Raw genomic sequence first — 72089 nt, forward strand, 5'->3', positions numbered from 1 at the left:
ATTTGGGCAGCTCCTGTCTGGAGGGGAGATGTGAAAGCCGAGGGGGACGGGAGCTGGCTGAATGGACACAGAAACACAGGGTAGAGAGAAGAAATGTGCTGTCTCATTAGAGGAAGTTCAACTAGGAGTACATACCAAAAAAAAAACAAAAAAACAAACCCACTGCCGTCGAGTCGATTCCGACTCATAGAGACCCTATAGGACAGAGTAGAACTGCTCTATAGAGTTTCCAAGGAGCATCTGGCGGATTTGAACTCCCGACCTCTTGGTTAACAGCCATAGCACTTAACTACTACACCACCAGGGAGTATATAGCAAGGTGTATATAAGGTTTTGTATAGAGACTGACTTGATTTGTAAACTTTCACTTAAAGCACAATAAATTTCTTTTTTAATTTGCAAATGTAAAAAAATTAAACACTTGTAAAAGGAAAAAAAAAAAAAAAAGATGAGCCCCTCAGGTTGGAAGGCACTCAAGAGATGACTAAGGAAGAGCTGCATCCTCAAAGTGGAGTCAACCTTAATGATGTAGATGGAGTCTAGCTATTGGGGCCTTCATCTGCTGATGTGGCATGGCTCAAAAAGAGAAGAAACAGCTGCAAGCATCTGTTAATAATTGAAAAGTGGAATGTACAAAGTATGAATCTAGGAAAATTGGAAGTTGTTAAAAATGAAATGAAATGCATAAGCATCTATATCCTAGACATTTGTGAGCTGAAATGGACTGATATTGGCCACTTTAAATCAAATAATTATACATTCTATTATGCAGGGTATGACAAATGAAAGAGAAATGGCATTGCTTTCATTATCAAAAAGAACATTTTAAGATCTACCCTGAAGTACAATGCTGTCAGAAATAAGATAATATCCATACGCCTATAAGGAAGACCAGTTAATTCAACTATTATTCAAATTTACACACCAACCACTGAGGCTGAAGATGAAGAAATTGAAGATTTTTACCTACTTCTGCTTTCTGAAATTGATCAAACATACAATCAAGATGCACTGGTAATTATTGGCCATTGGAATGTGAAAGTTGAAAACAAAGGAGAAGGATTAGTAGTTGGAAAATATGGCCTTGGTGACAGAAAAGATGCAAGAGATTTCATGATAGGATTTTGCAAGTCCAATGACTTCTTCATCGCAAATACCTTTTTTCAACAACATAAATGGTGACTATACATGTGGACCTTATCAGATGCAATACACAGGACTCAAATCTACTACATCTGTGGAAAGAGACCATGGAAAAGCTAAATATCATCAGTCAGAACAAAGCTAGGGGCTGACTGTGGAACAGTCAGCAATATATAATTACTTATATGCAAGTACATGTTGAAGTTGAAGAAAATTAGAACAAGTCCACCAAAGCCAAAGTATGACCTTGAGCATATCCCACCTGAATTTAGGAACCATCTCAAGAACAGATTTGAAGCATTGAACATTAATGACTGAAGACCAGAGATGTGAAGTGACATCAAGGACATCTTACCTGAAGAAAGCAAGAGGCAGTTAAAAAGATAGGAAAGAAAGAAAAGACCAAAACGGATGTCAGAAGAGACTCTAAAAGTTACTCTTGAACGAAGACTAGATAAAGCAAAAGGAAGAAATGATGAAGTAAAAGGGCTGAACAAAAGATTTCAAATGGCGCCTCCAGAAAACAAAGTAAAGTATTATAATTACATGTGCAAAGACTTGGAGAGAGAACCAAAAGGGAAGAACACACTCAGCATTTCTCAAGCTGAAAGAACTGAAGAAAAATTCAAGCCTTGAATTGTAATATTGAAGGATTCTACGGGAAAAATACTAAACGACACAGGAAGCATCAAAAGAAGATGGAAGGAATACCCAGAGTCACTGTACCAAAAAGAATTGGTTGATGGTCAACCATTTCAGGAGGTAGCATATGATCAAGAACCGATGGTACTGAAGGAAGAGGGCCAAGCTGCACTGAAGGCATTGGAGAAAAACAAGGCTCCAAGAATTGACAAACTATCAATTGAGATGTTTCAACAAATGGATGCAGCACTGGAAGTGCTCATTCATTTATGGCAAGAAATTTGGAAGACAGCTACCTGGCCAACAGACTGGAAGAGATCCATATTTGTACCCATTCCAAAGAAAGGTGATCCAACAGAATGTGGATTATCAAACAATGTCATTTATATCACACACAAGTAAAATTTTGCTGAAAATCATTCAAAAGCGATTGCAGCAGTACATCAACAGGGAACTGCCAGAAATTCAAGCCAGATTCAGAAGAAAATCTGGAATCAGAGATATCATTGCTGATGTCATATGGATCCTGGCTGAAAGCAAAGAAAACCAGAAAAATGTTTATCTGTGTTTTATTAACTATGCAAAGGCATTTGACTGGGTGGATCATAACAAATTATGAATAACATTATGAAGAATGGGAATTCTGGAACACTTAATTGTGCTCATGAGGAACCTACACATAGACAAAGAGGCAGTCATTCGAACAGAACAAAGGGAGACACGTGGTTTAATATTAGGAAAGGTGTGTGTCTGGGTTGCATCTTTCACTATGCTTATTTAATCTGTATGTTGAGCAAATAATCCAAGTAGCTGGACTATATGAAGAAGAAAGGGCATCAAGATTGGAGAAAAACTCATTAAGAACATGCAGATGACACAACCTTGATTGCTGAAAGTGAAGAGGACTTGAAGCACTTACTGATGAAGATCAAAGATCATAGCCTTCAGTATTGATTGCACTTCAACATAAAGAAAACAAAAATCCTCACAGCAGCAGTCAAGAAATCAAATGAGGCATTGCATTAGGCAGCTCTGCTGCAAAAGATCTCTTTAAAGTACTAAAAAGCAAAGATGTCATTTTAAGGACCAAGGTGCGCCTGGTCCAAGCCATGGTATTTTCAACCACCTCATATGCGTGTGAAAGCCGAACAATGAATAAGGAAGACTGAAGAATAATTGATGCCTTTGAATTATGGTGTTAACAAAGTATATTGAATATACCATGGACTCCCAGAAGAACAAAACAAATCTATCTTGGAAGAAGTACAGCCAGAATGCTCATTAGAAGTGAGGATGACGAGATGTCACATCACAAACATTGGTTCAGGAGGGATTGGTCCCTAGAGAAGGACATTATGCTTGATAGGGCAGAAGGTCAGTGAAAAAGAGGAAGACACTCAGTGAGATGGATTGACACAGTGGCTACAACAATGGGCTCAAGCGAACAATGATTGTGAGGCGGATGGCGCAGGACAGGGCAGCATTTTGTTCTGTTGTATGTTGGGTGGCTATGAGTTGGAACTGACTGGATGACACCTAGCAACAACAACATTGGTATATCTAGCATTTTAAACAGATCTTTTATCCACCTATGATTTTGTAACAGCATCCATTGGTGTTTTTAAAACATTGGTTCACTGAGTTATGCAGATATTCCAAATGTTGACACTTCTCATTTTACAATATCAAAAAATCACATTTGTTATTATCAGCACTGATTGCATCATAAAAGTCCTTAAGTATCAGGGAGCCGTCAAGTTCACAGGGGCTTATTTAAGTTTACTAAAATTCTAATTTCACATTAAATCTCAAATTTTTTCATTAGCAGTGAATACTCTCAGTTATTTGCCTTGTGACAGGCTCTCTTTATTCCTTTTCAAGATAATGTCTGTCAAATACTCAATTCTAAATAGCAATAGTTTGTCAGTTATCTTTTCAATTAAAATGATGTTCCATAACAAAGTGGATGGTTCCTGTTGCGAATTATATAATTGCAGAAGTGCTTTTACATGAGGCAGCTAATTTAATAAGGTATGGAGCAAAAGTGCTTAGGTGTACTCAGGTTTTTGTCATTTTGTGACTCAGAATGTTGCAAAGGCATGTACTTAAAACTTAATATAATTTATTATTTTTAATGCTTGAATCAGGACATTCTTCAATGAAATTAGATTTTTTTTTTCTTGTGAGTGTGTGTCAATTAAGAGTACATACTATGGCTCCTGGTAGTTTGGTGACACTACCTTGATTATCTAGGACTTTAGCTGTTTTAGCCAGCATTGCTTCTGCACTATCAGTTTGATTTCATAAATCTCCTGAAAGGGGTTTGCAGATCATACTTTGAACACTGCTAATCTATGGTAACTGTTCTAAGGAGAAGTTTACATAATCAATATCCACAAAATAATTCTATCAGTCCATAAATAATCAAGAATCATGCATCTATATACTCAATATGCAATAGGCACATATGGGAGAGACAACCAACCTAGAATGGGGGATGGGGGCAATTAAGGAAGATTTATCAGAGTAAGTGGCCCTGAGAAAAGCCCTAGACAATGAACAAGAGGAAGCCAGGAAAAGGCTTCTTGGTGAAGGGGTGGAGGTGCTTGGGAAGGGCATCCAAAGTAGAGAAAATAATTTGTCAAAACACTGTGACTGAGGAGGAGCCCTGATTGCACAGTGGTTAAGCATTGGGTGACTAACCAAGAGTTTGGCAGTTTGAATTCACCAGCCACTCCTTGGAAACCCTATGGGGCAGTTCTGTTCTGTGCTATAGGGTTAACATGAGTTGGAATTGACTCGACAGCAACAGGTTTGGTGACTGACTACTCATCATGTATTAGTCAGGAGAGGTTGGATTATATTGTGGTAACACGCATTTATGGTAATACATCAAAATTTTTTTCTCAGTCACGGAAAGACTTTTGCCGGTAGGCTGACTCTCCAAGGCAGCTGGATTAGCAATCCCAGTTGCTTTCAAATCTTGTGACATAGCCATGTAAACATGTGACCTCTACAGTCTCCATAGCAGAGGAAAAGAAATCTGTTAACAGATCCACTCACAGAACTGAAAGTACATATCCGCTACTGCTCCTAGCCCATCAGCCAGAACTCATCAAACAGCTTCTAACTCTGAGGGAGCTGAGAAATGTGAGAGAGCACATGGATATTTAGAGAGCCATAAATTTCTCTGTCCCAGCCTTGTTCCATAAAACAGACATTTGGCCCTAATTGCTACTGTTGTAAAGAACAAATAGTTCACACAGAGTAAGCAGGAGAGGGCTCGGTGAGGGCTGTTAATCAAACAGAATGATAGCTAGCCTGTAGATTGACATAACAGTTTCAGACGAAAAGCAGTAAGGTAAAGCCTAGAGGGCTCTGATAAGCAAAAAGAGTCATAGGGTACAATGATCAAAAGCTCAGGCTGGTTTCAGTGGTATGCTGAGTTATTAAGCAGATAGAAGAGGGAAAAGGAAGCAGGTGCTATGTTGAGAAGTCCTTAGAATTACACACACTTTATGTCGTAATAATAAACTTGTTGCACTTTAACATAACAGATTTTTCAAATGAAAAATAGCTACATTTACCCTTCACCCCACTAATGAAAAAAGTAGCATTGGTTTTCAGTGTCACCAATGCCTGGCTTAATAGAAAACAGCTGGATACTTATATCTGCTTCATTATTCAATCTGGCTTTACGTAAGCATGCAATGGAAAAAGTGCATGCTTATATAAGGAAAAAAGTTACATAAAATTGCTGTGTACTCTGTCTTTACCTTATACAATATGCACAGAAAAAATACTAGAAGGAAATACAGGACAATTTTAACAGAGTTTATTATAGTGAGATTATGAATTTTTTTTTTATTTCCTAGAGTTTGTATTATATTTATGATAATAAGCATGTGCTACTTTACAACCATCAGGGAAAATGTAAGCTTTGTTTAAAAATAGTCAACCTAAATGATAAGTTTGCTACGAATCATAAATTATTAGATGTTGAAAACAAATATTCATTAGTATGGTAAACATATTTCCCCACCCTAAATTGGAACACTTGGCTTTGTATAAAATTTGACAACCATATGGTTGCATAGGAAACCCTGGTGGCGTAGTGGTTAAGTGCTATGGCTGCTAACCAAGAGGTCAGCAGTTCAAATCCGCCAGGCGCTTCTTGGAAACTCTATGTGGCAGTTCTACTCTGTCCTATAGGGTCGCTATGAGTCGGAATCGACTCGACGGCAGTGAGTCTGGTTTTGGTTTTATGGTTGCATAGCCACAAAGACCTGAAAAGCTGTAATTATGTTTTTTTTTTTTCCAGCTCAAATGGGACATACATACACATGCTAGGTATATCATAACACACATTCTTGCACTCCACAAACGTGTTAATGAAATTTGTGTTAATCCAATTTTTATAAACTGAATCAACCTTTTAAACTACTGAATAAATGAAGTCTTTGAATTATTTTTGTATGTGGCTTTATTTATACACTCAGATATATTTGTTTAAATGAATAATAAGCCTTTCATCATTAGCTCAGAAATCTGGACTTACTTTTTTTTCTTTTGCAAATAGGAGAGCACACCTATGTTCCATCACTTCTCCCAGCAGGGGGCTCTAAAACTCAAGTATCAGCTTCACACATTACATAAATGTCAAACTTGCAAATTTACTTGTCTACCCTCCTAAGTGGGCAGAGGACAGCTTCACAAGGATGCAGAAAAATAGATACAGTAAAAACTTCCCCTCCAATTCTTATTTCTGGTAATTACCAATATAAGCCAAGCTGATTTGTGCACATTTGTATCAGTTTGTGCCAGCCATCAAATGGAAGGTGACAGCTAACAACTCAGAGAACTGAACTCTTAGAGAGTGGCATTACATCTAGGAAGAATAAAAATGGTTCTGAGGAGCCATATAGATTAAGTTCCATTTTAAAAACCCATTCTTGTAATGCACAGCATGATGTTGTTGTGTGCCATTTACTCAGAGTAGAACTGCCCCATAAGGTTTCTAAGCAGTGCCTGATAGATTCAAACTGTTGAATTTTTGGTTAGCAGCCATAGCTCTTAACCACTATGCCACCAGGTTTTCCAGCAACCCTATAGTTCCATGATAAAGATATATGTATATTAAGTCATGGATTCTGCTCTAAAAACTACATAATCTGGTGAAGAGAGAATATAAACACACAGCAATTTCATATGCAAGGTAAAACTGTCAGATTTAGATTCTCTGAGCTCCATTTCTTATCTTTAGTTGCCTACTTGGCTACTCCAAATAATTCAAGGTCCCATGAACTTAACATGTGCACAAAATTTCATGACCTGATTCACATAAGTGTGCGTCTCTCTTCCTTTATCAATGGCATTACTGTTTTTGAAAACTCAATGTCACCTTTAACTTCTCCTTCTCCCACTCATTCACCGAATCCTAATTCCGAACTGTTTCCCAACTAGTCTCTAACCCTTTGGTGATTACTAGTACATGAAACATAAAGTTCAGCCCCTGAAACTTGACTTTCAAAGCCTTCATACTCTGAATTTTATCTAAATTCCTAGTTTTACACATAGGTCCCTGCTTTAGCAGCTCAGCAATCCAGCCAAAATTCTAATTTCCTTTAAAGCCCAGCTCCAATTCCCCTAAAAAAGTCTTCCTAGTAAAAATTAAACTCTTCTCCCATTCCCTGATAGCATATCATTTGAACACTAATCAGAATCTGTCTTGAATTAAAATAAGGTATATCTGTTTCCACTACGCCATTTTCATCAAATTTTGAGCCAAATAGTACTCTGGACACAGTGGAAGCTTAATATGCTGAACCAAATGGCGCACTGATAGTACAAGTAGGGCATTCTTATACTTGTGTCAAGGAGCACCCCAAACTATAGGTGGTTGACATGATTAGGGCGTCTGTCCAGGATGCAGGCCAGACTCCATTCTGTTTACTGCTCATTCCGAGCTGACTGTCAAAGGTCACCTAGCCAGAATACCTCAGGAAGCCTGTGGGCTCCCCTCCTTTCCCCTCACAACATGCTTCCGGGAAGAATGCTTACTCAGGCTGGCCCCAATATATCCATAGATGGACAGATACTAAAATGATTTAAACTTCAGGGTTAACAAAACAATGCTTAAGGGGTCTCCTAAATGTCTTATGACTGCCAAAGCATGATTTTGTAAATTTTGACCAATCAGAATTTTTCTTTGTAAGTTCCTGAATTTTCTATACTTAAACCCTGTAAAAAATTCCTTTCTCCAGAACTCCTAGTTCATTTCATGAACTCTGCATTTTACCAGATTCGAGCCACTCTTGTTCCTTTAATAAAACCTACTCCAGTTTTTTTTTTTTTTAACTCCAGTTTGCGCTTTGACACTTAGGTACTTGTTCATTTGTGCTACATGTTGCTGACATCACTTCCTTATGAGAGTGCACTAAAAGAGCACATATTTTTTTAAAAAAAATTTCCAAATCTATATACATCTTAAGATTTTGTGCAGTGATGGGCTATAGAGGAGACAGTGTCTTCAACAATATTTGCCTGGTTGAAGTTTGGTTAATGAACAGTAAAAACAAACAAACAAACAAACCTATGTGACAGAAGCCCTTCTTAACAAACTCTAGTAAAAAAACACTTTTTTAAAAATTTCATTGTTTCCTCAGAGATTTCTTTTGGATTTTTTTTTTTAAATAGGATTATCTCTTACATAAAAGCAAAACTAAAAGGAAAAGCAAACAAAGAAAACAAAAACACTTACATCTCCCAAAGTAGCTTTTTCCACTTGGTTCTGCCATATTTCACAAGACTAAATATTGTCTCCGGACTAACAGAAACAATATTTCTCTGGGGCACCTCATCTGAAGGGTTACTAATAGCTTTGGAGCACAGAGAACAATAAATATTGATTAAAAAACTGGCATGGGAATTACATAGACTCATTAATGCTTGTGTGTGAAACAACCTTGTAAACAATTCTAAAATATCACCGTGTCATAAAACTCCTACTTAGATTGTTTGCAAGTACATTTTCTCATGTTTACTAATACTACCAGGCCACTTGTAACCCAACCATCTTCTCTTTTTATACAAATTGGCTGCAAAAACACAGATACTTGAATCATAGATTTCTAAGAAGCATTTGAAATCACTGAATCCAGCTTTTCACCCATTTGAGATTACAATATCCCTGATGAGATCATCTTTGCTTGAGCGCTACTGTTAAAAATAATCAAAACTCACAGAAATTTGAACAGAACATTTATTCTGAGCAGTTATTCTGTATGCATATCAAACCTATTGCTGTCAAGCCAATTCTGACTCATATATACCCTACAGGACAGAGTAGAACTGCCCCATAGGTTTTCCAAGGAGCTGCTGGTGGATTTGAACTACTGTCCTTTCGTTTAGCAGCTAAAGGCTTAACCATTGTGCCACCAGGGCCCCAAATTCACATAAAACCAAACCAAATCCATTGCTGTCAAGTCGATTCTGATGCATAGCGACCCTATGCATATAGGGAGACAATTTTGATTCTACCCTCAGCCAACTTTGATTCTAGAAGAAGCAAATGGCTCAAAGAAGGTAGGTACAATGGGATTTATAAAGAGAAGAGGAGGGAGGAGTATAGAAGATCAACCATTGGCTAATCTTAACGTGATGGCTTGAACTCTGCCTTCTTCCTTTACTGAGATCAACAGATATCGTGTTACTTCTGGCCTGACTGCTAATAATTTGGCCTCCACCCACCTAAAGCCATGAGACTTTTTGAGAATAAATTAGGAGATAATGGCTTGATGACTGTCCTTTTCTAGCAGGATGAGACAAATTTACATTGCTCTAGAGCAGTTTCTGGCAGGCTTTTGTAGTTTGAATCAGGCTTTTTACGGTTAATATTCAATTTCCTGGATAAGAAAAACCTTAAAATCAAAGTAAGTTATCTGTTATTAATTTTTCTACTGAACACTACTAACAACAGGAATATCTTGACTTTGATACCATCCATTTCATTTTGATCAACAAAAATTATTAAAAAGTACCATAATATACTACCATTTGTGTAGTTTTTAGTGAAAGTTTCTAGTGTAGGTTCTCTTTACGAGTAATCCTGAGGACATCTATTAGGTGCCCTGGAGTCAGCTCTAACTCATAGCAACCCCATGTACAACAGAATGAAACACTGTCTAGCCCTGCACCATTCTCACAATTGCTGCCATGTTTTAGCCCATTGTTGTAGCCACTGTATCAATTCATCTCACTGAGGGTCTTCCTCTTTTTCACTGACCCTCCACTTTACCATGCATCGTGTCCTTCTACATGGTCTCTCTTCATAATATGACATACCCATTGCCACATACACCTATTGTCACATATAACATGATACATAATAATAGGATACACCTATTGCCACATATTGAACCTTAACAAAAAAAAACTATCCATACATATTTCAACATTATTACTTAAATGGCGTATAATTACTAAAAAACTTTTGAAAAAAATTACTCCAAAAAAGAGTTTGCCTCATACACAGGCAAAATCTGAAGGTATTCTCAGATGTGTTTCCCTCTATTGCAGAATTCCCTGTTTGTGTGCACTTTAATCTTGTTTATGAAATTCCCAGCCAGACTTTTGGGAGCTTCTTGAAAATTTGCCATAGCTACCACTGTTGTAGGGTAAAAAAATCATAAAACTTAGTACAGTAAAAAGACAGTTTTATTCAGCACATATTCAAAAAGGCAAAAGTGGGAAGTGGACAAGCATGCTGCTGAGCTACTGTCTGTCTGAATCCAAGGAAGCATTACAAAACAAAGGTGGCAAAATGGCCAAGCATGCTAACCATAGCCATGTCTCCCTAGGTTCAGAGAATATTACAGAATAAGCAAGAATGGGAGAACAGACAAGCATGTTGCCACAGTCTTGTCTGTCCAGTTCAAAAACAGAGTCATCAGTATATACTAACATTGCAAATGGACAAAGCCATCGAAAACTTCACTTTTTCACAGATTGGCTAGAAACTGTGATCCTATATTTTGAATCATGTTTCTTAACAATCGTTGGTACAGGTTTCAGTCAGGAGGGTCTTCATTGGTCCAACAAATTTTCTATTCCCTAAATGTTAATAGAAAAAGATGAGTGGAAAGTCTTTTGTGTTCTGTTTTATGTGAAAGGTTCCCTGAAAGATATTTTCCAAGATTATCTTAGCTATTGTCTTTATACCTCAAGGCCCAGTTGAGGTGTCCTTGTCCTTGTCCTTGTGAGTCCTTGTGAGCCCAGCTCCTGCTGGGTAACCTTCTCTATGCTCAAGGACAAGGAATAACGATTCCAATATTATTTTCTAAATCACTAGTTTCCAACAATCTATCCGCCCTTTGGTCATCTTGGGCTACTTATTTTGGGTCTTATTCAACTCCTGATTCCACCTCAGTAAACATTCCCTAATTCCCCAAGGAGAGTGAAGCAGACCCTGATTTATTATTATTATTATTATTATTATTATTATTATTATTATTATTATTATTATTATTATTCTTGTATGTATTACCATTGCTTCCCCTTCTCTGAAGCCTTTACCTTTCTCTCCAGAGTAACTTTGAATTTTCCAAAAATGCCTCTGCTTCTCATTCCTCCAACACTTTCCTACTACATCCTGGTGTTCAGCTGTGTTATGCCTGTGGTGAACTGAGATCTGCCTTTTTTTAATATCCACTCCTTTATACTAGCTTTGTCCTCAGCAATAACATAGAATAAAAATAATCCTTTTTTCCTAGATGGCCCTTCAAACAGTGTTCATATTCCCTTCAATTTTTTCTTGCCGTTATCAAACCGCGTTCCTTCATCAAGTATATGTATGATTATGATATGAACTCCACATTCTTTACTTTATCATCCTAGTGATTTGTTTTCATTTATCAGTGTTCTTCTTCAGATGTGGTTTATGGAAATGAGTACAATCTTCCAAATGTTATCTAATTAGCAGACAGAACAGTGGAATATTACTTTTTTGATCTGATGAAATTTTATGCATATATCCTAAGATGTTTTAGCAGTCACATCACACTAGGCAAAGAAGCCATAGCTAGTCAAGAGGGGAACGTTGTTTCATTCAATAGCTTTCTTCACTTCTAGATGCCATATAGGCAGTTCTGCTTGTTTCCCTTTTGCATGTCTCCCCAAATTTAGTTAAAGACATAGAATCCTTCATAAAAGTAAAAGAAGAGGAGTCTTGCATAGTATTACATTTAAAAAAGGCAAACTGCTCATTATTTATTTACTTTGGTTTCTTTTAGATTATCTTCCAGCAAATATTTTTACAAATGTTACACATGGGTACTTGTGATAAAACATGTTTATTGCTTCATATATTCATCCTTTCAACAGACATTTACTAAAGGATAACTACGTACCAGGTATTGTGCAGTAGGTTCTCAAAATCAGATTGTTCTCTTAGAGCTCACATGGAGACATAAACAAATATATAATTCAAAATAAATTGATATGTATTGTAATAGTATAATATAGATCTTACTAAGGGATCACATAAAACAAACAACCAAACTCATTGCCATTGAGTCAATTCCAACTCATAGAAATCCTACAGGAAAGAGTAGAACTGTCCCATAGGGTTTCCAAGGATGTAATCTTTATGGAAGCAGACTGCCATGTCTTTCCCTCGCAGAGCAGCTGGTGGATTCAAATTGCTCACTTTTCAGTTAGCAGCCAAGCACGTAATCACTATGCTACCAGGACTTCTTTTGGAGCACAGAAAGACAACCTAAATCTTCTCCTAGGAGATCAGGGAATTCTTCCAAAAGGAAGAATTTAAAAGCTGAATTTAAAGGCTGAAGCTTCATAGTGTCAAGCAGTGAATTGCTTACTATGCCCTTTTGGCTGTAGTCTCGTAACTCCCACCAAAAGACTGGGTGGGACTATGCAAATTAGGTGCTTGTGGCCCACCATTGGATGTTGTTGTTGTTAGGTGCCATGGAGTCAGTTCCAACTCATAGCATCTCTACGTATAACAGAATTGAGCCATCCTCACAATCTTTGTTATGCTTAAGCCCATTGTTGCAGCCACTGTTTCAATCCATCTCATTGAATCTTCCTCTTTTTCACTGACCCTCTACTTTACTAAGCATGATGTCCTTCTGCAGGTACTGATCCCTCCTGATGACATGTCCAAAGTATGTGAGACATAGTCTTGCCATTCTTTCTTCTAAGGAGCATTTTGGTTGTACTTCGTTCAAGACAGGTTTGTTCGTTCTTTTGGCAGTCCATGGTAGATTCAATATTCTTCTCCAACATCACAACTCAAGGGCATCAATTCTTCAGTCTTCCTTATTCATCATTCAGGTTTCATATGCATAGGAGGTGATTAAAAACTCCATGGCTTGGATCAGGCGCACCTTAGTCTTCAAGGTGACATCTTTGCTTTTCAACACTTTAAAGAGGTCCTTCGTAGCAGATTTGCCCGATGCAGCACATCTTTTGATTTCTTAACTGCTGCTTTCATGGGTGTTGATTGTGGATCCAAGTAAAATGAAATCCTGGACAACTTCAATCTTTTACCTGTTTATCATAGTGTTGTTTATTGGTCCAGTTCTGAAGAATTTTGTTTTCTTTATGTTAAGATGTAATCAGTACTGAAAACTGTGGTCTTTGATCTTCATCAGTTAAGTGCTTCAAGTCCTCTTTACTTTAAGCAAGCAAGATTGTTTCATCTGCATAATGCAGGCTGTTAATGAGTCTTCTTCCAATCCTGACGCTCAGTTCTTCTTCATATAATCCAACTTCTCAGATTATTTGCTGAGCATACAGATTGAATAGGTATGGTGGAATGATACAACCCTGATGCACAATGTTCCTGACTTTAAACCATGCAATATGCCCTTGTTCTGTTTGAACAACTGCCTCTTGATCTATGTACAGGCTCCTAATGAGTACAGTTAAGTGTTCTGGAATTCCCATCCTTCACAATGTTATCCATAATTTGTTAACATCCACACAGTTGAATGCCTTCGCATTGTCAATAAAACACAGGTAAACATCTTTCTGGTATTCTCTGGTTTCAGGTAGGATAAGTCTGACATCAGCAATGATATCTATCCCTGGTTCCATATTCTCTTCTGAATTAGGCTTGAATTCCTGGTAGTTCCCTGGCAATTTACTGCTGCAGCTGTTATTGAATGATCTGCAGCAAAATTTTACTTGTGTGTGATATTAATGATGTTGTTTGGTAATTTCAGCTGGGTCACCTTTCTTTGGAATAGACATAAATATGAGTCTCTTCCAGTCAGTTGGCCAGGTAGCTGTCTTCTAAATTTCTTGGTATAGATGAGTGAGCGCTTCCATCTCAATTGGTATTCTGTCAGTTCCTGGAGTCTTGTTTTTCACCAATGCCTTCAGTGTAGTTTGGACCCCTTTCTTTAGTACCATTAGTTTCTGATCATATGCCACCTCCTGAAATGGTTGAAGAGCCACAAATTGTTTTTGGTATAGTGATTCTGTGTATTCCTTCCATCTTCTTTTCATGCTCCTGCATTGTTTAATATTTTCCCCAGAGAATACTTCAGTATTGCAACTTGATGCTTGAATTTTCTTTTCAGTTCTTTCAGCCTGAGAAATGCCAAGCATGTACTTCCCTTTCGTTTTTCTATCTCTGAGTCTTTTCACATGATATTATAATACTTTCCTTTGTTTTCTCAAGCTGCCATTTAAAATCTTCTGTTCAGCTTTTTTACTTCATCATTTCTTCCATTTGCTTAAGCTACTTGACATTGAAGAGCAAGTTTCAGATTCTCTTCTGACATCTGCTTTGGCCTTTCCTTTCTTTTTAATGACCTCTTGCTTTCTTCATGTATGAGGTCCTTGATGTCATTCCATAACTTGTCTGGTTTTCATTCATTAGCGTTCATGTCGAATCTATTCTTGAGGTTGTCTCTAAATATTGACATGAGATATACTCAATGTCGTGCTTTGGCTCATGTGAATTTTTTCTGCAGTCGGCCCCTGATCTTTTTCTGACTGATGATACTGAGCTTTCTCATAGTCTCTCTCCACAGATGTAGTTGATTTGGTTCCTATGTATTCCATCTGTACAGCCACAGATTATGTTGTTGACAAAGGTATTTGCAATGAAGAAGTCGTTGGTCTTGCAAAATGCTGTCATGGGAACTCTGGCATAGTTCTTATCAACAAGACCATATTTTCCAACTACTGACCCTTCTTCTTCATTTCCAACTTCAGCATTTCAATCACCCGTAATCATCAATGCATCATGATTGCAAGTTCAATCAATTTTAGACTGCAGAAGTTGATAAAAATCTTCAATTTCTTCATCTTTGGCTTTAGTGATTGGTGCATAAATTTGAAGAATAGTCATATTAACTGGTCTTCCTTGTAGGCATATGGCTATACATAGACATACATGCAAATAAGATGTATGAAACCTTACCAAGGGGATTGATCAGTTTTGCCATCCCACTAGGCTTCAAAGAGAGCCAATTCCAGAGCAGAAAGGTGGACTCATAACCACCAAGAAGAAGAGACCAGAGTTGAGTGTGTCTGTTAGACCCAGGATCCCTGTGCTGAGAACCTCCTCAACCCAAGAGAGAGAGAGAGCTGTAACACTAACTGAGGCCAAAAATCTGAACAGACTCATAACAAGAGAAGAGATTGAAAAGATAATAGTAAAGAAAACTCCAAACAACAACAACAAAAGCCCTGACCCAGACGGCTTCACTGGAGAATTCTACCAAAAATTCAGAGAAGAGCTTGTATCATTACTTCTGAACCTATTTCAGGTCATAGAAAAGGAATCGATACTTTCAAATTGATTCTATGAAGCCAGCATAACCCTGATACCAAAACCAGGTAAGGACACCACAAAAAAAGAAAATTACAGACTAATATCTCTCATGAATATAGATGCAAAAATTCTCAACAAAATTGTAGCCACTAGAACTCAACATCATATCAAAAAAATAATACACCATGACCAAGTGAGATTCATGGCAGTTATGCAAGGTTGGTTCAACATTAGAAAACCAATCAATGTAATCCACCACATAAATAAAAAGAAAGAAAAGAATCACATGATCATCTCAATCGACTCAGAAAAGGTATGCGATAAAAATCAGCCAACACCCATTCTTGATAAAAACTCTCTATAAAATAGGTATAGAAGGGAAATTCCTTAACCTAATAAAGGGCATCTATGCAATTTTTTTTTTTTATGCAAAATCAATAGCCAACATCATTCTTAATGGAGAGAGGCTGAAAACATTCTCTTTGAGAACAGGAACAGGACAAGCATGCCCTTTATCAGCACTTTTATTTAACATTGTGCTGGAAGTCCTAGCTAGAGCAATAAGGCAAGAAAAAGAAATAAGGGGCATCAGAATTAGTAATGAAGAATTAAAACTGTCCATATTTGTAGATGATATGATACTATACTTAGAGAACCCAAAAGACTTCACAAGAAAACTACTGGAACTAATAGAAAGGTTCAGCAGAGTAGCAGGATACAAGATAAACATACAAAAATCAATTGGATTCCTATACACCAATAAAGAGAACTAAAAAAGTGAAATCAGGGAAGCAATACCATTTATAACAGCCTCTACAAATATAAAATTCTTAGGAATAAATCTAACCAGGGACATAAAAGCCCTATACAAATAAAATTACAAAACTCTACTGCAAGAAATCAAAAGAGATCTACATAAATGGAAAAACGTACATTGCTCATGGATAGGTAAGCTCAACATTGTGAAAATATCAATTCTACCCAAAGTAATCTGTAAATGGAATATAATCTCCATTCAAATACCAACAGCATTATTTAACAAGATGGAAAAACTAATCATTAACTGTATATGGAAAGGAAAGAGGCCCCAGATAAATAAAACACTATTGAAAAAGAAGAATAAAGGAGGACTTGTGCTACCTGACATCAGAACCTACTATACTGCTGCAGTAGCCATTAGAGCCTGGTACTGGTACAATGACAAACACATTGACCAATGGAACAAGATTGAAAACCCAGATATAAACCCATCTACCTAAGTCACCTGATCTTTGACAAGGCCAAAATTTCATTAAAAGGGGGAAAGACAGCCTTTGTAACAAACTGTGCTGGCAAAACTGGATGTTCATTTGTAAAAAAATGAAACAGGACCCATACCTCATGTCATGCACAAAAACTAATTCAAAATGGATCAAAGACTTAAACTATAAAAATCATAGAAAAAAAAGAGGGCCAATGCTAGAGGCACTAACACATGGCATAAATAGAATACAAACTATACGTGAAAATACACAAACACCAGAAGATAAGCACAATAACTGCGATCTTCTAAAAGTTAAACACTTATGCTCATCAAACGACTTCACTAAAAAAGTAAAAAGAGAGCCTGCAGGCTGGGAAACAAATTTTTGGCTATGACAAATTTGACAAAGTTCTAATCTGTAAAATCTATAGGAAAATCCAACACCTCTACAACAAAAAGGCAAATAATCCAAATTAAAAATGGGCAAAGGGTATGAACTGGCATTTCACCAAAGAAGACATTCGGGTGGTTAACAGACACGTGAGGAAATGCTCACAATCACTAGCCATTATCGAAATACAAATCAAAACTATCATAAGAGACCATCTCACCCAGATATTACTGGGACAAATAAAAAAAAAAATGGAAAATAAAAAATATTGGAGAGGTTGTGGGGAGATTGGAACTCTTATGCACTGCTGGTGGGAACGTGAAATGGTACAACCATCTTAGAAAATGATACATTGCTTCCTCAAAAAGCTAGAAATAGAAATACCATACAATCCAGCTATCCTACTCCCAGGACTATATCCTGGGGCAATAAGAGCCATCACACAAATAGACATATACACACCTATGTTCATTGTAGCATTATTCCCAATAGCAAAAAGATGGAAACAACCGAAGCATTCAACAGATGAATGGATAAACAAACTATTGTACATACACACAATGGAATACTGTGCAATGATAAAGAACAATGATGAGTCTGCAAAACATCTCACAACGTGGGTGAATCTGGAGGGTATTATTCTGAGTGAAATCTGTGAATCACGAAAAGGACAAATACTGTATGAGACCACTGTTATAAAGACTAATGAAATGGTTTACACAGAAAGAAACAATCTTTGATGGTTACAAAGGAGAGGAGGGGTAGGGAGGGAAACACTCTAATTGGGCAATAGATAAGTGGTAACTTTGGTAAAAGGCAGTACACAATACTAGGAAAGTCAGCACAACTTGACCAAGGCAAGGTCTTGGAAGCTTCACAGACACATAAACTCCCTGAGGGACCAAGTTACTGGACTGAGGGCTGGGGACCATGGTTTCAAGGGACATCTAGCTCAATTGGCACAACATAGTTTATAAAGAAAATGTTCTATATCCTACCTTGGTGAGTAGCAACTGAGATCTTAAAAGCTTGTGAGCAGCCATCTAAGATACTCCACTGGTCTCACCCTGCCTGGAACAAGGGATAATGAAGAAAACAAAAGACATAAGGGAAAGATTAGTCCAAAGGACCGATGGACTACAACTACCACAGCTTCCATCAGTTTGAGTCCAGCACAACTAGATGGTACCCAGCTACTACCACTGACTGCTCTGGCGGGGATCACAAGAGTGTCCTGGACAGAGCTGGAGAAAAATGTGAACAAAATTCAAACTCATGCACACACAAAACAGACTTACTGCTCTGACAGAGACTGGAGAAACCCCAACAGTATGGCCCCCAGACACCCTTTAACTCAGTGTTGCAGTCACTCTTGAGGTTCACCCTTCAGCCAAAGATTAGACAGACCCATAAAACAAAGCAAGACTAAATGGGCACACTAGCCCAGGGGCAAGGACAAGAAGGCAGGAGCAGACAAAAAGGCTGTAATGGGAACCCAATGTCAAGAAGGGGAGAATGTTGACACATTGTGGGGTTGGCAACCAATGTCACAAAGCAGTATGTATATTAATTGTTTAATGAGAAATTAATCTGCTCTGTAAACCTTCATCTAAAAGACCATTTTTAAAAATTCACAAAATGCAAATTCATTTAAAAGAGTCAGTAAATTAATAAACATTTTTACACTTATCAATAAATGCTATTCTTCAGGTCTCAACTTAAATCTCACCTCCTTCAAGAGGTTTTCCCTGCTTCCATTTCCTGAAATAGTCCCCGCCTTTCCCCATCCCCTTCACTCTCTAGCCCCTTATTCCACTTTAATTTGCTTCATAGAATCAGGTGTAACTTGACATTATGTATTTATTTGCTGCCTGGTTCTTCTCTTTGAAAGTAAGCTCCAAGAAGGCATAGGCTGTCTTATTCACCACCATTTATCCAGCACCAAGGAGAGTGCCTGCACAGGATGGGCCTTCAATGAATATTTGTTGAATAAATAAATAGATTCACAGAATACTGACTTCAAATGCATGTTGTTTTTTGTTGTTAGGTGCTGTTGAGTCGGTTTTGACTCATAGCGACCCTATGAACAACAGATCAAAACACAGCCCCATCCTGCTCCATCTTCACAATCACTGTTATGTTTGAGCCCATTGCTGCAGCCATTGTGGCAATCCATCTTCTTGAGGCTCTTTCTCTTTTTTGCTGACCTTCTAATTTACCAAACATGATGTCCCTCTCCAGGGACTGGTCCCTCCTGATAAAGTATCCAAAGTAGGTGACATGAAATCTCCCCACCCTCCCTTCTAAGAAGCATTCTGGCTATACTTCTTCCAAGACAGATTTGTTCCTTCTTCTGGCAGCTTGTGGTGTATTCAATATTCTTTGCCAACATTACAATTCAAAGGCGTCAATTCTTCTTCAGTCTTCTTCGTACATTGTCCAGCTTTCACGTGCATATAAGGTGGTTGAAAATACCATGGGTCAGGTCAACTTCAAATGCATACTACAATGCAAATGAATTGATATATATTACATGCAGCACTTTCATCTTAGTTAATAATCCAAATTAAAACAACATCAGAAGACTCTTCTTATAGTTAACATTGGCTTTTTGCCTGAAATGAAAATTTCTTATTAATATAAATGGTAGCTTAGAATCGGTCCAATTACAATGAAAAACATAAAAGAAAAAGGGACAGCTTGTTCTAAAAGGCTGCAGCTTAAAAATGTGAAAGGACATAGCTTTTGAGAAAAAGGTACATGATATAGCTATCCATTTATGTTAAAGATGTTAGTCAGAGCTTCCTGAAATCCCAGACAAGTTAAATAGCTAACTTATTATTCGAAATTAGGTAATGTTGCCAACGGGATACCTATTCAAGCACTACCATTACATTTTGAACTTCTATAACCTCAGCCACCACAAGACAGAGAACACGTGTCGTGAGATTGCTTAAATGTATAGTAGAAACAAGGTCTGTTCTCATATGTTAAGCAAGCAGGTCATCAACGTATGAAGATATAATGAGATATGTAATATGATCCAAAATGCTCAACATATATCAGGGGATATTTGAATCTTTAAAATCAATGTCAATTTGTTTGAGCCCTTGTCTTGTTTATTTGGTTCTCCACCCTTTATTCTGGCATCTGTAGACCCGAATCAGATCATTGCTAATTGTAGTAAAAAAGTCTATAGCTCCACTAAAGAATTTCATGAGTCTGAACTTCCTTCCCTCTCCCAAGGGTTTGATGGGATTGTTTTCACTTCTTCCAGTGAAAGGAGTGAAAATAATGGTTATGCTGTGCTCATTTCTTCTCCTGAGTCTGAGTTTTATTATTTAAATACAGAACATTAACAAATTTGCTCTAGGTATTTAGCCATGAATGCATAGCATGTATTACTGTAAATCAAAATAGTAAGCGAATAGCAATTACATGTGGGATAACCTGTTTATCCATCTACTCTCATGTTGCTACGTCAGAGTTATCAGAGTTATTTCTGATATGCCTGTCCCTAAAAAAATCCTAAGCTCCACCTCTTGCAAGTCGGGTAAGATATTTTCAGTGTTAGTGACTTGAATAGTTGTGTATGTAACTCCTTCCCACTCACCATACCACCTGTTTCCTATAAAGTGCTGAAGCTGAAGTTAAGAAAATTGATAGTATTCTCTTAGTGGGACACACTCTTCTCCTTTCTTGGAGCCCAGTAAATGTGGTTCTATTCTGTTCCTCTTTGTCTCTTAATCTATTAACTATAAATAATTCCAAAAAGTTTCTCTTTTTGTAACTTAAAGGTTTTGATGATCCCTTTTCACAAGGTGAATATAATTTGACTCTAGAAGGAGAAACTACTGGGAAGGGATTTTAAAATTACAAACTGTCTTAGCCTGGATTTCCTAGAAAACAGGGCCCAAAGCAAAATCATTGCTTTCTGGATTGAGCCACTGTAGGGAAGGAGCAGAAGGGCAAGAGGGCAATGGAGAAGGAAGGGATGAAATGCACATGCAAGGGAGTACATTGCCAACATCACTGGAGCTTTGTAACCAACTAGTGGAATATCTTCAGAGTCTGTATGAGCTACTGTGATTCTGAAAATAGTCTGTCTATGTCTATGAAGGGAGCTTACCGAACTGGGCAAACCAGTGTATCTCCATAGCATCTCAGAAGCAACAGGAAGATTCTGGGTGGGAATTAAAAGGTGCAGAGTGAGGATTGAGGCAATCAGCTTTCAGGTTTTACTTGAGAATTCCATGAGGGACTGGAATGGGCTGGGCTGACCAAGCAGGTGAAGTGCCATGAAAACATGGCCTCCACCATGAAGACATCAACAGGCTTTGCTCTACCGAAGTCTGAAATCCCCTTTCTAAGGTCTAGGTGCAAGGCAATCTGGAGGATCATCAGGAGAATCCCGCAGAAAATTATGGTCCAGAGTCCAAGGGATCCACAAAAATTGGGTCCAGCTCACCACCCAACAGAGCTGAAAGACAGTGAGATTATGATAGAGGATTGCAGTTGTAAGAAACATTTATTTTTGGAGAATGAGCTTATACAAGAAACAAGGGAATAGGCCAGTCTTCCTAATTCTGACCTGTTTAAAGTAAGTTTATTAAAAATATGTATCCATTTTATAGTATGCATAAAAGTGAGGAAACATTAACCAAAGCAAATAGTACTGTTACATAAGAAAAGTGAAGCACTGCAAGGTAATGAAAACTACTTCAGAGGAAGAAAAAATAGATCCCAATCTTAATTATGTGTGATCTGAGACATTTACTCAATCTCCCTGATCTCAGCTTGCTCTCAAATATTTAATTTCACGTGTAAATATGCATGTTGGCATCTTTCACAAACTGTTGTTAGGCGCTGTCCAATTGGTTCTGACTCATAGTGATCTTGTGTACAACAGACATAACACTGCTCGTCCTTCATCACCCTCACAACTGTTATTCTTGAGCCCACAGTTTCAGCTGCTGTGTCAATCCATCTCATTGAGGGTCTTCCTGTTTTTCCATGACCCTCTACTTTATCAAGCATGATGTCCTTCTCCAGGGACTGGTCCCTCTTGATACCATGTCTGAAGTGTGTAAGACATAGCTCTACCATCCTCGCTTCTGAGGAGCATTCTGGCTGTACTTCGTCCAATACAGATTTCTTTGTTCTTTTGGCAGTCCATGGTATATTCAATATTCTTTGCCAGCACCATAACCAAAAGGTGTCAATTCTCCTTCTGTCTTCCTTACTTATTGTGTAGTTTTTGCATGCATTTCAGGCAATTGAAAATGCCATAGCTTGGGTCAGGTGCACCTTAGTCTTCAAGGTGACATCGTGGCTTTTCAACACTTTAAAGAGGTCTTTTGCAGCATATTTGCCCAATGCAATGCGTTGTTTGATTTCTTGGCTGCTGATACCATGGGTGTTGATTTTGGATTTAAGTAAAATGAAATCCGTGACAACTTCAATCTTTTCTCCATTTATCATGGAGTTACTTATTGATCGAGTAGTGAGGATTTTTGTTTTCTTTATGTTGAGGTGTAACCCATACTGAAGGTTGTGGTCTTTGATCTTCATCAGTAAGTGCTTCAAGTCCTCTTCTGTTTCAGCAAGCAAGGTGGTTTCATATGCATATCGCAGGGTGTCAATGAGTCTTTCTCCAATTCTGAAGCCCTGTTCTTCATATACTCCAGCTTCTTGGATTATTTGCTCAGCATACCGATTGAATAAGTATGGTGAAAGGATACCCCCTGATGCACAACATTCCTGAGTTGGAACCACACAATATCCCCTTGTTCTGTTCAAAATGATCTGTGTACAGGTTCTTCTTGAGCACAATTAAGTGTTCTGGAATGCCCATTCTTTACAATGTTATACATAATTTGTTATGATCCACACAGTTGAATGTCTTTGCATAGTCAATAAAACACAGATAAACATATTTCTGGTATTCTGTGCTTTCAGCCAAGATTCATTTGATATCAGCAATGACATCTCTTGTTCCAAGTCCTCTTCTGAATCTAGCTTGAAATTCTGGCAGCTCCTTGTCAATATACTCCTGCAACTACTTTTTGAATGATCTTCATCAAAATTTTACTTGCATGTGATACTAATGATATTGTTCGATAAATTTTTTTGCATTACTTTTCTTAGGAATAAGCATAAATATGGATCTCTTCCAGTTGGTGGGCCAGGTAGCTGTCTTCCAAGTGAGCACTTCCAGCACTGCATCCATTTGTTGAAACATCTCACTTGATATTTCGTTGATTCCTGGAGCCTTGTTTTTTGCCAGTGCATTCAGTGCAGCTTGGACCTCTTCCTTCAGTACCATCAGTTCCTGATAGTATGTTACCTCCTGAAACGTTGAATGTTGACCAATTCTTTTTGGTGTAGTGACTCTGTATATTCCTTCCATCTTCTTTTGATGCTTCTTGCATTATTCAATATTTTGCCCACAGAACACTTCAAAATTGCAACTCAAGACTTGAATTTTTTCTTCAATTCTTTCAGTTTCAGAAAAGTGAAGTGTGATCTTCCCTTTTGGTTTTCTAACTCCAGGTCTTTGCACATGTCATTATAATACTTTCCTTTGTCTTCTCGGCCACCCTTTGAAAATTTTATGTTCAGCTCTTTTCCTTCATCATTTCTTCCATTTTGCTTTAGCTACTCAATATTCAACAGCAAGTTTCAGAGTCTTTGCTGACATCCATTTTGGCCTTTTCTTTCTTTCCTGCCTTTTTAATGACCTCTTCCTTTCTTCACCAACTTCACCAATTGGTTGCATCATAAAGTGATTTTGCAGGGAAATAGTTAATAATTCAAATGAGGAATTAAAAACATTTGCTGAAGAATGATTGTTGTTGGACATCAATATCTGGGCACTGACAATAACTCCTTAAAAATTATAGTATTTACTAAGCTCTTTCTATATAGAGGGCTTGAAAATAGTTGGAAAATATGGCCTTGGTGATAGAAATGACACCAGAGATCACATGATAGAATTTTGCAAGACCAAATACTTATTGATTGGAAATACCTTTTTTCAACAACAGAAAGAGTGACTATACACCGTGGTCTTAAGACCTTGTCAGCAGCCACCTAAGATACAACTATTAGTCTCTACTCATCTGGAACAAAAGAGAATGAAGGAAACCAAAGACTCAAAGAAGGGACTAATCCACAGGACTAACAGCCCATATCAACCACAGCCTCATCTAGCCTGAGACCAGGATAAATAGAAGATGCCCTGCTACCACTACCTACCATACTGACAAGGGACACCATAGAAGGTCCCAGTCAGGAAAGGAGAAAAATGTAGAACGAGACACGAATTCCTAAAAAAAGGCCAGAATTACTGGACTGACAGGAACTAGAGGAACCTCTGCGACTATGGCCATAAGATTCACCTTGAACTTGGAGCTGAAGTCACTCCCGGTGACCATCTTTCATTCAAATAATAGATTGGTGTATAAAATAAACAATATCACCCATGAATACTGTGCTTCTATAAGTAATCAATTATATGAGAACAAAGAGTCGACATCTACTCTAGAAAAAAGATGGGAAGCTAAGGAGGGGCAGGAAAACTGGACTAATGGAAACAGAACAAAAAGAGAGGAAATAATGAGAACTTTGACATGTGAAAAATGTAACCAATGTCATGGAACAAACTGTATAAAAATTGTTAAGGGGGAAAATAATTTGCTATGTAAACTTTCACCTGAAAACACAATAAAATATTTTTTAAAAAATTTTGTCCAGGAGGCAGACTCGAGATGGCGGAATAGACAGACGCTTCCGTTGAGCCCTCTTTACAACAAAGACCCGAAAAAACAAGTGAAACGAGTATATTTGTGACAAGCTGGGAGCCCTGAGCATCAAAGGCAAGCTCAGACAACGAACTGAGGGGCAGGGGATGGAAGAGACGTTCAGAAGCGGAGAGGAGTTACCAGACCTGAATCGCGGGGATCCCTCAGGTACCATTCCTGGAGCGGCGGCAGCGGCAGCGTGGACTGGTACTGGCTTTCGGCTGCAGTTTCCTCAGGGAGAAGCAGCCAGCCACACAGCCCACTCACACCTCCGGAACCTGAGGAGAAGGGTGCTCTCCGCAAAAGCTAAGTACTTGCGTATACTTTACCATGCCCCCCACCTCCAAGCCAGCTTCAGTGGCTGAATCCCTAGGCTGGAGATAGATCCTGGTGAGCACCTGGAGCCATCCTCCTGGCCTTGGGGAAGGAAAAAAATTGCAACTGGGGGGAAAAGATAATTTGCTAGCTCCATTAACTGGGAGAGCTCAGGAGAGAAGCAGCTTCTGTCCAGGCATAAACTGTCCGTGGACCTTGAGCACCTTTCCTTTCTGCATGGACCTGTGTAGGCCTATTTTAGGAGAATAGGCCCTTGATGGCAAACTCCAACCATTTCAGCGGTGCGGTGAAGAGGTGGGTGTTTGATGTTTGACATTGCTTTGTCTATTAAAGAAGGTCTTCACCTACCCACAACAGGGACTTAAGGACTGGTAGCACCACTGAGGTCAGCCACCCACGACAGGGGTCCAAAGATAACTGGTGCCTCCCAGTCCTTACAACCCAAAACTTTGGGTGCCCATGGTACCTCTGCAGAACCTACCCACCAGCATGCTTTAGGAAAAAGAGACGCATTTTCCTCAGAGACACTTGGGGGTTGGTTCTCAGCCCCATGCCTTGTTCAGAGCATGACCTCCTCCTGCAATCAGACACAGGTAAATATGCCAATCACCCCTGCCCCTCTAAGACTGTAGGACAGAGCTTGTACCACACACTTGATATCAGCTACCTGGAAACCTGAGCTGAATTCATACAAGAAAACTGGATGGATTCCTAGACTGATATACCTGATAACAGCTCTAGCCACCTTGGGACAGGACACCAGAGCTCCAAAGGCGAAAATAATCAAGCTAGCTCACTCAAAGAACCCATAGGGGTATATCCAAACAAAACAAAGCAAGCAGCTATGACACAGTAAGCAAGCATAAACTAATACAATAACTTATAGATGGCTCAGAGACAACAGTCAATATCAAGTCACATAAAGAAACAGGCCATGATCACCTCAACAGGCTCTCAAAACAAAGAACCCAGGGATCTTCTAGATGAAAGTGGATTCCTAGAATTACCAGATGTAGAATACAAGAGTTTAATATACAGAACCCTTCAAGACATCAGGAAGGAAATGAGGCAATACGCAGAACAAGCCAAGGAACACAGATAAAGCAACTGAAGAAATTAGAAAGATTATTCAGGAACATAATGAAGAGTTTAATAAGCTGGAAAAATTCTTAGACAGCAATCAGAAATTCAGAAGATTAACAATAAAATTACAGAAGTAGACAACTCAATAGAAAGTCAGAGGAGCAGAATTGAGCAAGTAGAAGCTAGAATTTCTGAACTCGAAGACAAGTCACTTGGCACTAATATATTTGAAGAAAAATCAGATAAAAGAATTAAAAAAAATGAAGAAACCTTAAGAATCATGTGGGACTCTATCAAGAGAAATAACCTACGAATGATTGGAGTACCAGAACAGGGAGGGATAACAGAAAATACAGAGAAAATTGTTGAGGATTTGTTGCCAAAAAACTTCCCTGATATTGTGAAAGATGAGAAGATATCTATCCAAGATGCCCATCGAACTCCACATAAGGTAGATCTGAAAAGAAAGTCACCAAGACATATTATAATTAAGCTTGCCAAAACCAAAGATAAAGAGACAATTTAAGAGCAGTGAGGAATAAAAGAAAAGTCACCTACAAGGGAGAGACAATAAGAATAAGCTCGGACTACTCGGCAGAAACCATACAGGCAAGAAGGCAATGGGATGACATATTTGAAAAATTGAAGGAAAAAAATTGCCTGCTAAGAATCATATATCCATCAAAACTGTCTCTTAAATATGAAGGTGAAATTAAGACATTTCCAGATAAACACAAGTTGAGGGAATTTGTAAAAACCAAACCCAAACTACAAGAAATACTAAAGGGAGTTCTTTGGTTAGAAAATCAATAATATCAGGTATCGAGACAAGACTAGAACACTGGGCGGAGCAACCAGAAGTCAACCCAGACAGGGAAATAAAAAAAAAAAAAAAAGCAAGATTAAAAAAAAAGCCCAACACAGGGTAATGGTGATGTCATTATATAAAAGAAGACAACATTAAAATAATAAAAAGGGACTAAGAAATGTAATCATATACCTTCCATATGGAGAGGAAGATACTGTGATACAAAGAAATAAAAGTTAGCTTTAAATTTGGAAAAATAGGGGTAAATAATAAGGTAACCACAAAGGAGACAAACTACCCAACTCATCAAAATAAAATTACAAGGGAAAAATACAGACTCAGCAGAAACAAAATCAACAACAACAAATATGAGGAAAGAACAATATACAAACAAAATCTACTCAGCACATAAAATCAAGTGGGAAAAAGAAGCTGTCAACACACAAAAAAAGACATCAAAATGATAGCACTAAATTCTTACCTATCCATAATTACCCTGAATGTAAATGGACTAAATGCACCAATAAAGAGACACAGAGTGGCAGAATGGATTAAAAACCAAGATCCGTCTATATGCTGCCTACAAGAGACACACCTTAGACTTAGAGACACAAATAAACTAAAACTCAAAGGATGGAAAAAAATACATCAAGCAAACAACAATCAAAAAAGAGCAGGAGTGGCAAAATTAATTTCTGACAACATAGACTTTAAAGTTAAATCCATCAGGAAGGTTAAGGAAGGACACTAGATAATGATTAAAGGGACAATACACCAAGAAGATATAACCATATTAAATATTTATGCACCCAATGACAGGGCTGCAAGATACATAAAACAAACTCTATCAGCATTGAAAAGTGAGATAGACAGCTCCACAATAATAGTAGGAGACTTCAACACACCGCTTTCGGTGAAGGACAGGACATCCGGAAATAAGCTCAATAAAGACGCAGAAGATCTAAATGCCACAATCAACCACCTTGACCTACCGTACATATACAGAACACTCCACCCAACAGCAACCAACTATATTTTCTTTTCTAGTGCACATGGGACATTCTCTAGAATAGACCACATATTAGGTCATAAAGCAAGCCTAGCAGAATCCAAAACATTAAAATATTACAAAGCATCTTCTCTGACCATAAGGCCATAGAAGTGGAAATCAATAACAAGAAAAGCAGGGAAAAGAAATCAAACACTTGGAAACTGAACAATACCCTGCTCAAAAAAGACTGGATTAGAGAAGACATTAAGGATGGAATAAAGAAATTCAGAGAATCCAATGAGAATGAAAACACTTCCTATCAGAACCTTTGGGACACAGCAAAAGCGGTGCTCAGGGGCCAATTTATATCAATAAATGCACACATCCAAAAAGAAGAAAGGGCCAAAATCAAAGAACTATCCCTACAACTTGAACAAATAGAAAGAGAGCAACAAAAGAAACCCACAGGCACCAGAAGAAAACAAATAATAAAAATTAGAGCTGAACTAAATGAAATAGAAAACAGAAAAACAACTGAAAGAATTAACAAGACCAAAAGCTGTTTTTTTGAAAAACTCAACAAAATTGATAAACCATTGGCCAGATGACAAAAGAAAAACAGAAGAGGAAGCAAATAACCCGAATAAGAAATGAGAAGGGCGATATTACAACAGACCCAACTGAAATTAAAAGAATCATATGAGATTACTATGAAAAACTACACTCAAACAAATTTGAAAACCTAGAAGAAATGGATGAATTCTTAGAAACACACTACCTACCTAAACTAACACAAACAGAGGTAGAACAACTAAACAGACCCATAACAAAAGAAGGGATTGAAAAAGTAATCAAAAAACTCCCAACAAAAAAAAAAAGCCCTAGTCCGGTTGACTTCACTGCAGAGTTCTACCAAACTTTCAGAGAAGACTTAACACCACTACTACTAAAGGTATTTAGAGCATAGAAAAGGAGGGAACACTACCAAACTCATTTTATGAAGCCACCATATCCCTGATACCAAAACCAGGTAAGACACCACAGGAAAGAAAATTATAGACATATAAAGGGGGCAGTTCTACTCTGTCCTTTAGGGTTGCTATGAGTCGGAATCAACTCGATGGCACTGGGTTTTTGTGTATCCCTCATGAATGTAGATGCAAAAATCCTCAACAAAATTCCAGCCAATGGATTCAACAACATATCAAAAAAATAATTCACCATGACCAAGTGGGATTCATACCAAGTATGCAGGGATGGTTCAACATTAGAAAAACAATTAATGTAATCCACCACATAAATAAAACAAAAGACAAGGATCACATGATTTTATCAACTGATGCAGAAAGGCATTTGACAAAGTTCAACACTCATTCATGATAAAAACTCTCAGCAAAATAGGAATAGAAGGAAAATTTCTCAACATAATAAAGGGCATTTATACAAAGCCAACAGCCAACATCACCCTAAATGGAGAGAGCCTGACAACATTCCCAATGAGATCGGGAACCAGACAAGGATGCCCTTTATCACCACTCTTATTCAACATTGTACTGGAAATCCTAGCCAGAGCAATTAGGCTAGATAAAGAAATAAAGGGCATCCAGATTGGCAAGGAAGAATTAAAAGTATCTCTATTTGCAGATAACATGATCTTATATACAGAAAACCCTAAGGAATCCTCCAGAAAACTACTGAAACTAATAGAAGAGTTCAGCAGAGTATTGGGATACAAGATAAACATACAAAAATCAGTTGTATTCCTTTACACCAAGAAAAAGAACATCGAAGAGGAAATCATCAAATCGATGCCATTTACAGTAGCCCCCAAGAAGAGAAAATACTTAGGCATAAATCTTACCAGAGATGTAAAAGACTTATACAAAGAAAACTACAGTACACTTCTACAAGAAACCAAAAGAGACTTACATAAGTGGAAGAACATACCTTGCTCATGGATAGGAAGAATTAACATTATAAAAACATCTATTCTACCAAAAGCGATCTATACACTTAATGCAATTCCGATCCAAATCCCAATGACATTCTTTAATGAGATGGAGAAACAAATCACCAACTTCACATGGAAGGGAAAGAGGCCCTGGATAAATAAGGCATTACTGAAAAAGAAGAACAGAGTGGGAGGCCTTATTTTACCTGATTTTAGAACCTACTATACCGCCACAGTAGTCAACAGCCTGGTCCTGGTACAACAACAGATATGTAGACCAATGGAACAGAATTGAGAATCCAGGCAAAAATCCATCCACATATGAGCAGTTAATATTTGACAAAGCCCCCAAAACAGTTAAATGGGGAAAGGACAGTCTTTTTAACAAATGGTGCTGGCATAACTGGATATCCATCTGCAAAAAAAGAAACAAGACCCATACCTCACTCCATGCACAAAAATTAACTCAAAATGGATCAAAGACCTAAATATAAAATCTAAAATGATAAAGATCATGGAAGAAAAAATAGGGACAACGTTAGGAGCCCTAATACAAGGCATAAACAGTATAGAAAACATTATAAAGAAAGTAGAAGAAAAACTAGATAACTGGGAGCTCCTAAAAATCAAACACTTATGCTCATCCAAAGACTTCACCAAAAGAGTAAAAAGACTACCTACCGAATGGGAAAAAGTTTTTAGCTATGACAATTCTGATCAGCACCTGATCTCTAAAATCTACATGATACTGCAAAAACTCAACTGCAAAAAGACAAATAACCCAATTAAAAAATGGGCAAAAGATATGAATAGACACTTCACTAAAGAAGACATTCAGGTAGCTAACAGATATATGAGGAAATGTTCACGATCATCAGCCTTTAGAGAAATGCAGATCCAAACTACAATGAGATTTCATCTCACTCCTACAAGGCTGGCATTAATCCAAAACACACAAAATAATAAATGTCGGAGAGGCCGTGGAGAGATTGGAACATTTCTACACTGCTGGTGGGAATGTGAAATGGTACAACCACTTTGGAAATCAATTTAGCGCTTCCTTAAAAAGCTAGAAATAGAACTACCATACGATCCAGCAATCCCACTCCTTGAAATATATCCTGGAGAAATAAGAGCCTTTACACCAACAGATATATGCATGCACACCCATGTTTATTGCAGCACTGTTTACAATAGCAAAAAGATGGAGGCAACCATGGTGCCCATCAACGGATGAATGGAAAAATAAATTATGGTATATTCACACAATGGAATACTACGCATCAATAAAGAACAGTGAGGAATCTGTGGAACATTTCATAACATGGAGGAACCTGGAAGGCATTATGCTGAGTGAAATTAGTCAGTTGCAAAAGGACAAGTATTGTATAAGACTACTATTATGAGAACTTGAGCAATAGTTTCAACTGAGAAGAAAACATTCTTTTGTGGATATGAGAGGGGGGAGTGAGGGAGGGTGGGAGAGGGGTATCCACTAATTAGATAGAGGGGAAGAGCTACTTTAGGTGAAGGGAAAGACAGCACAGAATACAGGGGAGGTGAGCACAATTGGACTAAACCAAAAGCAAAGAAGTTTCCTGAATAAACTGAATGCTTCGAAGGCCAGTGTAGCAGGGGCAAGGGTCTGGGGACCATGGTTTCAGGGGACATCTAAGTCAATTGGCATAATAAAATCTATTAACAAAACATTCTGCATCCCACTTTGAAGAGTGGCGTCTGGGGCCTGAAAGGCTAGCAAGCAGCCATCTAAGATGCATCAATTGGTCTCAACCCACCTGCATCAAAGGAGAATGAAGAACACCAAGGACACAAGGTGATTACGAGCCCAAGAGACAGAAAGAGCCACATGAACCAGAGACTACATCATCCTGAGACCAGAAGAACTAGATGGTGCCCAGCTACAACTGATGACTGCCCTGACAGGGAACACAACAGGGAACCCCTGAGGGAGCAGGAGAGCAGTGGGATGCAGACCCCAAATTCTCATAAGACCAGGCTTAATGGTCTGACTGAGACTGGACGGACCCCAGTGGTCATGGCCCCCAGACCTTCTGTTGCCACAGGACAGGAACCATTCCTGAAGCCAACTCTTCAGACATGGATTGGACTGGACAATGGGTTGGAGAGGGATGCTGGTGAGGAGTAAGCTTCTTGGATCAGATGGACACTTGAGACTATGTTGGCATCTCCAGCCTGGAGGGGAGATGAGAGGGTGGAGGGGTTTAGAAGCTGGCGAAAAGGACACGAAAAGAGAGAGTGGAGGGAGAGAGCAGACTGTTTCATTAGGGGGAGAGTAATTAGGAGTGTGTAGCAAGGTGTATATGGGTTTTTGTGCGAGAGACTGACTTGATTTGTAAACTTGCACTTAAAGCACGATAAAAATTATTTAAAAAAAATTTGTCCATGTGTATGCTTTCGTTTTGTAATAGTTTACTAAGTTTATTGCCTTAGCACTGCCAGTCTCTATGGAAATGCTTAAACTAGAGAGTTAATTTGTACAGTCACTGCAAGAACAGCTCTGGGAACAGATGGACAAGACAGATCGATGGTCTACCATCACTGGTGTTGGCCCTGGTTCCACATGGAGACCCTTCTCCCTTATAGGACCATGGCCACTGCCATTGTTGCTGTTACTTCTGTTGCTGCTGCCACTATTGTTGCTACCAATATGGGCCCAAGTCCCACCCTCCTCAGTACCCCAAACTATCCTAGACATGCATGTGTGTCCAGAAAACCAGGCCAACTGCTTGGTGCCTGTTCTGTCCATTGTGTCCAGGGACCTGAGTCTGCAAGTGTAAGCGCTGTTTCTTGGCCACAAAAACATGCTTGTGGTGTCACCAGTGTATTACCTCTGCTCACACCCTGGTTCAAAGGTAAATTTATTAAGAATTCCAAGATGGCAGCAACAGAGCATTAGTCTCAAATGGGGAGAGGAGGTCTCCTGGGAAGTGGGTGCCCTGTAAGACTGCACAGGTTGCATACCCCTGAAGTTATCCCTGGGATAGAGACTCTTATTATACCCATTAAAAAAAAATTGAAACTAAGGTTTAAAAAGTCACTTACCCAAGATTTAAAGCTAATGAAAAGCTAAGGTAGGAATTAAATCCATGTGTATTAATACAAAGGTTAAACTCTTCACTGGGATCCTGTGCCATATAAAAAAGCTCACTCCTGGAAGATTTTTCTTACACTTCTGGTTAATCACAGAAACTGGTGATGACTAACACTGTGAAGCAGTGGCACTGTCTTCTATGAGGTAACTATTTTTTCCTAACTCCAAAAAAAAAAAAAGAAAAGGCACATGATACTGACACCTTCAGTGGATTAAGTGTTGTAGAATTAATGAATGGCTATGGATGAGCTCATTGCCTCAATTATAGCCTTGGAGGGACCATATAGCCCACACTTCAGAGCTGTACTGTCAAGGTTTGAATCCTAGCTGCTTAATTTCTCTTTGCTTTGTTCACCCAACTGTAAAGTGGTGGCAACAATAATGTCTACGTTATTGGGTTCTCACTGAGATAATGGTGAGTCAATCCAATAAAGCCAAAACTGTCTGGTATATATTAAGTACTTAATAAATGTTAGCATTTATACAACTTTAAGATTATAACAATTTTACATTTGTGGATAAGAAGTGAAAGGGAAGAAGAATATGGTCACATTCCAAAGTGTGAACGGCGATTATATCCAGCTTATGGGACGTGCACACACACACGCACAGATACAAAAACACATATACACACTCATGACAATACACACCTAGACACACAGATACACAGGTAATCATGCACTTTGGGGAAAGGTTGCTAGGTTTAACAAACAAAAATACAGGACATACAGTTAAATTTGAATTCCAAGAAACAATTTTTTTTTTAAGTATCAGGATATCCTAAATATTGCTTGTTCAGCAAATGACTAGTCCAGTTGTAATTCAAAGCTGGTCACTGTAGCTCTGGAATGTGGGAGTCTGTCAAATATTGCATGAAACATACTTACACTAAAAAAAAAGTGTTGTTTATTTGAAATTCAAATTTAACTGGGAATCCTATATTTTATCTGGCAACTCTACTTTGGGATCCTAATTTTTAGCCTTGTTGATAGATATATGTCGATCTTTGGAGCCCTGACGGTGCAGTAGTTAAGAGTTTCACTACTAACCAAAAGTTTGGCAGTTTGAATCCACCATCTGCCCCTTGGAAACCATATGGGGCAGTTTTACTCTATCCTTTAGGGTTGCTATGAGTTGGAATCTACTTGATGGCAATGAGTTTGGTTTGGATTTTTTTATTCCCCTTTTGTCACCTGATCTAAATACGATCAATTGGAAGATTTTTTTTTTTAACCTTTTGCACAGAATTGGTAGCTCAATAGTCTGTCACAAAATGAGAAAACTATTCTAAGATTCAAACATATAATCTTTGTTCCTCCCCTCTGTCCCAAATTCTTGTTCTCTCATGTACACAAACACATACAAAGCCACATATGCAGGAACATTCCCCTCCTTCTCCACCACATGCCCCCCTCACCATCATAATGACCCACTATGTCCATTCTTGGTACATAGACCAAGAAGCAGTAGTTCAAATAGAGCAAGGGAATACTATGTGATTTAAAATCAAGAAAGGTGTGCATTAGGGTTGCATCCTTTCACCACACTTATTCAACCTGTATGCTGAGCAAATACTCCGAGAAGATGGACCATATGAAGAAGAATGTGGCATCAGAAATCGTGGAAGACTCATTAACAACCTGCGATATGCATATGATACAACCTTACTTGATAAAAGCGAAAAGGACTTGAAGCACTTACTGATGAAGATCAAAGACTACAGCCTCCAGTCTGGATTACACCTCAACAGAAAGAAAACAAAAATCCACACAACTGGACAAATAAGCAACATCATGATAAATGGAGAAAAGATAGAAGTTGTCAATGATTTCATTTTACTTGGGTCCGCAATCAACACCCATAGAAGTAGTAGCCAAGAAATCAAGTTACATATTGGATTGGGCAAGTCTGCTGCAAAAGACCTTTTTAAAGTGTCAAAAAGCAAAGATGTCACTTTAAGGACTAAGGTGCTCCTGATTCAAGCCATGGTGTTTTCAATTACCTCATATGCATGCGAAAGCTGGACAATGAATAAGGAAGACCGAAGAAGAATTGATGTGTTTGAATCATGGTGTTGGCAAAGAATATTGAATATACCATGGACTGCCAGAAGAACAAGCAAGTCTGTCTTGGAAGAAATAAAGCCAGGGTACTCCTTGGAAGCAAGGATGGTGAGACTTCATCTCATGTTTTTTGGATATGTTGTCAGGAGGGACCAGTACCTGAAGAAGGAATTATGCTTGGTAAAGTAGAGGCTCAGTGAAAAAGAGGAAGACCCTCAATGACATGGATTGGCACAGTGGCTGCAACAATGAGTACAAACATAACAAAGGTTGTGGTGACGGCGTAGGACAGGGCAGTGTTTTGTTCTGTTGTGAATAGGGTCACTATGAGTCAGAACCGACTCAATGGCACCTGACAACAACAATGACATGTCCATTCTTATGGTCTACGTTTCCTTAAAGGTAATAAGAAAAGTAGAAACAAAACATCACACCAAGGAAGTAAGGTAAAATAGTTAGAATCAGAGTAATATATCCTGTTCTTCCTGTCCCCTAGTGTCTGGGATGTGTCTCTCCAATTACTATGTGAGTCATGGTCCTTCCTTTGCTTTGTTGAATCACAGGTAGTCCTTGGGCAAATAATCTGGTATCAGTTGTTATACTGACTAAGAACCTTTTTTTTCTGTAGAGTTAAATTAGCCTTATGCTGAATCCTTCATTCCTTTACTGCTTATATTTTACTTACCATTTTTATTGGCATGTTTTCAGCTCAGGGCTCAACCTATTTGGCTATCAGGAATTGTGACTTGCAAACTACTCCTGCTGTCCAAACTATTCATCGTGGTTATATTTCTTTTGAAATTGGTCAACAGATCCTTTGCCATTTGGGTTTCTCCCTTGACTCTTTCTCAATCTCATTTATCTATGGCATTCTTTTTAGACAAGTGAGTCATTCAAGTTTTATGAAATTACCCTTCAAAAAATAATGGCCAGGTCAAGAATGAGCCAACTCTTTCCATCAAGAAGTCAGCCATATACAGCCCGAGATGTCCCCTGTTCATTGGCTGGTGTTTGACAGTGTTACACCTGTATAAGTGGAGGCAGGGATGAGAGATATTGACAGTGAGTTATATGATCACTTTTAGAGATCTTGTTTAAAATTTGGAGAACAGGCATGCTAAAAACTTTAAGATAATGAAGAGAAAAACATCTACCAACTTCTCTGTCTAAATTAAAAGCTGATATAGTATAGTGGAAAATGCAAATCTCTGTCAGTTAAAATCTTATCTCTACCACTTACAAGATATGTGAATTTGAGGTTGTTCGTTATCCTCTTTGAGCATTGGTTTCTTCATCTTTTAAAGGGGGTTAATAATATTTACCTTGAAGTGTTCTTGTGTGGACTAGAGATAATATAATGAAGTGCATGACACATGATAGAAACTTAATAAATGGAATGTGTCCAATATAATTGTTTGATAAGGAAATGAGAGAAAAGATGATGTGTCCCTTAGCCATTCTGATAGGGCTAAGTCGTGTACAACCTCATCATTAGGGAATTCCTTAAAAGACATACTGAAGAGTCTTTCAGTATCACTTAAGATCTTATTCAGGGAAGAACCCTAAAGTATTATAAAGGTCGGCCTTGTTTTGTTTTCTCGTCCTATTCTTCTCTGTAGCCTAACCACAGGATAAATTAAGTACATTAATATTGTAGTGGCTATCTCAAAATATAATTGTCTAGTGACACATTCTATGACCTGACTTTTTAATGGATATTTATAATTTTATAAAATCTACTATTGTACATTATTGGCTTTAAGAGAGAAAAGCAAAGAAGAGTTAATAATTCAACATGAATTCCTTAGAGCTCCAGAGTATAAGATCTTTATACTGGGTCACTATACTTCTGGTAAATTCCTTAATTGGAATTCCCTGTGACTACAGTGAGAGGTCAAAGGCTAAACCACACATCAACATGAAAGCCTGATTCCAAGTGGGTAAAAAGGGACTATCTAACTGAGGCTCCAGATGGGGTGGAGGGAAGAAAAAGGAGAAGAGCAGGAGTGATTAGAAGAACTAGCAGTTTTCCTAACTTAACAAAAATGGTAGATATTATTACTTCCCAGAAAATTCAATTCAGTATGTTCTCTGTGAAAAGGACCAAAAAAAAAAAAAAAAAAAAAAAACACCAAACCTGTTGCTGTTGAGTCAATTTCAACTCATAGTAACCCTACAGCACAGTATTGTGGAAAATAAAGATGACAAAGTATATGTCATAAGATAATATTTTAAAAATTGCATTACTGTGCTTTTCTCTTTTGCATTTTTTTTGGACATGAAGAACTCCTTTTCATGCCAAGCATGTCTATTTCCCTTGAGGTTAGAATTTTTGAGACGAGAATTGTAAGATGTGGTTTTAAAAATCCAAAGTAGGATTAGTTCAGTTGAGAGAAAATGATAATTTTGAAAGTAAGTCTTTGTCAAGAAATAAAAGTACTTTCTATATTCTTTTACATCTAATTATCATTTCTAGGATCATCATTCCTTCCACAGTGTAGAAAGGATATTCTTTCCTTTGTTAGCCAACATTTTAGGCTTATTGCCTCAGGGAAGGAAATTGTGAAGTAAATAAGATATGTGTGTAGACTTGCTCAGCATGATAAGGGGGTGATGTTACACCTTCTATAGAGGGAGATGGCTGGATAGATAAATCTGAAGCAGCTGTTTGGGGTCGCCAAGGATTATTCAATGAATCCACGGAAAATGTTCTCATGTACACCGGTTAGAAAACTTGGAGGTGTTGAGAGGGTCTATGGGCTGGTAGAGATCTGGAGTCAAACTAGCTGCAGAATAGAGGGACTCTGTGACCAGAAGTAAATGGCAAGAACCATACCCCAGTGGTAGGTACCAGCATGGTATCTCCAAGCCCAGATGGGATCAGTAACACTGCATTTTCACTAGTCCAAGAACCAGACCAGAGTACAGCAAGGATCAAGAGGATAGCTTGTCATTCTGAGGCTCCCACTATCCAGCTACCTTAGGTTACAAACACTGTTTAGCCATACATCAAGATATAGTATCTTGGAGATGAGCAGGGCAGGAAAAATAAAGAAAAAATCATAATAAAAATGGACATTTGCCTGAAAGAAATCACTTAAACCAGCCCTGATAGGAAATTGAACTTCAAATTCAAAAAACTAATCCAGCTCAGTTAGGAAATGAAACTTCTAAATAATTTAATAAGAAGATACAAGTATTCGACTCTTAGTGCACACCACCCAGGGTAAAGGAACATTGGGAGAAAGAAGTCATCTGTTACAGATAATAAAAAGAAGCCATTTTTTTTTTGCATATCTGGCTGAGTGCAGTGAGTAAATTTTGATCATACTAAAAAAAAAAAAATTTTTTTTTTTTTACATCTCCTAAAATAGAAAAATGAAGAAGAGAGAAAAAGGACTAGGGGTGAAGCTCAAGTCAGAGGCTCTCCTTGTCCGTATTATCTCCTTTCATTCACGCTTATGAAATGCCTTTAAGCTACCTATAGTATGCACCACCCAAAAAGAAAATGAAGCATATATATACTTTTCTTATTATTTTATATACAAACAATATTAAGAAATATATACATGTGTATTGCTCTGAGTCCGAATCTGTAGTCAAGTGGCTATACACTTGGACCTCCAGATAGAATATGAAGGATTCTTAATATTATACATGTTTTTTAAAAAAAGAAAAAAACTAGCTCGTTGCCATCAAGTTGATTCTGACTCATAGTGACCCTGTAAGACAGAGTAAAACTGCCCCATAGAGTTTCCAAGGAGCACCTGGGGGATTTGAACTGCCAACTTTTTGGTTAGCAGCCGAAGCTCTTAACCACTAAGCCACCAGAATGTCCATATATATATATATATATGTCAGTCAGTTTGTCATACTGTGGTGGGTTGCATGTTGCTGAGATGTTGGCAGCTTTGCCACTGGTATTTCAGATACCAGCAGGGTCACCCATGGTGGACAGGTTTCAGTGTAGCTTTCAGATGGACTTGGTGGCCTATTTCTGAACAAAATTGGCTGGTGAAAACCTTATTAATAGCAGCAGAACACTGTTTAATATACTGTCAGAAGACAAGCACCTTGGATTGAAAGGTACTCAAAATACTGCTGGGGAAGAGCTGCCTCCTTTAAGTAGAGTGGATCTTAATGACATGGATGAATAAAACTATCAGGACCTTCATTTGCTAGTGTGACATGACTCAAAATGAGAAGAAACAGCTGCAAACATCCATTAATAATTGGAACGTGAACTGTACAAAGTATGAATCTAGGAAAATTGGAAACCTTCAGAAAAGAAACGGAACACATAAAGATCAATATCCTTGGCACTGGTGAGCTAAAATGGACTGGTATTGGCCACTCTGAATTGGACAATCTTATGATCTATTATGCTGGGAAGGACAAACTGAAGAGGAATGATGTCACATTCATCACCAAAAAGAATATTTCAAGATCTATTCTGAAGTACAACCCTGTCAGAGATAGGATAATATCCATACGACTACAAGGAAGACCAGGTAAGATGACTACTATTCGAATTAACACACCAACCACTAAGGCCAAGGATGAAGAAATCGAAGATTTTTACCAATTTCTACATTCTAAAATTGATCAAACATTCAATTAAGATGCATTGATAATTACTGATGATTGGAATGTGAAAGTTGGAAACAAAGAAGGAGGATCAGTAATTGGAAAATATGGCCTTGGTGACAAAAAAAACAAACAAAAAAACTGGCAATTGCATGATAGAATTTTGCAAAACCGACAACTTCATTGCAAATGCCCTTTTGTAACAACATAAACAGTGGCTATACACTTGGACCTCTAGATGGAATATGCAGGAGTCAAATTGACTTCATATATGGAAAGAGACGATGGAGAAGCTCAATACCATCAGTCAGAACAAATCCAGGGGCTGACTGCAGAACAGACCATCAAATGCTCATATGCCAGTTCAAGCTGAAGCTAAAAAAATGAGAACAAGTTCACAAGAGCCAAATTACAATGTTGAGTATATCCCACCTGGATTTAGAGGCCATCTCAAGAATAGATTTGATACATTGAACGCTAATAACCAAAGACTAGAGGAGTTGTGAAATGACGTCAAGGACATCATACATGAAAAAGCAAAAGGTCATTAAAAAGACAAGAAACAAAGAAAGGACCAAAATGGATGTCAGAAGAGACTCTGAAACTTCCTTGTGAAAGTAGAGTAACTAAATCCAACAGAAGAAATGAATTAAAAGAGCTGAAGAGAATATTTCAAAGGGCAGCACAAGAAGACAAAGTAAAATGTTATAATAAAATGTGAAAAATTCTGGAGTTAGAAAACCAAGAGAGAAGAACACTCTCAGCATTTCTCAAGCTGAAAAACTGAAGAAAAAAGTCAAGCTTCGAGTTGCAATTTTGAAGGATTCTATGGGCAAAATATGGGACTAAGCAAGAAGCATCAAAAGAAGATGAAAAGAATACACAGAGTCACTGTACCAAAAATTATTGGTCTGTGTTCAATCATTTAATGAGGCAGCATATGATTATGAACTGGTGGTACTGCATTGGCAAAAAACAAGACTCCAAGAATTGATGGAATATCAACTGCTTTAGCCATCTAGTGCTGCTATAACAGAAATACCACAAGTGGATGGCTTTAACAAAGAAAAATTTATTCTCTCACAGTCTGGGAGGTTACAAATCCAAATTCAGGGTGTTAGCTCCAGGGGATGGCTTTCTCTCTCTGCTCTGCAGGAAGATTCCTTGTCATCAGTCTTCCCGTGGTTAAGGAGCTTTTCAGGCTCAGGGACCACAGGTCCAAAGGACATGCTCTGCTCCCAGTGCTGTTTTTTGGTGGTATGAGTTCCCCTCTCTCTGATTGCTTTCCTTTCCTTTTTATCTCTTGAGAGATAAAACGTTGTGCACGCCACACCCCAGGGGAACTACCCTTTATGTTGGATCAAGGACTTGGCCAGGGTAAGGGTGGTGTTATGAGAGTGAACATATAATTGCAATCACAAAATGGAGGACAACCACACAATACTGGGTATCATGGCCTAACCAAGTGGACACATATTTTTGGGGACACAATTCAATCCATGACACCGACTGAGATGTTTTGACAAATGGATGCAGCACTGGACATTCTCACTCATTTATGCCAAGAAATCTGGAAGAGAGATACCTGCCAACCAGCTAGATGAGATGCATATTTGTGTCCATTCCAAAGAAAAGTGATCCAACAGGATGTGGGAAGTATCGAACAATGTCATTAATATCACACACAAGTAAAATTTTACTGAAGATCACTCAAAAACAGCTGCAGCTGTACACCAACAGGGAACTGCAGGAAATTCAGGCCACATTCAGAAAAAATGAGTGATATCATTGCTGATGTCAGGTGGATCTAGGCTGAAAGCAGGGAATACCAGAAAGATGTTTGTTTACCTGTGTTTTGTTGACTATGCAGAGGCATTTAACTGTGTAGATGATAAAAAATTATGAATAACATTGCAAAGAATGGGAATTCTAGAACAATCACTTGTGATCATGAGAAACCTGTACATAGACAGGAATACTGCATGGTTTAAAATCAGGAAAGGTGTGCATCAGGGCTGTACCCTTTTATTATACTTAATCAATCTACATGCTGAGCAAATAATCTGAGAAGCTGAACTATATGAAGAAGGATGTGGCATAAGGATGGGAAGATTACTCATTAACAACCATCAATATGCAGATGATACAACCTTGCTTGCTGAAAGTGAAGAGGACTTGAAGCACTTACCGATGAAGATCAAAGACTACAGCCTTCAGTATAGATTGCACCTCAATGTGAAGAAATAAAAAATCCTCACAACTGGACCAATAAGCAACATCAGGATAAATGGAAAAAAGATCGAAGTTGTCAAGGATTTCACTTGGATCTACAATCAATGCTCATGGAAGCAGGAGTCAAGAAATCAAACAACATATTGCATTGGACAAATCTCCTGCAAAAGACCTCTTTAAAACATCAAAATGCCAAGACGTCACTTTGAGGGCTATGGTGCACCTGACCCAAGCGATGGTATTTTCAATCGCCTCATATGCCTGGGAATGTTGGACAATGAATAAGGAAGACTGAAGAAGAATTGACATCTTTGAATAATGGTGTTGACAGAGAATATTGAATATACCATGGACTGCCAGAAGAATGAACAAATCTGTCTTGGAAGAATACAGCCAGAATGCTCTTTAGAAGCAAGGATGGCAAGACTTTGTCTCCCCTAACTTTGTACAGGAAACCCTGGTGGCATAGTGGTTAAGTGTTATGGCTGCTAATCAAAAGGTCAGCAGTTCAAATCCACCAGATGCTCCTTGGAAACTCTATGTGGCAGTTCTACTCTGACCTATAGGGTCGCTATGAGTCGGAATCGACTTGATGGCAACGGGTTTGTTTTTTTTTTTTAACTTTGTACAATGAGATGGATTGACCCAGTGGCTGCAACAATGGGCTTAATCATAACAATTGTGTGGATGTGCAGGACTGGGCAATGTTTCGTTGAGTTGTATATATATTGCAGCTATGAGATGGAAGTGGCTCAGTGGCACTTGACAACAATAACAACATATGTATATGTGTGTGTACACATAAAAAAATACAAACGAAACTCATTGTTGTGGAGTCTATTCTGACTCATAGTGACACTGTAGGATGTAGTAGAACTGCCCATAGGGTTTCAAAGGCTGTACATTTAGGAAAGCAGACTACCATATCTTTCTCCTGCAGAACAGCTGGTGATTTCAAATCACTGATCTTTTGGTTTGCAGTTGAGTGTTAACCACTGTGCCACCAGGGCTCTTTGTGTACATATATATGTTCCTTAATATTTTATAAGCATAATCTCCCCATGTGAAATGGAGGCAGAGAATTAATTCAAATTATTTGATCATAGATGGAGAAGAAACTAATAGCAGGAAAGAATGAAACATCTAACAAAGCAAGCATCTAAAATTCGAATACAGAGGAAACGGTGATATATGTTGGCCCATTCCTGTTATTTAACTTTAAATAAATAATAATAGTTATTACCAGGGCATGAATTGTTTTCTTTATAAACTCAAAAGTCTTGCAGTAGCCAATTTACAAAATAAAGCTTTTTCTTAAACAGTGTTTTTTATATATTTATAAAAAGCACAATTAACATCTTTTTTTTTTTTTTTTTAGACAACTTAAAATCTGCTTTTTAGGCGACTGAGCCTAAATTACTGAAGAAATACAGAAGATAACTAGCAGGATGAAAGCAATACTGAAACAGGATTTTCAAATTTGTAGCTACAAATTCTAGAACTCTAGTATAGTTACATAACTCAACTATTGAGTAGATGTTTATCTGTAGATATTAGCATAACCAGGATTATCAAAGAATATTTGCTGAATGTTCTAATAGACACAAAATTATGCCAATTGTTATTTAGAGTTAATTTGGGAAGAGAATTTCTACAAACGCAGCCAAGTGTATCCCTTTGACTGAACTTTAAATGACTATCTTTTCTTCCTTCCCGTAATGGAAAATAATGGGAGGATTTTTGGTGTCCTCTTCATTAAAATAATAATAATTTCAAACTTAGACAAAAGTTACAAGGATTTTACATATAATTTTCTTTTCTCTGAACTATTTGTACCATGCAGTCATTATGCCAATTACCCCCAAATACCTAGTATGTGTATTTTCTACATATGTAGACATGATTCTAGTACAATAAAATGACCTAAATCAGGAAGCTAACATCAATACTTTACTATCTCCTAATTTGAAGACTCTATTTAAATTTCAAGTGTCCCAGTTTAGTTCTTAATAGGTAGGAGATTCAGGATCATGTGTTACATTTAGTTGTTCTATTTCTTTAGACTCCTTTAATCTGTAAAAGTTCTCCAGTCTTTGACTGTCTTGACCTTGACATCTTTGAAGAGTATAAGCCATTTATTTTGCAGAATGTCTCTCAATTTGTGTTTGATGTTTCCATTTTGGGCAGAAACATCACAGAAATAATTCTATGGTCTCATTACATCTGATTAGGTAGAACATACCCTATTACTGGTGATGTTAATTTTCTCCACTATAAAATATTTTTCTTTGTAATTAATAAGTATTTTGTGGAAAGATGCATGGAGTCTACACAAATATCCTATTCTTCACCAATCTTTCACTTACTAGACTTAGCATCCATTGATGTTTCTTGGTTGAATCAATTATTACTATGATGGTTTCCAAGAGGTCATTTTCTAATTCCATCATTCTATTCATATTTATTGATGGAAATTTCATCATCTATCTCTTTTCTACATTTTTTATTCATTTAGTTATTTATGTCAGTATTGCTTTGTAGCTTCTAATTTTATTTAATGGATTATAATCTGGTGCTATTGTTTACTTTGATATTCAAATTGTCCCTGACTTGGCCAGGAGCCCTTTCATGCTGGCTTCTGTGCTCTTTTGACATATCCCTTGCATTCTTTGAGTATTTCCATGGTTTCTGGAAGAACAAAATGTTCCAAGCTCATCTTGTATGTCCTGTGAGTCAGTCTTGGAATCAGCCATTTCTCCAAGGAAACTGTTCTTTTAGTACACAATGATATTTAAAAACCAAGAACTGAATGCTAGGTGTGTGCATCACTGTTGTCAAGCCCTCTTAAGTTGACCCCCAAAAAACCCTAAGTTGACAGAACTAGCAAATCTGTGCATAGATCTATCAATGACGATAGCTATATTTGTGTATATGTATGCATGCATTTAAATCTATATTTCTTTATCAATATATCGAAAACCATGAATTCACACCAATACCTCAAATTTCAACCCCAAAATCACAAGGTTCATTCAAGATTTCTCCCTTTTAGTGTTTGCAACTTCCTTCTCCTACTATGAGAAACCTGGCTTCTATTATTCTCAATCAGTATACCCACTTATTTAATCAAGCTACCTATAAGTAAATAATCACCTGACTCCTTGACTGGCTGCTGCTTTTGCTCACACACACCGCCTACCTTCTTGCCCCATTTTGTGTGAAAATACTCTCTGCTGGGCTCCAAACCTGAGCCCAGCTACTTCTGCTGCCACCTCCTGGCATGAATTGCCTGCTTATCGCTCTTGGGCTCTTTCTATTGTTGTTGCCAAGGAGTCAGCTCTGACTCGTGACTACCCTATGTAAAACAGAACAAAATTTTGCCCTGTTCTGCATCATCATTGCAATGATTGGTATGCTCAAGTCCATTGTTCCAACCACTATGTATTTTGAGTGACTTCCAACATAGGGGACTTATCTTTCAGCACTGTATTAGATAATATTCTGTTGTGACTCATAAGGTTTTCGTTGATTAATTTTTGGAAGTAAATTACCAGACCTTTCTTTCTACTCTGTCCTAGTTTGATGTTCCACTGAAACCTCTCCAGCATAAGTGACCCTGCTGGTATCTGAAATACCAGTGGCACTCTAGGTTGCCCTAAGTGAATACCTACCTCACCCAGATCCATTTAATGGAAGGAAGTGAGAGAGGGAGAAAAGGGGGCTTATTAGGTTTTTAAATAAAAACTACGTTAGCATTTAGAAAGACTTGAGGGGAAAGTTTGTTTCACCCAGTAGTGTATAAGACTACCTTCTCCCCATACAAAACGAAAAAAACCAAACCAAGTGCCGTCGAGTTGATTCTGACTCATAGTGACCCTATGGTACAGAGTAGAACTGCCCCATAGAGTTTCCAAGGAGCGCCTGGAGGATTTGAACTGCCGACCTTTTGGTTAGCAGCCGTAGCAGTTAACCACTACATCACCAGGGTTTCCCCTTCTCTCCATACATGTATTAAAATCTGATGTTAAAGATTTTTTAAATGCCCATTTAAGGGTTAAAAGGGTATAACTCTAATATGAATTTAGATTACCCTGATTTTTACTGATATTGCATATCTTTTCTCATGTTTCTTGGTTATTTGTATTTCAGATATATGTGTATACATACATCTATGTGTGTATATATATATATGCAATTTGTATATATCCCTAAAATATAAATAACCAAGAAACATGAAAAAAGATATGCATAAATATATATATATATAAAACAATTCTTTATAGAAGATTTGCTCAAAGGAAAGTAGACAAATGAAATAGTGGCTCAAATGAGTCAAGGTTTTCTTCATTTCTAAAAAATGGGTTTATATACCATGTTTGTAAGCTTAAAGAAACAATCCAGTAAAATGCAGAAATGCTGTTGATGCAGAAGAGAAAGTGTATCAATTGCTAGAGTGACATCCTTTTATATAGGCTAGGGAATATCAGCTCTAGGGCTAAAGAGGAAGCGTTCAGATAAGAACAATCCATCCATGCATTCACAGAAAGGGAAGAAGTCCAAATTTGTAGATTCAGATCCAGGCAGGTTACTACATGACCGTGAAAGTTCACTTCTATTTCTTCAGGAAAATAGGAAATAAGACCATCAGCCGAGTGAGAATGAGGAGGTGTTTGAAAAGAAGAGAAGATCTGAAATAATTGTCTAGGAAAATGCGAGTAAGAATAGAATAATGTAGGGTTATGAAATAGCTTTAGGAGTCACTTGAAGTTACAGTCATGAATTTAAAGTGTAACTAACCAACAGAGTTTGTTTTTCCCAATCGAAACTCTGTTGCTTGGACAAAGCAGAGAGTTTTCCATTTTTCGGCTTCATTCACCAAAGTGTAAAGAGAAGAGAGTGGAGCCCTAGAGTTGCTGGCATCAGGTTATCAGAGGAAATGAGCTGGAGAGATAAGCAGTGCATGTATGACAATGTCTGTATTTCTTCCCTCCCCTTAAATGGTCAAACATATTAAAAGGGAGTTCTGTTGTTCTGGTAAGTCAGTTCCGACTCAAATCGACCCTATGTACAACAGAAAGGAACACTGCCCGGTCCTGTGCAATGCCTACAATTGTCGTTATGCTTGAGCCCATTGTTGCAGCAACTGTGTCAATCCATCTCGTTGAGAGTCTTCCTTTTTTTTGTTACCCTGTACTTTACCAAGCATGATGTCCTTCTTTAGGGACTGATCTCTCCTGGCAACATGTCCAAACTATGTAAGACGTGGTCTCACTATCCTTGCTTCTAAGGAGCATCCTGGCTGTACTTCTTACAGGACAGATTTGTTCTTTTTTTTTTTTTTTTTGGCAGTCCGTGGTATATTCAATTCTCTTTGCCAGCACCACAATTCAAAGGCATCAATTCTTCTGTCTTCCTTATTCATTGCTTAGCTTTCACATACCTATGATGCGATTGAAAATACCATGGTTTGGGTCAGGCTCACCTTAGTCTTCAAGGTGACATCTTTGCTTTTCAACACTTTAAAGAGGTCTTTTGCTGCAGATTTACCCAATGCAATGCATTTTTTGATCTCTTGACTGCTGCTTCCATGGCTGTTGATTGTGGATCCAAGTAAAATAAAATCCTTGACAACTTCATTTTTTTCTCCATATATCATGATATTGCTTATTGGTCCAGCTGTGAGGATTTTTGTTTTCTTTTTGTTGAGGTGTAATTTTTTTATAACACGTACTGAAGGCTGTAGCCTTTGATCTTCATTAGTAAGTGCTTCAAGCCCTGTTCGCTTTCAGCAAGCAAGGTTGTGTCATCTTCATAATGCAGGTTGTTAATGAGTCTTCCTCCAATCCTGATGCCCCATTCTTCTTCATATAGTCCAGCTTCTCAGATTATTTGCTCAGCATACAGATGAATAGGTATGGTGAAAGAATACAACCCTGACACACACCTTTCCTGACTTTAAACCAATCAGTATCCCCTTGTTCTGCCCAAACAACTGCCTATTGATCTACGTACATGTTCCTCATGAGCACAATTAAGTGTTCTGGAATTCCCATCCTTCACAATGTTATCCATAATTTGTCATGATTCACCCAGTCGAATGTCTTTGCATAGTCAATAAAACACAGGTAAACACCTTTCTCGTATTCTCTCCTTTCAGCCAAGATCCATCTGACATCAACAATGATATCCCTGGTTCCAAGTCCTTTTCTGAATCTGGCCTGAATTTCTGGTAGTTCCTCATCCATATACTACTGCAGCCACTTTTGAATGATCTTCACAAAATTTTACTTGCATGTGATATTAATAATATCATTTGATAATTTTCACATTTGGTTGGATCACCTTTCTTGGGAATAGGTATAAATATGGATCTCTTCCAGTGAGTTGGCCAGGTAGCTGTCTTCTAAATTTCTTGGCGTAGACAAGAGAGCACTTTCAGTGCTGCATCCCTTTGCTGAAACAACTAAATTGATATCCTGTCAATTCCTGGAGCCTTGTTTTTCGACAATGCCTTCAGTGCAGCTTGGACTTCTTCCTTCAATACCATCGTTTCTGATCATATACTACCTCTTGAAATTGTTGAACATTGACCAATTCTGTTTGGTGTAATGGCTCTGTATATACTTTCTATCTTCTTTGGATGCTTCCTGTATCATTTAACATTTTCTCCATAGAATCTTTCACTATTGCAACTTGAGCCTTGAATTTTTGTTTCAGTTCTTTCAGCTTGAGAAATGCTGAGCGTGTTCTTCCCTTTTGATTTTCTATCTCCAGCTCTTTGTCACTCCAGCTCTTTGTCCAGGACTTTGAAATCTTCTGTTCAGTTCTTTTAATTCATCATTTCTTCCTTTTGCTTAAACTACTTGATGTTCAAGAGCAAGTTTCAGAGTCTCCTCTGACATCCATTTTGGTTTTTTCTTTCTTTCCTGTCTTTTTAATGACCTCTTGCTTTCTTAATGTATGATGTCCTTTGAAGTCATTCCACAACTCATCTTGTCATTAGTGTTCAATGCATCAAATCTATTATTGGGATGGTCTCTAAATTCAGATGGGAGATACTCAAGGTCATACTTTGGCTCTCTTCGACTTGTTCTAATTTTCTTTAGTTTCAACTTGAACTTGCATATGAGCAATTGATGGTCTGTTCTGCAGTCATACTGGGCTTTTGCATTGTCTCTTTCCAAAACGTAGTCGATTTACTTCCTGTGTGTTCCACCTGGAGAGGTCCATGTGTACAGTCGCTGTTTATGTTGGTGAAAAAAGGTATTTGCAATGAAGTCATTGGTCTTGCAAAATTCATTCATGTGATACCTGGCATTGTTTCTATCATCAAGGCCACATTTTCCAACTATAGATCCTTCTTCTTTGTTTCCAACTTTCACATTCTGATCACCAGTAATTATCAATGGACCCTAATTGCATGTTCAATCAATTTCGGACTGCAGAAGTTGATAAAAGTGTTCAGTTTCTTCATGTTCGGCCTTAGTAGTTGGTGTGTAAATTTGAATAATAGTCATATTAACTGGTCTTCCTTGTAGGCATACAGATATTATCCTATCACTTACATCGTTGTACTTCAGAATAGAATTTGAAATTTTTTTTGACGATGAATGCAATGCTATTCCTCTTCAAGTTGTCATTCCCAGCATAGTATACCATATGATTTTCCAATTCAAAATGGTTGATACCAGTCCACTTCATCTCACTAATGCCTAGGATATTGATGTTAATGTTTTCTATTTCATTTTTGAGGATTTCCAGTTTTTCTAGATTCATACTTCATACTTTCCAGGTTCCATTTATTAATGGATGTTTTGCAGCTGTTTTTTTCTCATTTTGAGTTGTGCCACATCAGCAAATGAAGGTCCTGAAAGCTTGGCTCCATCCACATCATTAGAGTCCACTCTATTTTGAGGAGACAGCTCTTCCCTTGTCATCTTTTAAGTGCCTTCAAGCCTGGGAGATTCATCTTTCAGCACTATGTCAGACAACGTTTCACTGCTAATCATAAGCTTTTAACTGGCTAATTCTTTTCAGAAGTAGACTGCCGGGTCCTTCTTCCTAGTCTGTCTTAGTCTGGAAGCTCAGCTGAAACCTGTCTGCCACGGGTGACCCTGTTAGTATCTGAATAGTTGTGGCATAGCTTCCAGCATCACAGCAACAGGCAAGCCCCCATAGTACGACAAACTGACAGACACATGGGGGAAAAAAACAAAAAATGAAGTTCTAGGTCTACATAATTTTATCTTAGATATTTGAAGATATTGTTCTATTTTTCTCTTGCATCCTTTGTTTTTAATGAGTAAGCTTTTTTCTATATGTTTAATATTTTTTCCTAACTTTTGTTATTTTAAAATTTTATAGAACTATATTTTATAGATGAGGACTTTTAAAAACACTTTATTCTACTTAAGGTCCTCTAATATGCAGACTTATGTCTTCAGTTCTAAGAAATTCTTGGCTATTATTTCTACTTATATTGTCTCAGTCCCATTATCTCATTATAAAATTCTTACAAAATATGTTTTTCATCTTACTCTGTATCTTTATAGATATTTCAGGTAATATTGCCATTTTAAATAAGATATCTTTGACATCAGAATTTTAAGTACCATTGTTAAATTAATTTGTTCTGCATATTTATCTATAGCAATACCTAGAGGTATTCTTTAACTTGGACCCCTTTTTAAAGATAACAGATTAAAAAAAAAGTAAATGAGAATATTTTTAAAAATATTATAGGATATGAATTATATTCCACTTAATAAATAGTTATGTCAAGTGTGTTTATGTTTGGAAAATTTGTAAATACTATTTGGAAATCCTGGTGGCTTGTTGGTTAAGTGCTATGGCTGCTAACCAAAGGGTCAGCAGTTGAAATCTACCAGGCATTCTTTGAAAACTCTATGGGGCAGTTCTACTCTGTCCTATGGGGGCACTATGAGTTGGAATAGACTCAATGGCAAGTTTTTTTTTTTTTTTTTTACATAGTGTAGTTCTAGCATTAAATTCCAGTGCTTTGTTACCACAGATTGATTAAACATTGGCCAGGTATAACCACAGAAAACATCTCAAAGACCTGATTTTACATTTAGTGTTTATGTACAAAGTCCTTATGAAGAAGTAATTGATTAACTTACTCATTGAATCATATTTAAAGCTATGTCAGCAACTAATATAAGCACTAGAGAGGCCACAATCTATGTTTTCATAGACTGAAAAGATTTCATATATATGTATATATAAATACATATATATAGAGAGAGACAGAGATAGCAATAAGCGCTAAGGAAAAAAAAGTAAGCAGGAATTGAGGTATAGAGCAATGAGATCACTATTTTAGACAATGTAATCAGAGAAGTCCTCTTTCATGAAGTGACATTTAAGCCGAGGTATGAAAGAAGTGAGGGAGAGAGTCTAGGGTATCTTGAGAAAGAGTTTTCAAGGGAGAAAGAACAGAAAGTACAGACACTGTGGCTGAAACTCTGTGAATGAGGATGAGACCGAAAAGATCAGAGAAGTAGTAGGACAATATATGACCTTATAGGCCCAGGCAAGACTTTGAATTTAATTGTAAGTGTACTGAAAGAGTATTTGAAAGTTTTGTACAAGGCAGTAGTAACATTATCTAACATTAAATAGGAGCATTCTGACTCTTCTGTACAGGATAGACTAAAAAAACACCAAAAAAGACTGAATGGGGCCAATTGTGGAAGCAGTGATGCCAGTTCAGAAGATCAATGATTAGATCACTGACTAGGGTTGTACTGGTGAAGATGATGAGAAGTGGTTGGATTTGAAGATACATTTTGAAGGTGGGGACTCTCAGATTTTCTAATTGATTGGATGTATCAAGGATGACTTCAACATTTTTGTCATGACCAACTGGGTGGATGATGGTGTAACTTACTAAGACTGTGAAGACAGGAAGGGAACAGTTGTAAGAACTAGGAAGAATTAACTGTTAAGCTTGAGACATGTTAAGTATACGATGCCTATATGAAATACAAGTGGGTATGTTGAATAGAGATTTGACTGGAGCTCAGAGAAAAGAGCAGGACTAGAAATGTAAGTTTGGGAATCATTAGCATATAGATAAGTATATTTGGAACAAAGGGAGTGGATGAGATTCTAGAAAGTAAATGTGACAGAGAAGATATCTGAAGACTGAGCCCTAAGGACTTAAAAGATTTAGTAGTTAGGAAGAGTAACCAGAAAAAAGTTTCTGAGTTATTGTCCTGTAATGATAAGTTGTAAAGGACTTATATCTCTTAGTCAACTCATTTTTCACAAATTAGATACAATCTCCAACTGTCAAATGTATACTAATAGCATAGTGTATGGTGACTTGAACATGCCATCTTTGTTAGTTAAAAATAAACTTAAAGCAAAAATGGAGCTACAAATTATTTTCTTGGGATGTCTGTTAAACAACTTTTTGAATCAGATGTTTTAATCAAACAGTAAAGATACTCTGAATAATTTAATTTGTGTAATAATAATAATGTCTGCTCAATACCTCTAATCTTTTGCACTTAAAATTATGTCTTGCAATGGTAGGAATTCCATAAATTATCAGTGTCATGCTTTAGTGCTTCATTTGTGGATATTTCATAATCACAAACCATTTTATCTGTTAGAAAAGAATACTCTAAGAGTTATGATGTATTCCACATTCATTTTCTTAAGTGTTATAAATGGATATAAATGAGAAGTTATTTCTTGAAATAAGGAGTCCAGGTTCTTTCATTTATATTTTCTTCTCTGACTTACTTTGAGTCTTTGGTCAAACTGCACAACCCTCCTATAAATTCAACATAATACTGTTTTCTTTCTACCTACTGGAAGCTGTTAAGACCTGATGGAAAATGTGTTGTCCTGGGAGTTTTCTAGAAGAGTGCCAGGGATAATGACAGTGGTGCTTACAGGTATGTTAAAAGAAGCCTCAGTTGACCAGCTGTTGTTTTTAGCATGGCCCTACGATTGGCTAAGAAAAATGGTGTGTGATTTTCTTCAGATTGGCGAGAACTCTTTTGAAACTGTGGCCTGTCCCTGACTCAGACTTAAAGAGTTAAATCCTGGGAAAAGGAGGGTGACTCTGCCTTGTCTTTCATTTACTTTGGATCTCAGAAGAAAGATTTGAGAGTTCCATTCTAGGACCACTTCCAAAAGCTGCCTGCCAAAGAAGTAGATGCTTTCTGATGACCTAACCATTTTAAGACTATAAACTACAAGGTATGGAAAACAGGGCTAAAAGGATTAATTCATATTTTAAAATCCATTTTATTTTCCTTTCTTATGCCTTGTGATAACTTGCTATGGTGTGGTTTTCCACTCTACCTTTATGATTATGTTTAAACTCTGCCATGTTCAAGTTTTATTCTCTCTGCTTGAACCTTATGTGAATGATTAGGCATTTGAATTTATTGCTTAGAAACATAGTTCCAGTTAATTTTAAAATACCTCATAAGGTTTATAACAGCATTTGTTCGTTTGAAAAGTTTAAGTCAGTTGTTCTCAAAGTGTGAGCTATGGACCCCGGGTATTCCTGGTTGCCAAAGTCAAAAGTATTTTCATAATAATACTGAAATGTTATTTGCCATTTCACAGTGCTGACATTTGCACTGACATAGGAAAAACAATGATGGGTCAAACTGCTGACACCTTAGTACAAATGAAGACAGTGGCACCAAACTGTATCAGGAGTTGTATTTTTCACTTCTAAGTGCTCTAGAAAAAAAGATTCCCAGTTTCACTTAAGAATGTCCTTGATAGAGCAGTGAAAATGGTTAATTTTACTAAATATCAACCATTGGTACAGGTATTTTTTTAATATTTGGATGAAAAAATGCAAAGTATATATAAACATTTCTGCTGAGTACTGATGGTTTTCTTGACAAACTCTTTAGGTGTTTGAGCTGAAGGCTGAAGTAGCCACATTTTTACATGTATCACCCATTTTACTTGTAAGAACAAACAACTGACAAACCGTGGTTATTTAGACAAGGGTCTTTGGCAGTTTCATAAAAATTAATGAAGTGAGACTGTCGCTTCAAGAAAAACAGCTAACAATTTGTTGCCAATGATGAAATTCAAGCTCTCAAGTGAACTTTATAATTTTGAAAAATTTGTATACTCACTGTGAATTTGATAACTTCCTAATACTTAAAGACTTTTCTAATGAGAATTGTGTTGTTATTAAGGAATATGCTTTTTTTTTTTTTTTTTAATAATGAAATGTGTCAACATTGGGGTGATCTGCATGACTATGTGAACTGTTAACCAGTTGCCTTAGTTATCTAGTGCTGGTGCAACAGAAATACCATAAGTGGGTAGCCCTAACAAACAGAAATTACGTTCTCCCAAAGAAAAATAAAATAAAAAGAAGTTAATTTTCTCAGTTTAGGTGGCTAGAAGTCTGAATTCAGGGTGCTGACTATAGGTGAAGGCTTTCTGTCTGTTCTGGAGGAAGGTTCTTGTCTCTTTGAGATTCTGCTCCTGAGCAAGCTTCATGTGGCTTGGCATTAGTCTTACCCCATGTCTGCTTCTCTTGCTTGTATAATCTCTTTTATATCTCAAAAGAGATTGATTCAAGACACACTCTGCAATAATCCTTCCTCATTAACCTAACAAAGACAGCCCATTCCCAAGTGGGATACTAACCATAGGCATAGAGGTTAGGATTCATAACACATATTTTTGGCTGACATAATTCAATCCATAACACCAATATTTTACAAATGGCTAATGTATTTTACAAAATCATGCATGGTAAAAGAGCCACTCAAAATTTGATAGAGACAGATGGATTTTAATATAAAAAAATACAAAAATTTCAATGATACAGCTTCAGATTCCATATTGTAAGTAACCCTTAAGAAACTTTCCAAGTTTTGGAGTAGTGTTAATTGGCATAACATAGTTTATAAAGAAGATGTTCTACATTTTACTTTGGTGAGTAGCAACTAGGGTCTTAAAACTTGTGAGTGGCTATCTAAGATACTCCACTGGTCTTACCTCATCTGGAAAAAGGGAGAATGAAGAAAACAAAAGATACAAAGGAAATATAGGTTCAAAGAACTAAGGAACCACAAATACCACAGCCTCCACCTGACTGAGTCCAGCACAACTAGATGGTGCCCAGCTACCACCACTGGCTGCTTTGATAGGGATAACAATACAGGGTCCAGGACACAGCTGGAGGAAAATGTAGAACAAAATTCTAACTCAAAAAGAAAGACCAGACTTGCTGGCCTGACAGAAACTGGAGACAGCCCAAGAGTATGATCCCTGGACACCTTTGCAGCTCAGTAATTAAGTTACTCCTGAGGTTCACCTTTCAGCCAAAGATTAGACAGGCCCATAAAACAAAGTGAGACTAAAAGGGCACACCAGCCCAGGGGCAGGGACTGGAAGGAAGGAGGGGACAGGAAAGCAGGTAATGGGGAACCCAAGGTTGAGAAGGGGAGAGTATTGACATGTCATGTGGTTGGCCACCAATGTCACAAAATAAAATATGTATTAATTATTTAATGAGAAACTAGTGTGCTCTGTAAACCTTCATCTAAAGTGCAATTAAAAAAAAATTTTTTTTCAGAGTAGTGACAAGAAATTTGGAAGAGAGCTACCTGGCCACTGACTGGAAGAGATCCATATCTATGCCCATTTCAAAGAATGGTAATTCAACCGGATGTAGAAATTATCAAACAACATCATTAATATCATACACAAGCAAAATTTTACTGAAGATCATTCAAAAGTGGTTGCAGAAATACATCTATAGGGAACTGTCAGAAATTCAAGCCAGATTCAGAAAAGGATGTGGAACCAGGGATATCATCACTGATGTCAGATAGGTTTTGGCTGAAAGCAGAGAGTGCCAGAAAGATGTTTACCTGGCTTTTATTGACAATGCAAAGGCATTCGACTGTGCGGATCATAACAAATTATGGATAACATTGCAAAGAATGAGAATTCCAGGACACTTAATTGTGCTCATGAGGAACCTATACATAGATCAAAAGGCAGTCATTCGAACAGAGCAAGGGGATATTTGCTGTTGTTAGGTGCCGTTGAGTCGGTTCCGACTCATAGCAACCATATGCACAACAGAAAGAAACACTGCCCAGTCCTGCGCCATCCTTACAATCATTGTTATGCTTGAGCTCATTGTTGCACCCACTGTGTCAATCCACCTCGTTGAGGGTCTTCCTCTTTTCTGCTGACCCTGTACTCTGCCAAGCATGATGTTCTTCTCTAGGGACTGATCCCTCCTGACAACATGTTCTAAGTATGTAAGATGCAGTTTCGCCATCCTTGCCTCTAAGGAGCATTCTGGTCGCACTTCTTCCAAGACAGATTTGTTCTTTCTTTTGGCAGTCCCTGGTATATTCAATATTCTTCATCAACACCACAATTCAAAGGCTTCAGTCTTCTTTATTCATTGTCCAGCTTTCACATGCCTATGATGTGATTGAAAATACCATGGCTTGGGTCAGGCCCACCTTAGTCTTCAGGATATCTTTCTCTTCAACAGTTTGCAGGAGATTTGCCCAATGCAATGCGTCTTTTGGCTTTTTGGCTGCTGCTTGATGGCTGTTGATTGTGGATCCAAGTAAAATGAAATCCTTGACAACTTCAATCTTTTCTCCATTTATCATGATGTTGCTCATTGGTCCAGTTGTGAGGATTTTTGTTTTCTTTATGTTGAGGTGTAATCCATACTGAAGACTGTGGTCTTTGATCTTCATTAATAAGTGCTGCAAGTCTTCTTCACTTTCAGCAAGCAAGGTTGTGTCATCTGCATAACACAGGTTGTTAATGAGTCTTCCTCCAATCCTGATGCCCTGTTCGTCTTCATATAGTTCAGCTTCTCGGGTTATTTGTTCAGCATACAGATTGAATAGGTATGGTGAAAGAATATTACCCTGATGCACACCTTTCCTGACTTTAAACCAATCAGTATCCCCTTATTCTGTCCAAACAACTGCCTCTTGATCTGTGTAAAGGTTCTGGAATTTCCATTCTTCACAATGTTATCCATAGTTTGTTATGATCCACACAGTCCAATGCCTTTGCATAGTCAATAAAACACAGGTAAATACCCTTCTGGTATTCTCTGCTTCCAGCTAGGATCCATCTGACATCAGCAATGATATTCCTGGTTCCACGTCCTCTTCTGAAACCAGCCTGAATTTCTGGCAGTTCCCTGTCGATATACTGCTGCAACCATTTTTGAATGATCTTCAGCAAAATTTTGCTTACATGTGATATTAATGATATTGTTCTATAATTTCCACATTCAGTTGGATCACCTTTCTTGGGAATAGGCATAAATATGGATCTCTTCCAGTCAGTTGGACAGGAAGCTGTCTTCCATATTTCTTGGCATAGACGAGTGAGCACCTCTAGCGCTGCATCTGTTTGGTGAAACATCTCAATTGATAGTCTATCAATTCCTGGAGCCTTGTTTTTCACCAATGCCTTCAGAGCAGCTTGGACTTCTTCCTTCAGTACCATCGGTTCCTGATCATATGCCACCTCTTGAAATGGTTGAACATCAGCTAATTCTTTTTGGTATAATGACTCTGTGTATTCCTTCCATCTTCTTTTGATGCTTCCTGCATTGTTTAATATTTTCCCCATGGAATCCTTCACTATAGCAACTCGAGGCTTGAATTTTTTCTTCAGTTCTTTCAGTCTGAGAAACACCAAGCGTGTTCTTCCCTTTTGGTTTTCCATCTCTAGCTCTTTGCACATGTCATTACAATACTTTACTTTGTCTTCTCGAGATGCCCTTTGAAATCTTCTGTTCAGTTCTTTTACTTCATCAATTCTTCCTTTTGCTTTAGCTGCTCAACGCTCAATAGCAAGTTTCAGAGTCTCCTCTGACATCCATCTCAGTCTTTGCTTTCTTTCCCGTCTTTTCAGTGACCTCTTGCTTTCTTCATGGATGATGTCCTTGATGTCATTCCACAACTCGCCTGGTCTTCGGTCACTAGTGTTCAATGTGTCAAATCTATTCTTGAGGTGGTCTCTAAATTCAGGTGGGATATGCTCAAGGTCATATTTTGGCTCTTGTGGACTTCCTCTGATTTTCTTGAGTTTCAGCTTAAACTTGCATATGAGCAATTGATGGTCTGTTCCACAGTCGGCCCTTGGCCTTGTTCTCTGACTGATGATATTGAGCTTTTCCATTGTCTCTTTCCACAGATGTAGTCAATTTGATTTCTGTGTGTTCCATCTGGCGAGGTCCATGTGTATAGTCACCGTTTATCTTGGTGAAAGAAGGTATTTGCAATGAAGAAGTCGTTGGTCTTGCAAAATTCTATCATTTGATCTCTGGCATTGTTTCTATCACCAAGGCCATATTTTCCAACTACTGATCCTTCTTCTTTGTTTCCAACTTTCGGATCCTTCTTCTTTGTTTCCAACTTTCGCATTCCAATCACCAGTAATTATCAATGCATCTCGATTGCATGTTCGATCAATTTCAGACTGCAGCAGCTCATAAAAGTCTTCTATTTCTTCATCTTGGGCCCTAGTGGTTGGTGCGTAAATTTGAATAATAATCGTACTAACTGGTCTTCCTTGTAGGCATATGGATATTATCCCATCACTGACAGTGTTGTACTTCAGGATAGATCTTGAAACGTTCTTTTTGACTATGAATGCAACACCATTCCTCTTCATGTTGTCATTCCCAGCATAGTAAACTATATGATTGTCCAATTCAAAATGGCCAATACCAGTCCATTTCAGCTCACTAATGCCTAAGATATTGATGTTTATGTGTTCCATTTCATTTTTGATGATTTCCAATTTTCCTAGATTCTTACTTCATACATTCCAGGTTCCAATTATTAATGGATGTTTGCAGCTGTTTCTTCTCATTTTGAGTCGTGCCTTATCAGCAAAATGAAAGCTTAACTCCATCCACATCATTAAGGTCGACTCTACTTTGAGGAGGCAGCTCTTCCCCAGTCATCTTTTGAGTGTCTTCTAACCTGGGGGCTCATCTTCCAGCACTATATCAGACAATGTTCTGCTGCTATTCATAAGGTTTTCACTGGCTAATGCTTTTCAGAAGTAGATGGCCGGGTCCTTCTTCCTAGTCTGTCTTAGTCTGGAAGCTCAGCTGAAACCTGTCCTCCATGGATGATCCTGCTGGTATCTGAATAGCGGTGGCATAGCTTCCAGCATCATGGCAACACACAAGCTCCCACAGTATGACAAACTGACGTAAGGGTATATTGCATAGTTTAAAGTCAGAAAGGGCATGCATCACGGTTACTCATGAAACCATACTTATTCAATCTATATGCTGAGAAAATAACCTGAGAAGCTGGACTAAATGAGGAGAATGGGGCATCAGAATTGGAGGAAGACTCATTAACAACCTGCATTATGGAGATTACACAACCTTGCTTACTGAAAGTGAAGAGGACTTGAAGCTCTTACTGATGAAGGTCAAAGACCATAGCCTTCAGTATGGATTATACCTCAACATAAAGGAAACAGAAATCTTCACAACTGGACCACTAAGTAACATCGTGATAAATGGAGAAAAGATTGAAGTTGTCAAGGATTTCATTTTACTTGGATTCACAATCAAAGGCCATGGAAGCAGCAGTCAAGAAATCAAACAACACATTGCATTGGGCAAATCTGCTGCAAAAGACCTCTTAAAGCATTGAAAAGCAAAGATGTCAACCTTGAAGACTAAGGTAAGCCTGATCCAAGCCATGGTATTTTCAATTGCCTCATATGCATGTGAAAGTTGGACAATGAATTAGGAAGACTGAAGAAGAATTGATGCCTTTGAATTATGGTGTTGGCAAAGAATATTGAATATACCGTGGACTGCCAGAAGAAAAACAAACCTGTCTTGAAAGAAGTATAGCCAGAATGGTCCTTGGAAGCAAGGATGGCAAAACTGTGCCTCACATACTTTGGACATGTTATCCTAGGGATCAGTCCCTGGAGAAAGACATCATGCTTGGTAAAGTCAGTGAAAAAAAGGAAGACCCTCAATGAGATGGACTGACACAGTGGCTATAACAATGGGCTCAAGCAAACAACAATCATGAGGGTGGTGCAGGACCAGGCAGTGTTTCATTCTGTTGTACGTAGAGTTGCTATGAGTTGGAATTGACTCGATGGCACCTAACAACAACATCAAATAATATACACAATTTTTTGAAAATGCCCCTCTTTTTTTTTAGCTATATTATCTGTGTGAGGGAGGACTTTCTTCAAATACTTCAGTCCAAACAACACATTCAATACAATAAATTTAGAAGCAGATAGACTTGAGATTCACATTTATATTAAGTATAAACCCAAAAACCCACTGCCATCGAGTTGATTCCGACTCATAATGACCCTATAAGACAGAGCAGAACTGCCCCGTAGAGTTTCCAAAGAGTGCCTGGCGGATATGAACTGCCAACCTTTTGCTTAGCAGCCACTGCACTTAACCACTACGCTACCAGGGTTATCTTTAATAAAAATATGCTATTCATCTAATGGACTTATTATTATTTTAAGAAAATAAATAAATAAATGTTTAAAGTTCTTAGTTTTAATTTTTAATTTAAGGTAAATATTGATAGATAGTCCATGTAGATCATAGCTCTTTGGATCCTCAGCAAAATTTAAGAGTATAAAACAGTCCTGAGACCCAAAACTTTGAGTGCTGCTGGTTTAATTTTTTGCCAGACAGAAGTCAGCTATGGCAGAATTATGTAATTATAAGCTATTAACTTTGTTAGCCTTGAAGCCATATTTATAAATAATCTATAAGCCCACAAAAACGTTACCATTCTTTTTTCATTCAGTGACTCAATCTATCACATATTTAGCACAGTGATGAAGCTTAAAAAAGTATAGTGCTAGTGCTCTGGATGGTATATTTTTAAATTAATGCTTGTATCCTGGCCTAAGGCATTCAAAATTTTAATCATTTGACAGTCATACTGAGGATCTATAACATAATATATTTGTTGACAATCAGAACTCTGTAGATGCTACTACAAATAGTCTTTAGGTTTGTCAGAGATCAGATGATTAAAAACATGGAAGTGTATTTTTCTCTTCAGAATAGAAAAAAATATGGTCCAAACTTTCTTTTGGCCTTGGAGGAAACAGAGGCCCAGAGAGGGGTAGATAATAAACAGAGTCCCTACACAACTAATCTGGGGACAAGAGTCTGGTTTCTGGGTTTAACACTGTTTTCGCTATACAGCTATTTATTCTTTTCAGATCTCCACTTTCTGGTGTGTGTAATCTTTGATCTTGAGAGCACATATCACAATGTTACAGAAATTCCGTAGATCTAAGTCAGTGATCTTTGAAACTTTCACCCCTCCATCAGTCCATTGCAAGGGCCCAATTTTATTAAGTTAATGTTTTGAAGAATTAAGTTAGATCTGGGCAGATTCAGTGCTGGAACCTTGGCTGGAACCAGGTAATACTGCTCTAGTTGCTGCTAGTACGTATCAGAGACTGTATCTTTTTTACTGTGACTATTTTTGTAACATTGCCATTTAAACTGGCACCTCTGACAGATTATAGATAAAAAGCATTTGAAGGGTCATGATCTGAGAACATTCTGAAGTTTATACCTAAAGGAACGTTTGAGTACTGTAATCTTCAGAATTTCATGTTCCTTCTCTCTCCCGTTTCCTTCTCTTGGTCCTGTCATCTCTTTCTGTACTCACTTTTTTTTTCTCTTATGTTTTTAAGTTTCTTTTTTTATAGTTTTACCTCCATTTTCTTGTTTCTCTCCTCTACTTCTCCTCTCCCCATCCCCTATTGTAATGTGAATTTTCATGATAAAAGTTACATTTATTAAATAATTATATATTACCAGTTTTCACATTAAAAAAAAAAAATCATCTGTATAAGCCTTGTATAAATAAGTGCCCCTTTTCTGAAATATTTTTGTGCATATCTTTGCAGCACTTATATAGGTTTCTTCACATGGGTCTTAAAAGTTTCTTATGGCTATTTCTATAATTATTGCTTTTGTGAATGGAGTGATTTTATTATTACTTACAATTGGCTAACCCTAATAGTTAAAGTTATTAATTTAGGTAAATTTTTATTTTTATCAATTCATTTTGAAATCTTTTATTCCTTTAGCACAGTTTTCCTCTTATTTAGCTTGGATTTTCTATGTACAAAATCACATTGTCTGCAAATAGTGTTTTTACCTACAGCCTTTCAATTGTTAAACGTCCTTTTATCATTTCCTGCCATATTATATAAACATAAGCATATAGAAGGCTTTTAAATAATATTTAAATCCTTCATTTTAACAGTGAGAAAACCATGCCTCAGAGGAAATATGGTCTATATAGACATTACCAGAATACCCCCAAGCCTGTGGTAGTCAATTCCAAGTCATAGCGACCCTATGGAAGAGTAGAAAGGCCCCATAGGGCTTCCAAGGAGCGGCTGGTGGATTCAAACTGCCCACCTTTTGGTTAGCAGCTAGAGCTCTTAACCACTGTGCCACCAGGGCTCCATATGAACATTAGTTAGTTACAAACATATATATATATACACATATACATATATATATAATATATATGTATATACATCTATCTGTAATCAATTCCTATTGAAACAGGTCTAGGCTTATTCCTTGATATAAAATAACTATGGTTGTTCATTTATAAAGAACTAAGAATTTACCTAAATATATTTGATAAAAATTTAGTTGTTTACAGTAATAAATTTCTAGAAACTATATAATAGTGATTAGCTCCCTGTTTTCTACTGATCTACATCCTAAACCAAATATAGATGAGAGAATAATTTGTAATATTTGAGATGTGTCATCAAACATAAACATCTCATCTTGCTTTTAATTAGTCATTTATCTATAGCTTTCATGAGGAAATCCTAACCAGTCAACACTGCATCATGATTGCTTTCACTCATGAATTATGGGTTATAAAATAACTCTTCCAGCAAAAGGTACTTGAATTATGCATAGATACTGAGAGAGATAACTAAGGAATTAGTACTCTTACCAGAGATGAATGAAATAAAACATGATTTAGAACACATAAGACTAGAGCAAAAATGCAAAACTCCTTATCATTAAGGGCTAAAATATATGGCAAAGAATACAAGTGCTATCACAGGAGAAACTAATAGTTCTGGAATAATATGCCATTACTACTGAACTATTGATAATGATGATTGTCTCAGTTATGTAGCACCGGTATAACAGAAATGCCAAAAATGGGTGGCTTTAACAAACAGGAATTTATTCTCTCACACTCTAGGAGACTAGAACCAAACTCAGGGCAACAGCTCCAGGGGAAGGCTTTCTTTCTCTGTTAGCTCTGGGGGAAGGTCCTTGTCACCAATCTTCCCCTGGTCTAGGAGCTTCTCAGCACAGGGATCCCACGTCCAAAGGACACACTCTGTTCCTGACTCTTCTTGCTTGATGGTAATGAGGTTCCTGTCCTCCCTGCTCAATTCTCTCTTTTGTATCTCAGAGAGATTGATTCAAAATACAACCTAATCCTGTAGATTGAGTCCTGCCTCGTTAACCTAACTGCCTCTAATCTTCCTTATTAACATCATAGATGTTAGTATTTAAACACATAGGATAATCAGGTCAGATCACAAAATGGTGGACAACCACAAAATACTGGTAATCATGGCCTAACCAAGTTGACATACATTTTGGGGGGTTACAATTCAATCCATAACATCAGTAATATAATATTTATTATTGAGTGATCACACTTGTTAGATACTGTTCCAGGTCATCTACATGTATTATTTTATTTGCTATTCACAACAATTCTAAAAGATAGACGCTATTTTCATCTTTCTTTTGCATAAGAATAAATTGAGGCATAGAGAGGTTAAATGACTTGAGCGAGGTCACAAGTTAGTCACAGAAATGTACTTTAAGTGGCTTTTTTCAACTGCCAGAGATTTCATTAAGGAGATGGTAAATGGGTTGGGCTTTTGCAAAGAGTCATATTTAAGTGGGGGAAAAAAAAGAACACCCGAGGGGGAAGGTAGCTGTGATGCTAGAAGAAAAATTACAAAGATAGAATGGGTAGTATATGTTTTAAAGATGGCTAAGCTCAATTAGGGGCCCTGGTGGCGTAGTGATTAGACAGCTCAGCTACTAACCAAAAGGTCAGCAGTTCGAGTCCAACTGTTGCTCCTTGGAAATCCTCTGGAGCAGTTCTACTCTCTCCTTTAGGTTCCTATGAGTCATAATGAAGCAGCCGGAAGGAGCAGGTTGAGCTTAATAAGACTTGAAAGTTCATGATGCAATGTGTTCTTGTTGTTAGGTGCTGTTGAGTCACTTCCGACTCATAGCAACCCCATGTACAACAGACAAAACACAGCCCAGTCCTACACCATCTTCACAATCATTGCTATGTTCAAACACATTATTGCAGCCACTGTGTCAATTCATCTCTTTGAGGGTCTTCCTCTTTTTCTCTATCTTCTGCTAAATCAAGCGTGATGTCCTTTCCCGGGGACTGGTCCTTCCTGATAATATGTCCAAAGTACTGGAGAAGACATCTCACCATCGTCCCTTCTAAGGAGCATTCTGGATATACTTCTTCCAAGACAGGTTTGTTTATTCTTCTGGCAGTCCACGGTATATTCAATATTCTTTGCCAATGCCATAATTTGAAGGCATCAATTCTTCTTTGGTCTTCTTTATTCATTGTTCAGCTTTTGCAGCATATGAGGCAATTGAAAATACCATGGCTTGAGGCAGGCTGACCTTAGTCCTCAAAGTGACATATTTGCTTTTTAACACTTTAAAGAGGTCTTTTGCAGCAGATTTGCCAAATGCAATGTGTCTTCTGATTTCTTGACTGCTGCTTCCATGGGCATTGATTTGGATCCAAGTAAAATGAAATCCTTGATGACTTCAATTTCTCTCCATTTATCTTGATGTTACTTACTGGTCCTTTTGTGAGGATTTTTGTTTTCCTTATGTTGAGGTGCAGTCCATACTGAAGGCTGTATTCTTTGATCTTCATCAGTAAGTGTTTCAAGTTCTCTTCACTTTTGGCAATCAAGGTTGTGTCATCTTCATATCCCACGTTGTTAATGAGTCTTCCTTCAATCCTGATGCCCCATTCTTCTTCATATAGTCCAGTTTCTCAGATGATTTGCTCAGCGTGCAGATTGAAAATTATGGTTAAAGGACACAACCCTGATGCACACCTTTCCTGATTTAAACCAATCAGTATCTCTTTTTCTGTTTGAACAACTGCTTCTTGGTCTGTGTGCAAGTTCTTCATGATCACGATTAAGAGTTCTGAAATTCTTATTCTTTGAAATGTTATCCATAATTTGTTGTGATCCACAGAGTCGAATGGCTTTGCATAGTCAATAAAGCACAAGTAAACATCTGTCTGTTATATGCTTTGATGCAATGTGGTGGGAAATAATGTTGGATAAATTTGATATTTAGAGGGTTTTGAATTAATTGAGCCATTCTTCGTGAGGTGGAAAATAGGGAGCATTAAAGACTTTTGAAAATAATCATATGGGAGGAGGGGGCCAAGATGGCTGACTAGGTAGACGCTACCTCGGATCCCTCTTGTAACAAAGACTCAGAAAAACAAGTGAATCAATCACATACATGACAATCTACGAACCCTGACCAACAAACACAGATTTAAAGAGTTGACCTGAGTGACAGAGACCGAGAACGAACAACTAGGGGGAAGCAGCGACTGTTTTCGGAGCCTGGACCCAGCGTCCCAGTCAGGAAACCTTGGCTCTGGGCTTTGGACTGGGTGCAGGGGAGCTGAGCACGACATCCTGTGATGGTGCAAACACGGGGCGCAGCCCTATCCCCCTGAACTGACCTGGGGGGGCCCAGCCGGTCCGCACGGGCGGTGTGGTGACATGGCTGGCAGGAGGAGAAGTCGCCGGGAGACAATGACTGGTTTTGGAGCTGGGAGTGCAGCATCCCAGCCGGGGAACCTTGGCTCGGGGCTTTGGACTGGGTGCAGGGAAGCTGAGCACGACATCCAGTGATGGTGCAAACACGGGGCGCAGCCCCAACCCCCTGAACGGACCTGGAGGGGGCCTAGCCGGTCTGTGCAGGCGGTGCAGCGATGCGGCTGGCGGGAGGAGAAGTCACTGGGATGCAGCAACTCTTTTTGGAATCGGAAGTGCAGCATCCCAGCCGGGGAACCTTGACGCTGGGCTTTGGACTGGCAGTGGAGGAACTAACTGCGGTTTCTGAGACAGCGCAAGCACGGGACGCGGGCCTGACCCTCGGGGGCAATCTCTACCCAGCCAGCGCACACAGGTGATGTGCCCCTCGGGAATCTCAGATAAAACAGTCATCCCAAGCAAGATAACTTTGTCTATATTCCGGGGTACCACTCTCTCCTGTTTTTCTGAACCCTCCCCTCCCCTTCCCAGGTGGCTTCATTAATATTGGAATTTCCTGAGCCAGAGGGAGAACTGCTCCGTGGTTTTTCTTTTCCTTTTTTTTGGTCTTTTCCTAACCCATTTTTCTGGCCTGAGAGAAGCAATCACAAAAAACCCAGGGACCAAAAATCCTTCCCTAATTGGACTAAAAACACAGAACCAGCCCCAGCCAAGCATATGTGATCCACAGTCTCGGGCTTTCATCCCTACAGGGAACAAGGTGGCTATTATAATGCAAAGGCATTCCTGATAGGGATCTGACTGCATTTGTTTTAGAGGATTTACTGGAAAGACAAGTTTCCCAGGTCTGATATCTCTGCATATTCAACAGAGCCCTCACTGACCCACAACAGGGAACTGAGGGCTGAAGCTCCCCCCAGACCACCTAGCCTCCTGCCTTAGGGATCTAAGAAGGGTGACACCTACCAATCTGTAGAGGTACTTGCATTGGGGGCCTAAGGTACAGCTGCAGAGCCCACCCACCAAGGTGCTTTAGGAATAGAGACACACCTACCTCACTGACACTGACACTTGGGGGAAGCCTGTCAGCATCCTGCCTCCTCTGGAGTGTGAACCCCAGCTGCTACTAGAATCTGGTGCACACAACTATCACCACTACTTCTCAAGGTGGATAGGTGACAGTGTGCATCACACACTTGATGACCCAAAACCAGATTCTACTCAAGAATAGTGAATGGACTCAAGCATATATATCTGATAACAGCCCAAACCAGCTGGTAATAGGTCATAAGTAAGTCAAGGGCTACAACAGTCAAGACAGTGCAATCTAGTAGCCCATCTACGTATATTGAAAGAAAACAAAACAAGATAAGACTCAGTGAGCAAATATAGAATAAGTCACTACAATATCTTAGTGATGGCTCAGAGACAGCAGTCTATATCAAGCCACATAAAGAAGCAAACCATGATTGCTTCTACAACCCCCCAAACAAAAGAATCAAAATCTTTCCCAAATGAAGAGACAATCCTGGAATTACCAGATACAGAATATAAAAAACTAATTTACAGAATGCTTCAAGACATCAGGGATGACCTCAGAAATGAAATAAGGCAAGCTACAGAAAAAGCCAAGGAACACACTGATAAAGCAGTTGAAGAACTAAAATGATTATTCAAGAACATAGTGGAAAAATTAATAAGTTGCAAGAATCCATAGAGAGACAGCATGTAGAAATCCAAAAGATTAACAATAAAATTACAGAAATAGACAACGCAATAGGAAGTCAGAGGAGCAGACTTGAGCAATAAGAATGCAGAATGGGAAATCTGGAGGACCAGGGAATTAACACCAATATAGCTGAAAAAAAAATCAGATGAAAGAATTAAAAAAAATGAAGAAACCCTAAGAATCATGTGGGACTCTATCAAGAAGGATAACTTGCATGTGATTGGAGTCCCAGAACAGGGAGGGATAACAGAAAACACAAAGAGAATAGTTGAAGATCTGCTGGCAGAAAACTTCCCTGACATCATGAAAGATGAAAGGATATCTATCCGAGATGCTCATCGAACCCCATTTAAGACTGATCCAAAAAGAAAAACACCAAGACATATTATCATCAAACTTGCCAAAACCAAAGATAAAGAGAAAATTTTAAAAGCAGCCAGGGATAAAAGAAAGGTCTCTTACAAGGGAGAATCAATAAGTTCAGACTACTCAGCAGAAACCATGCAAGCAAGAAGGCAATGGGATGACAGATACAGAGCACTGAAGGAGAAAAACTGCCAGCCAAAGATCATATATCCAGCAAAACTCTCTCTGAAATATGAAGGCGAAATTAAGATATTTACAGATAAACACAAGCTTAGAGAATTTGCAAAAACCAAACCAAAGCTACAAGAAATACTAAAGGAAATTTGTCAGAAAACCAATAATATCAGATACAGGCACAACAAAAGGTCACAGAACAGAACAGCCTGATATCAACTCAAACAGGGAAATCACAAAAACAAATTAAGATTAATTAAGGAAAAAAAAAAACGATCAAAACAGGGAATCACTGAAGTCAATATGTAAAAGATCACAATAATCAAAAAAAGGGACTAAATACAGGCGGCATAGAAGTGCCATATGGAGAGGGATGCAAGGCGATATAGGACAATACAAGTCAGGTTTTTACTTAGAAAAATAGGGGTAAATATTAAGGTAACCACAAAGAGGTATAACAACTCCATAACTCAAAATAAAAACCAAGAAAAACGTAACGACTCAGCAAACATAAAGTCAAATACTACGAAAATGAGGAACACACAATTTACAAAGAAAAACGTCTCAGCACAAAAAAGTAAGTGGAAAAATGAAACTGTCAACAACACACATAAAAAGGCATCAAAATGACAACACTTAACACATACTTATCTATAATTACGCTGAATGTAAATGAACTAAACGCACCAATAAAGAGACAGAGAGTCTCAGACTGCATAAGGAAACACGATCCGTCTGTATGCTGTCTACAAGAGACACACCTTAGACTTAGAGACACAAACAAACAAAATTTATCAAGCAAACAATAAGCAAAAAAGAGCAGGAGTAGCAATATTAATTTCTGACAAAATAGACTTTAAAGTTAAATCCACCACAAAGGATAAAGAAGGACACTACATAATGATAAAAGGGACAATTGATCAGGAAGATATAACCATATTAAATATTTATGCACCCAATGACAGGGCTGCAAGATACATAAAACAAATTTTAACAGAACTGAAAAGTGAGAAGGACACCTCCACAATTATAGTAGGAGACTTCAACACACCACTTTCAGAAAAGGACAGGACATCCAGTAAGAAGCTCAATAGAGACACGGAAGACCTAATTACAACAATCAACCAACTTGACCTCATAGACTTATACAGAACTCTCCACCCAACTGCTGCAAAGTATACTTTTTTTTTTCTAGCGCACTTGGAACATTCTCTAGAATAGACCACATATTAGGTCATAAAACAAACCTTTGCAGAATCCAAAACATCGAAATATTACAAAGCATCTTCTCAGACCACAAGGCCATAAAAGTGGAAATCAATAACAGAAAAATTAGGGAAAAGAAATCAAATACCTGGAAACTGAACAATACCGTGCTGAAAAAAGACTGTATTATAGAAGACATTCAGGAGGGAATAAAGATATTCATAGAATGCAACAAGAATGAAAATACTTCCTATCAAAACCTCTGGGACACAGCAAAAGCAGTGCTCAGAGGCCAATTTATATCGATAAATGCACACATACAAAAAGAAGAAAGAGCCAAAATCAGAGAACTGTCCCTATAACTTGAAAAAATAGAAAGTGAGCAACAAAAGAATCCATCGGGCACCAGAAGAAAACAAATAATAAAAATTAGAGCTGAACTAAATGAATTAGAGAACAGAAAAACAATTGAAAGAATTAACAAAGCCAAAAGCTGGTTCTTTGAAAAAATTAACAAAATTGATAAACCATTGTCCAGACTGACAAAAGAAATACAGGAAAGGAAACAAATAACCCGAATAAGAAACGAGAAGGGCCACATCACAACAGACCCAACTGAAAGTAAAAGAATCATATCAGATTATTACGAAAAATTGTACTCTAACAAATTTGCAAACCTAGAAGAAATGGATGAATTCCTAGAAAAACACTACCTACCTAAACTAACACAATCAGAAGTAGAACAACTAAATAGACCCATAACAAAAAAAGAGATTGAAACGGTAATCAAAAACCTCCCAACAAAAAAAAGCCCTGGCCCACATGGCTTCACTGCAGAGTTCTACCAAACTTTCAGAGAAGAGTTAACACCACTACTACTAAAGGTATTTCAAAGCATAGAAAATGACAGAATACCACCTAACTCATTCTATGAAGCCACCATTTCCCTGATACCAAAACCAGGTAAAGACATTAAAAAAAAAGAAAATTACAGACCTATATCCCTCATGAACGTAGATGCAACAATCCTCAACAAAATTCTAGCCAATAGAATTCAACAACATATCAAAAAAATAATCCACCATGACCAAGCGGGATTTATACCAGGTACGCAAGGCTGGTTTAATAGTAGAAAAACCGTTAATGTAATCCACCATATAAATAAAACAAAAGACAAAAACCACATGATCTTATCAATTGATGCAGAAAAGGCATTTGACAAAGTCCAACACTCATTTATGATAAAAACTCTCACCAAAATAGGAATTGAAGGAATATTCCTCAACATAATAAAGGGCATCTATACAAAGCCAACAGCCAACATCACTCTAAATGGAGAGAGCCTGAAAGCATTTCTCTTAAGAACGGGAACCAGACAAGGATGCCCTTTATCACCGCTCTTATTCAACATTGTGCTAGAGGTCCTAGCTAGAGCAATGGGGCCAGACAAAGAAATAAAGGGGATCCAGATTGGCAAGGAGGAAGTAAAATTATCTCTATTTGCAGATGACATGATCTTATACACAGAAAACCCTAAGGAATCCTCCAGAAAACTACTGAAACTAATAGAAGAGTTTGGAAGAGTCTCAGGTTATAAGATAAACATACAAAAATCACTTCGATTCCTCTACATCAACAAAAAGAACATCGAAAAGGAAATAACCAAATCAATACCATTCACAGTAGCCCCCAAGAAGATAAAATACTTAGGAATAAATCTTACCAAAGATGTAAAAGACCTATATAAAAAAACTGCAAAGTACTACTACAAGAAACTAAAAAGGACCTATTTAAGTGGAAAAATATACCTTGCTCATGGATAGGAAGACTTAACATAGTAAAAATGTCTATTCTACCAAAAGCCATCTATACATACAATGCAGTTCCGATCCAAATTCCAATGGCATTTTTTAATGTGATGGAGAAAGAAATCACCAACTTCATATGGAAGGGAAAGAAGCCTCGGATAAGTAAAGCATTACTGAAAAAGAAGGAGAAAGTTGGAGACCTCACTCTACCTGATTTCAGAACCTATTATACAGCCACAGTAGTCAAAACAGCCTGGTATTGGTACAACAACAGGCACATAGACCAATGGAACAGAATTGAGAACCCAGATATAAATCCATCCACATATGAGCAGCTGGTATTTGACAAAGGCCCAGTGTCAGTTAATTGGGGAAAAAATAGTCTTTTTAACAAATGGTGCTGGCATAACTGGATATCCATTTGCAAAAAAATGAAACAGGACCCATACCTCACACCATGCACAAAAACTAACTCCAAGTGGATCAAAGACCTAAACATAAAGACTAAAATGATAAAGATCATGGAAGAAAAAATAGGGACAACGTTAGGAGCCCTAAAACAAGGCATAAACAGAATACAAAACATTACCAAAAATGACGAAGAGAAACCAGATAACTGGGAGCTCCTAAAAATCAAACACCTATGCTCATCTAAAGACTTCACCAAAAGAGTAAAAAGACCAC

Source organism: Elephas maximus, chromosome 5 (assembly GCF_024166365.1).
Source record: "Elephas maximus indicus isolate mEleMax1 chromosome 5, mEleMax1 primary haplotype, whole genome shotgun sequence".
In the NCBI taxonomy this organism is placed as follows: Eukaryota; Metazoa; Chordata; class Mammalia; order Proboscidea; family Elephantidae; genus Elephas; species Elephas maximus.